The sequence below is a fragment of the Rutidosis leptorrhynchoides genome, chromosome 11 (assembly GCF_046630445.1).
Source record: "Rutidosis leptorrhynchoides isolate AG116_Rl617_1_P2 chromosome 11, CSIRO_AGI_Rlap_v1, whole genome shotgun sequence".
NCBI lineage: Eukaryota > Viridiplantae > Streptophyta > Magnoliopsida > Asterales > Asteraceae > Rutidosis > Rutidosis leptorrhynchoides.
In genome coordinates this window covers 170,150,768-170,222,856 of record NC_092343.1, presented here as the reverse complement: position 1 = coordinate 170,222,856, position 72,089 = coordinate 170,150,768, and the positions used below count along the sequence as shown (strand labels likewise).

At 34.1% G+C, this 72,089-nt stretch overlaps 1 protein-coding gene and 1 long non-coding RNA gene across 2 annotated transcripts; one reads left to right on the top strand and one right to left on the bottom strand.

Annotated features, from left to right (window-relative positions):
- Window positions 1–43,372: 43,372 nt before the first annotated feature.
- On the top strand, window positions 43,373–45,965 carry LOC139876603 (nucleoside diphosphate kinase B-like). The gene is made up of 4 exons (XM_071863944.1): window positions 43,373–43,616; window positions 44,085–44,133; window positions 44,894–45,125; window positions 45,715–45,965. Exons 1-4 carry the CDS (start codon window positions 43,566–43,568, stop codon window positions 45,827–45,829), a joined length of 447 nt encoding a protein of 148 aa, XP_071720045.1. The 5' UTR covers window positions 43,373–43,565; the 3' UTR covers window positions 45,830–45,965.
- Window positions 45,966–46,521: 556 nt separating this feature from the next.
- On the bottom strand, window positions 46,522–51,245 carry LOC139877824 (uncharacterized). The gene is made up of 4 exons (XR_011768796.1): window positions 51,175–51,245; window positions 49,804–50,532; window positions 49,309–49,416; window positions 46,522–46,719 (listed from the first exon to the last, which is right to left on the bottom strand). It is a non-coding gene; the product is annotated as an uncharacterized lncRNA (long non-coding RNA).
- Between the last annotated feature and the right edge of the window lie 20,844 nt (window positions 51,246–72,089).

Sequence of the window (72,089 nt, the reverse complement as noted above, 5' to 3'; positions counted from 1 at the left end):
TTTAAGTAATTATATATATATTATATTATATTTATGCGCATAGTTGACTTGTAATTTTCGGTCCGTTGTGTCGCGCATTGAGAGTTGACTCTGGTCCCGGTTTAGGATTTTCGAACGTCCTTTCGTACTATTTAATATCTTGTACTTTGCATTTTACGGCTTGTACTCTTGTAACTTTTAGACGTTTCTCATCAATAATTTGAACCTCTTGGATTGTACTTTGTACTTTTGAGCTTTTTGGTCGTTTGCGTCTTCAATTCATCGAATCAGTCTTTTGTCTTCACCTTTTAATATTTAAACGAATATCACTTGTAAATAGAATAATTGCAACCAAAAGCTTGTCTTTCTTGAGGGATAATGCTATGAAATATATGTTTGTTTTTAGCATTATCAAATATTCCCACACTTGAGCGTTGCTTGTCCTCAAGCAATATAGTCTTGAAATAAAAATACTAGAATCACTTCTTTATTCTTCACACTTTGTACATCAGTGATTTTAATACGGCGGTATGAACAATGATAATAATGTTGTGGTTTACAATCCCACATAAATATGAAAATTTAGATCCTTTAGGAAATTGGATCTTTATGAAAACATTTGACCTTTTGAAAATTCAATCTAGCTTTTACCCTAGATAAGTTTTCCGAAATAACCCTTCACCGGTGTTTGCGAAATTGTTTTTGTGGATTTTGTGGGTTTCAGATTTGAAAATTTTAGCTTAAAACTTGCGGTTTTGTGTCACCCACTTGCTAACCTTGTATTGGGAAAGCAACACGTCCAGTATACTTGCTCCATGTATTACCTTTCGGTAAACTACCGTCCGGTTGTAATGGAAAGCGTTGAACAAGAAACTGTTAAGGCAATGTCTCGTGACATGCTTTTGATTATGGTCTATAACGTGTCGGATGCAATTTCTATCCTTTGTAGGAGCAATAGTAAAGATCATCCTATAGTTTTTCAGTCTGGCACAAGGTCCTGTCTTTGACCATTCTATGCAACCACTGTGCTTACGGTTGACACCCGATTTGGTTCAGGTGACCTAATGAATTCCAGGTGAATTCCTAGGATTTTACATTCAATGGTAATGAACGCATTGAAAATAGGGTTTCAGAAAACAATTTGGTTTGTAATTTTGATCAAAATATTTTCTCGTTCAAGCTCGAGTTTAGATATCATTGAATTCTATGAGTTTGTAATTCTCAATCTTTAAGGTCAATATCATAGATTGAGTAATATTAGTCTTAAAAGCTGATTTTTGATCTTTAAGGAGATTATCCTTTCTGGGATCTGATTCATTAGTCTTATAAGCTAATTTGCACAGTGCCCCCCATTGTACGAGACAGATCCTCTCATGGTTAGGATAAGTTTGACCCCTTGGCGACCCTGTTTGTTGCTGAGGTCCGTGGATTTCCAGCTGATTTTCGAGAAAACTTTTCAAGGTTTTTCGTAGACTCTACAACTGGTCTGGACGACAACTTCCTGACCTAAATCAAGAAGCGCGTGTCTTTTTTGGAAGACTTTACTTCCTTTTAATGATGGAATTGATTCATCGTGTAGTTCCATCTTTCTTTCAAATATAATACAATTTTCTGGGTAAAATAGTTAATTTTGTCCAAAACAAAAGTATCTTCAATTATTTGTACAAAAATATGTGACATATGTTCTAAATAACTTGGTAAATTTTTCCCACACTTGACTTTTATTTTTCTTTCTTTGCCTTTTTATTTTCCTCTATTCCATTTTAAATGAATTCTAACATTTTGGTTTGTTTCTCAATTTATGTCCTTTCCGAGGTAACAATAATTTCGGTGTTAACACCTAGTTTTATCGTTCATAAATATGTATAAACATGATTTTGAATTCATTTATTTGAAAATTTTAAAAAAATTTACTGGAATTGGGTAGTCAGTATATAAGACTAAGGTTGTTCTTTATTATCAGAGAGCACTAGATTCTAATACAACTACTGCGTTACTAGTATTTTTAATGGTAACTAAGTGTTTAAATTTAAAATTTTAACAATCCAAAAGAATTTATCCCTTTCCCACACTTAAGATCTTGCAATGCCCTCATTTGCAAGAAATCAGTAACAATTTAAATTATTGAGGGTGATTAGCGTAGAAAAATGATTAAATTTTACCAAAGTTTCCAAACATATTGGCGTTTGTTTTAAAAGCAAAGAATTTTGGGTTTTTTAATGTTTTTGGCATAGTTTAATTCAATAAGATTAAAAATAATGATAACAAAATTTCTCATCCCTCTCTTGGGTAAAGCAATTTCAGTTCAACGACCTAGTCTTCAACTCACGACGAATTTTAAATATCAAACTTTTAACTTAATGAAATAAAGTAAATTTTTGTTTTTAAATTCACACTAAACTTAAATTTAAAATGCATAAAATTAAATATTCATATAAATATAATTAATATTTTTAATTTTACAAACTTATATTAAAAATAGTAGTTTAAAATATTTACAAACTTAAATATATTGATTTTAAAAATTTATAATATTAATTTTAAAAACATGGTAAAGATAAAATTAAAAATCTTTTTGGTCTTTTATCCCACTTTAATCAATCAAATATTATCAAAAATATACGCCCCTCTTTTCGGTAAAGTAATTTCGGTTCCATAACCTAGTTTTACTCCTGACGAATTTTTGAAATATTTTGGGTTGATTAATTAAAGATATTTATACCTTAAGAATAAACGGTAAATTTCGCAGTGATGTAATAAATTTTTGTATGATATCAATAATTTCGGTTTCGCATACCTAATTTTATTGAATATCAATTTAATACTTTATAGCGAACGATTCAGCGTTTATTATCAAAAGGTTAAAAGCAATAAATAAAAACAAAAATAAAAACTGTACATACTTACCTGTGAGATAGAATTCTCAGAGACCTGCTTTAGCTGACTCATAGGAGAGTCGTGTGATTTGGTTCTCCATAGCTACGTAAGCGTAACCTCGATTCTTCAATATCTTTTCTTCTAAACATATGAACGGTCCTTCTCTGCATAGAGTAACAAATTCGGTATTTGAATATGTTTGATTGTTTGAACATTTACCTTCGTGTGACCATTTTCCGCATTTATGACATCTTTCAAGGTGTCGTGCTCTTCTTTTTGTTGCGGATTTTGATTTTTATTTACCAAAATGTATCTTTTGATGATCTTTCCTGAGTTCTTTCCTTACTTCGTCCATTTTTCCTCTTACGAATGATACCAGTTCACTCGGGAAGATGTTATTATTACGTTTAGTAATCATAGCGTGTAGTAGTAGATCATGGATGAGATCAAAGGAATTCTTCATCTCGTAAAACCTAAAAAAAAAAAAAAAATCAGAATGGAGGGAGAAGACTAGTTCTTTAGGGTCTGCTAGGGAAAGACCATTCGGATTCCATTCTCGGAAACTACACGAAAACAGAATATCTAACTCTAACAGAAATACATATTACCCTAAAAAGATTCAAATTTTCCCACACTTAGTTAGCTGTGGTGTCGAAATTGTGATTAACTTCATCTTCAACTTCCATTGGACTATCTATGTAATGTTTAACTCTCTGACCATTAACTTTAAATTCAATCCCATTTGAATTTATTAATTCTACTGTTCCGTACGAGAAAACTCTTTTGAATATGAATGATCCAGACCATCTTGATTTCAATTTTCCAGGAAATAGCTTGAATCGTGAATTGAAAAGAAGAACTTTGTCTCCTTCTTTAAATTCTTTTGAACTTCTGATTCTTTTATCATGCCATTTCTTCATTCTTTCTTTATTGATTAACGAATTTTCGTATGCTTCATGTCTTAATTCTTCTAATTCATTTAATTGAGTTAACCATAGACGTTCGGCTTCATGTAAATCAAGATTACATGTCTTCAAAGCCCAAAATGCTTTGTGCTCAATTTCTACTGGAAGGTGACATGCTTTTCTGTAAACGAGTCTAAAAGGTGTGGTTCCAATTGGAGTTTTGTAGGCTATTCTAAAAGCCCATAGTGCATCTTCCAATTTTATGGACCATTCCTTCGGATTTGATCCTACGGTTTTCTCTAGAATACGTTTTAAAGCTCGATTGGTATTTTCAACTTGTCCACTTGTTTGTGGATGATAAGCGGTTGAGATTTTATGAGTTACTCTATATCTTTTGAGAACTTTCTCAAGTTGATTATTACAAAAATGAGTACCCCGATCACTTATTAAAGCTTTCGGTGTTCCAAACCTTGCAAAAAGACGTTTTAAGAAGTTGACTACAACTCGTGCATCGTTAGTTGGGAGAGCTTGCGCTTCCGCCCATTTAGATACATAATCAATGGCAACGAGAATGTAGAGATTATTATGAGATTTTGGAAATGGACCCATAAAGTCAATACCCCAAATGTCAAACACTTCACATACTTGAATGACATTTTGTGGCATTTCATCACGTTGACTTATTTTTCTGGCCCTTTGACAAGCATCGTAGGATTTACAAAGAAGGTGTGCGTCTTTGAAAATTGTAGGCCAATAGAATCCGGCATCATAAAGTTTTCTTGCTGTGAGTTGAGGCCCATAATGTCCTCCTGTTGGTCCAATGTGACAATGGTCTAAAATTTGACTGGCTTCATCCCCGAATACACATCGGCGTATTATTCCATCGGGACAACTTTTAAACAAATGTGGATCATCCCAGAAATAGTGTTATATATCACTAAAGAATTTCTTTAGTTTTTGGTACGACAACCCTTTTTCAAGGAATCCACATACTAAGTAGTTTGCATAGTCTGCAAACCAAGAAATTTCACTATAATCTATCTTCAATAGATATTCATCAGGAAAGTTATCTTGTATGGCCGATTCATTTAGAACTTCTAATTCAGGATTTTCAAGAAGAGAAAGATGATCAGCGGCGAGATTTTATGCTCCATTTTTGTCTCGGATTTCAATATCGAACTCTTGTAGGAGTAAGATCCAACAGATTAATCGTGGTTTGGCATCTTGTTTTGAAAATAGGTATCTAAGAGCAGAATGGTCGGTATAGACCACTGTTTTAGCTAGAAGAGATATGAACGAAATTTGTCAAAAGCAAATACAATAGCAAAGAGTTCTTTTTCAGTAGTTGTGTAATTTGTTTATGCTCCTTGTAACGTCTTACTAGCGTAATAAATAGGTTGAAATCGTTTTTCAATCCTTTGTCCTAAAACGGCTCCCATTCCAAAATCACTTGCATCGCACATGAGTTCAAATGGTAAACTCCAATTTGGAGTTATCATGATCGGCGTATTAGTGAGTTTTTCTTTAAGAATATTAAAAAATTTGATGCAATCATCTGAAAAGATGAATGGAGCATCCTTTTCTAGGAGTTTATTCATAGGAGTGGCAATTTTAGAAAAATCTTTTATGAAACGTCGGTTATCACACCCCCAGTTAGGGCCTGGGTGAAATGTGACTTAATATCAAAATATACCAACATATTATATAAACGAGAACAAAAACTAAATGATTAAATTAACTTGAATGAGTACGCACCGGAAAAATGAAATGTCGTTACAATCGGAAATAAATAATTGTTCAAATGCAAAGGTAAAATATGCGATAATCTCTTGATCCTATGTCCAAGTAGCATCACATAAGCAGTAGATAGGTAAGCTTGAATCAAACAGCACCTGAGACAAAACATGCTAAAGTGTCAACCAAAAAGGTTGAGTGAAGTTCATAGGTTTAACAAAAGTTTGACCGTTGTTTTAGACCACAAGACTTAGTTTGTAAAGTTGATCTCGCAAGATCAAAAGTTATGCCAATGCGTGATATTTAGACTAAACGTTCAAGTTTGCCCCATGACAAGTTAGTTCTCCTTGTCGGTTAAATTTCATTATCAAGTAATACAAAGACTTAGTCAAATGTATCGGGGACGTTACTCCCGATAGGCCTACCCCCAATAATTAAGCATGTCGCAGCACTTAAAAATATCACTGTAGGGACATAGCCGGACATAGCCGGTTATAGCATAGTTTAAGTAGTTTGGTACTTGTTTCTAAAGTGTAAAAAGTTAAAACAGCATGTGTCTCACCCCAAAAGTAAGTAAGTAAATTTGCTAGCAACAAAGAGGGGCTATGAGGTCACCTTAGTAAGTAGAGAGAGAGTTATTCCTCGGAATAAAGAGTTGAACGAGTGAGCAGGAAAGTCAACCTATTGACATTTAAGAGTAGTTAAGTGTTTTGCCCATGTTTGAGTTTAAGTACGTGTTTATGTATAGTTCGTTTCACTAAATTTCTGTTCCTAGTAAGTTTCTATACTTAGAAAGTTTCTACTTAAAGAGTGTTTTCCATTTTAGGATACTTGTCGTATTAGATCAGCTTCCAATCACCCTTTTCCCTTCGAATGGCCATTTGAGATCTAGGGGCTTGAGCCATAGGACCCTTTAAATCGGAAGTCCAAACCCTCTGCCTAGAGTCTCGTAGAACCATTTGTCAAGAAAGTTCGAAGATCTATACATCTCTAATACATATCCCAAAACGTTCTTAAGTGTTATAATATAAGTAGTAGGTTATAGGTGCTAGTAATAGTAATAGTGTATATATGTTAATAGTAGTATTAGGGTTTCATTAATTAGAGTTAGTTATTTAAAGTGGTATTTAATTAACTAGGGTTTAGTAATTAGTGTCCTAGGGTTTCATAAATTAGGGTTTAGTAAATTAGGGTTTTATTTAAGATAGTAATGATTAGGTAATGATTAGGGTTTAATAATTAAAGTGGTATTAATTAATTAGGGTTAGGTTTAATGAATTAGGGTTTAGTAATTAATTAGGTTTTTATTGAAACTAGGGTTTGATTAAAGTAGTATAGTTTAGGTATAATTAGGGTTTAAGGTTTTAGTATGTATATGTATATGTAATCGTGTGTGTATATATATATATATATATACAAAAATTTAATTTTTACAAGTATATATATGTATCGATATATATGTATATGTATATATAGTTATTTTGTTTCCTTAATTAAACACTAACAAATCTCCTAATTATAATCTAAGATTTTAGAGATCAAAGTTTCCTTTTTTTTTTCTAGTCGACATGTACATGTATATGTATAGATTTATATTTTTTTTACATGTATAAATCTAGGTTTGTTCTTATGCTTATGTGTTTATGATTTTATGTGAATATAGATTAAAACAAAGATCAAAGAATTAAGAAAATAGATTAGGGTCTTATGTTTATACCTTTGAAGATTCAAGAAGATTAACAAAAAAAAGAAGAACTTGATGAAGATGGAAGATCAAAGCCTTGAATATCTTGAAGAACACCTTGAAGATTCTTGAAGATCACGAAGAACGCGAAGAACACTTGAAGATTTCTTGGAAACCCTAAGGATTTCGATGGTGGTGGGGGATTTTTGATTTTGGCCGAAAATTGGAGAGGGAGAGAGATTTTTGAGTGAGGGATGTAATTATGATTTGGTACATGGAATGGTTTAGCCCAGGGGTCTATTTATAGGGAGGATAGGAGCATTCTAGAATTAGGATTTTATAAGGAATTACTTAGAGAACAAGTTAGCTTGGAAAAAGGGTTAGGGTTGGTGATTTGGTCCGAAAATTTGAGGGGTATGTGGGTAATTTTACCCTTCCAAATTGGCTAGGGTTTTATGAGCTAGGGTTTTAATATTTTCACTTAAGTCCTTGTACTTTAATTTAGCTTAATAACCCTTAATTATTCAAGTTTATTCATTTTAATTACACAAGTCTTTTTAGTTATTTATTTACTCACAAAAGTTTATTAACTTATTATTTTTATTAACTTGTCAATTAATGTACAAAGTTAATTATTGTATTTTATAATTCTTAACGCCCAACCTTTATCGATTAAAGTTTACTTATTAAGTTTAACTATTTTATTGGGCATTTAATAAGGAAAAGTACTGAATGGAAATATGAGAAATTTAGTATGGAAAAATGAGGGTCGTTATATCGGTAAAAACCGGCATGCCCTAGAAAACTCCTAACTCCTCTAACATTGGTGAGATGTGGAAGTTTAGCAATTACATCTACTTTAGCTCTATCTACTTCAATTCCTTCCTTTGAAATTTTATGACCAAGAACGATGCCTTCTTTAACCATGAAATGGCATTTCTCCCAATTAAGAACTAGATTTGATTGTTCGCATCTAATAAGCATTCGTTCAAGATTAACTAGACATGATTCAAATGTATCACCGAAGACTGAAAAGTCATCCATGAAAACTTCCATGCATTCTTCTATCATGTCGAGAAAAATCGCCATCATGCACCTTTGAAAGGTTGCAGGGGCGTTGCAAAGTCCAAATGGCATGCGTTTGTACGCAAAAATACCATAAGGGCACATGAACGTGGTTTTCTCTTGGTCCTCGGGTGCTATTAGAATTTGAAAATATCCAGAAAAACCGTCAAGAAAACAATAGTAACTATTCCCGGCTAATCTTTCCAACATTTGATCAATGAAAGGTAAGGGAAAGTGATCTTTTCTGGTAGCGTCATTTAATTTTCTATAATCAATACAAACACGCCATCCTGTTACAGTCCTAGTAGGAATAAGTTCATTTTTTTCATTTGTGATAACAGTCATGCCACCCTTCTTAGGTACGCATTGAACTGGGCTTACCCATGGACTATCAGAAATTGGATAAATTAAACCTGCATCTAGCAGTTTAATAATTTCTTTCTTAACAACAACTTGCATATTAGGATTTAGTCTTCGTTGGCGTTGCACAGACGTTTTATGACCTTCTTCCATAAGGATTTTATGTGTGCAATACGAAGGACTTATGCCTTTAATGTCATGAATCTTCCATGCAATAGCTGGTTTATTGTAACAACCCAAACCAACCCGCGAACAAACCACGTGAAAATACAAAATAAAAAAAAAATTTGCTGCACAGGGAACTGGCGCGGCGCGCCATTATGGCCGCGCGGCGCGCCATTCGGGTCTGTCCAGAAAGTCTCAAAATGCGAAAAAGATTGACTAGTTCCCGACACTTTTAGACGAAACGCTTTTTACCATACATCCAAATACGTAAAACTAACTTGTTTCAAATATAAAATCAATGTTTTACAGGTGGGGCCCACATCGGCCGTTTTACGAGTTTAATACAATTTACGAGTTTCGACCACCAAAAGTTTAAGTTCCAAACTACACAATGAGCATGGCGTTTGGGATTAAACTACCCAACTATCGGTCAAACTCCAAGAGCTACTAAAGCCAAAAGCGTCCCCTAGCATCAAGCGGGATCTCTAGCCCAAAACGATGCCCTTACCCTTGTCCAAAACCGAACCTATAAAATGGTAAACAACGAGAGGGTAAGCAAAGCTTAGTGAATGCAATAATTATACATACATATATATAACCCATCTATTTGCAATCACAATTACCGAATACCTTGTACGAACTTGAAACTCAAATTAGCATAACATCATACCCGAAATACTTAACAAGTCACACATTATCACAAAACCGCATTAGCATATACTCAACACAATATATTTAAACAATATGCCAAACAATCAACAATCTCAATATGGTTAACCATAACGCTATGGTGCTACCGGCTCGTGGTTCACACCATACACAATTGAGTCATACTCGTTTATAGTGCTACCGGCTCGTGGTTCACACTCGATGCTACCGGCTCGTGGTTCACATCTTAGTTTATAGTGCTACCGGCTCGTGGTTCACACTCGATGCTACCGGCTCGTGGTTCACATCTTAGTTTATAGTGCTACCGGCTCGTGGTTCACACTCGATCACACACATGTTATGGCACTACCGGCTCGATGGTTCATACCATAACACCCACAAATAAATACGTCATATACACATACGTATAATTACTCCACTCACCTTAGAGTCTTCGTGAAAGATAACCGAGCTTGCCACTTCAATGTAACGTACCTATTACATTTTAGCACATAATCAAACGCAAACTCAAGTTGGTCAACCGATCCTTTCACCATTCCAAAGCCATTTTGACCCAAGGCGCAATTTCAACCCATTTGAACCCTTAACCCTAATTTTGGGTCAACACACACCAAAACCCTAATCATTAACCAAGATGGGTTTAAAACACTTTTAAATCACGAAGTTAACTCATTTTCACACATGCAAGACCACTTAGGTCGTTAAAGACCCATTTGACCCATTTCAAGGTCAACACACCCATTTGGGTCATCCATGCCCAATTAACACCCATTTACATATCATTGAAGTGTTCTAGTACTTTAACTAACTAATTAGGTTCATAAACATAAATTAACACTTTGAAAACCCTAATTAGTTACCTTTGAGTCCACATGACCCAAATTCACCCAAAACCCCCAATTTACTAGCAAATGGGTTTTGTGTGCTAACTAACCCAAGCCCTAACCCTTAATACAATTGAAGTAAGAAATTGGGTTTTAGAACGTACCAACACAATCACTACATAGCTAGCGACTAGATGAACGACTTTAAAACACGTACCTAGACCCGATTGAACCTCCTTCTTCTTTTAATGGAGCTTTCTCACTCTTGAAGTGCACTCTCTCTCTAAAATTCAAGTGGAGAAGATTTGGTGGTTGTGAATGGAGTAATGAAGCTCCCAAAACTGATCTAAGGCATTTAATTCGGCCCTTAAGTGTTTTTACCAAAATACCCTCAAAATATCTAATTTAAAAAAGAAAGGGGAATATGTCGCAGGCAAGTGGCGCGGCGCGCCAGAAGGCTACGCGGCGCGCAATATCACCAGGCCAGATTCTGACTTCTTTTTAAATGTATAACAAGAACCCCACTTCAAGTAGCTTATTTACACATGTGTACACAACAATTATTCGGGTCTTACAACTCTCCCCCACTTAGATTAGATCACGTCCTCGTGATCCGCACCAAAACTAGAAGTTAAACATTTCTACCTTGAACATTTCCGTCTCCAATGCGGAATTGCACATGTAGCAATCACCCATCCGGGTTCTCATTTCCATTCGATCAAAATTCTCACCACTCACTCTGAAGTATACCGTGGAAACACCATAATATTTTTTTTTCCAAAAGCCTTATCATTTTATCATAACAACGATATCGGGTAATCAACCCGACAAAACAACCACAACTGCTTGCTCCTACGCCGAGTATCCAAACTAGTACCCTACACTCCACAATCGTCCTAAAAGTAGTACAATCCATCGACAATCATTGTCGTCACGTCTAACAATCGTGGAATATTCGGGAATCATCCCGACACTTTCCGAAAATCCCTCGTATCCCTCTATCGGGAACTTCGCCATACCGTCTCACGTTGCTAACTACCTTCGCAATTAACCCCTAAGTCCAACTTGGGACTTTTTCGAAGACCATCGAAGCTTTCCTTTCCTAAATGAGCGACACCCGTTCGCTCATCACGTCTACTAGATAGGAACTTTTCGGCATTCTCCGGCGTTGGTCATACTAAATAATCCTTCCAAGGACTCGCTATAAGATTTTGAACCTCGGTCTTTCAAATCATTTGAGTGTCAACGCTCGCTAAACATCACACTATACCACCGTTGTAAATTCGAGTTTCTCACCGGTAACCAAAATCAAAGCAATCACATCATCGGGGTCAAAAGTTACACTAGTAGGTATAAGAAGGCACCTGACGTTGTGTTATCCAACTCCGATTACTAACACCGAGTCTCCCAGACTCGACCCTTACGGGGTCTACTCCTGATGTCACACGTCACCTAACTACACGCGGTCACACAAATCTAACGAACCTTACGGCTCGACACCCATGACTTCCTAGCGGCCCCTGTTAGTCACTATCCACCTAGGCCGCATAGCTAGTCTACTTATATTCCATCTCAACACTAAGGAGGCGCTTGGAACACCAAGGCTTACACCTTTCCAACTTGGTCCTAACCATTAACCCGGTTACCTACATACATAAGGATAGTTAACCACCAAGACTCTACTCGCACACGAACGCGATTAACGGAAATGCATCTAGAACGGCACACCGCGTACACCCCCAAAATCATAAAAGAAAAGAGTGGCCATCAAGAGCGTACAACACTCGCCACACAATCACAAAACCGCCATTGAAATTGAATCGTCAATTAATCATTAATTTGAAGATTATCCCAATAACTAAATACACACTTGCACGCATTCCAAAACGTGCAATACACACAACATCCGAAGTCTATAATGATCACTTAGAATACGCGAAGTCGTCACGTATTCTACCAACTTCTCTAGGCAATCATTCTCTAAGAGTCAACATTAATAACCAAATTGTCACCCGCAATTTACTAAAGTCCACAATTCCGAGCACAAAGTTTGCTCAATCCCTTATATCGGGAAGAACTTAACCGATCTCGTGCCAAGATATCAATCCCCTAGCGTACCCTTACCAAGTACAATGCTAACAACCACCAAGTCTCAACCTAATGTCAACAACCCAAAAGATGAAGGCCAAGTAAAAATGAATCCTTACGGATAACACCTTCCACCTAACACCCCTCTTAGTACGCATACACGGCTAATACGCATCTACCACAAGTATTTGATCAGAACACGGCTATTGTATCACTAGTCACACAACATGGTCCTCATGACCGAACCACCGGCGTATACAACCAGTAGTTTTCAATACTAACAATAAGAAGGTTATTCAATACAAAACTCAAGGTGTATAAAAACGGCAATCGTGATATATCCGTAGTGCGTAAAAATGGCTATTGCAACACTACCAACAATATGTGTGTGAAACACGGCTACCGCACTATTAATACTAATGTGTGAGTAAAACCGACTATTACTCACAACCATGTGCACAAAACGGCTATGTGCACAATTCCTACGGGCAATTAAAATCGTAAATATACAAGTAACGGTTCTTCCCGAGAGCCGCTTGCCATCCTTCACAACCAAGGGTGGTAACGAAGAGTTAATCCTTCCGGATATCCCTCATCACCTATCACAAGTCAAACGCGGTCAACAGAGAGATGACCCCAAATAAACACATATATCTAATTTCCTCGTAGTACACAAAATGGCTATTTTGTAACTACTACCCAAAGTATACGACAACGAGGCATCGTACCCTTTCTCAAATCCCATTACGCTTCCTCGGTAGGAATATAAATCCTAATAAAGTCGACACAATTTCTTTGATGTAACACTACCAACTTCCCAACGTAGAACCTCGTTCCTAAATCAAATCGTCAAGATTACAAAGTCAAACGATTTCGCCATTTACCGTCGTACACGACCATACTTGGCGTCGGTCCCTCTTCCTGAATTCTCGAGAGCTAAATTCGATAATAATAAATACTAACATCTACCGTCACCCGATTGCGCCACTAAAGTGATGACACAATGTCAACATAACACGTATCCTTTTAGAACGAAATTACCGCTACCCGCAAGGTAGACTTTTCCAACTATCAAATCCTTTCTACCCGTTACCACTACGAAAGCATCCGGTCAACGATACTGATAATGCTAAAAACGAACATATATTTCATAGCATTATTCCTCAATAAAGACAAGCTTTTAGTTGCAATTGTTCTATTTACAAGTGATATTCGTTTAAATAATAAAAGGTGAAGACAAAAGACAGATTCGACGAATTGAAGACGTAAACGACCAAAAAGCTCAAAAGTACAAAATACAATCAAAGAGGTTCCAATTATTGATAAGAAACGTCTCGAAATTAGAAGAGTACAAGATTCAAAACGCAAAGTACAAGATATTAAATTGTACGCAAGGACGTTCGAAAATCCGGAACCGGGACCAGAGTCAACTCTCAACGCTCGACGCAACGGACTAAAAATTACAAGTCAACTATGCACATAAATATAATATAATATTTAAATAATTCTTATAATTATTTATATATTATATAAATAATAATAATCCGTCGGCAAGAAAGACTCCAAAATGAGTGAGCTGTATTTACAAACTCCGCGACTCGCGGAGTTTGAAGGAAAAAAATGCCGCGAGTCGTGGAGCCCCAAATTCTGCAATTCCCTATAAAGCCAACCGAATTCTGATCATTTTTCATCATCTAATATCTATCTCTCTCTCAATATATACGTAAAAATATATATATAATTTATATTTTAATTTTAATTTTAATTTTAAATCCTAATAATAAGGGTATGTTAGCAATTGTTGTAAGGGTGTAAGTCGAAATTCTGTCCGTGTAACGCTACGCTATTTTTAATCATTGTAAGTTATGTTCAACCTTTTTAATTTAATGTCTCGTAGCTAAGTTATTATTATGCTTATTTAATCCGAAGTAATCATGATGTTGGGCTAATTACTAAAATTGGGTAATTGGGCTTTGTACCATAATTGGGGTTTGGACAAAAGAACGACACTTGTGGAAATTAGACTATGGTCTATTAATGGGCTTTATATTTGTTTAACTAAATGATAGTTTGTTAATGTTAATATAAAGATTTACAATTGGGCGTCCCTATAAATTACCATATATACTCGATCGGACACGATGGGCGGGGTATTTATATGTACGAATAATCGTTCATTTAACCGGACACGGGAATGGATTAATAGCCACTAGACTTGTTAAAACAGGGGTGAAATTATGTACAAGGACACTTGGTATAATTGATAACAAAATATTAAAACATTGGGTTACACTCAGTCGACATCCTGGTGTAATTATTAAACAAAGTATTAAAATCTTGTTACAGTTTAAGTCCCCAATTAGTTGGAATATTTAACTTCGGGTATAAGGATAATTTGACGAGGATACTCGCACTTTATATTTATGACTGATGGACTGTTATGGACAAAAACCAGACGGACATATTAAATAATCCAGGACAAAGTACAATTAACCCATGGGCATAAAACTTAAATCAACACGTCAAACATCATGATTACGGAAGTTTAAATAAGCATAATTCTTTTATTTCATATTTAATTTCCTTTATTTTATATTTAATTGCACTTTTAATTATCGCATTTTTATTTATTGTTATTGTATTTAATTGCACTTTTAATTATCGTACTTTTTAATTATCGCAAGTTTATTTTATCGCACTTTTATTATTCGCAATTTCATTATCGTTATTTACTTTACGCTTTAATTTAAGTCTTGTATTTAGTTTTAATATTTTACATTTGGTTTTAAGTGCGACTAAAGTTTTAAAATCGACAAACCGGTCATTAAACGGTAAAAACCCCCCTTTATAATAATAATATTACTTATATATATATTTGTATTTTTATAAAAGTAAACTAATATAGCGTTAAGCTTTATTTAAATATTTTCCCTGTGGAACGAACCGGACTTACTAAAAACTACACTACTGTACGATTAGGTACACTGCCTATAAGTGTTGTAGCAAGGTTTAAGTATATCCATTCTCTAAATAAATAAATATCTTGTGTAAAATTGTATCGTATTTAATAGTATTTCTTGTAAAATTTAATAGCTATTTTATATACACCTCGCGACACATCAAGTTATTTTTGGCGCCGCTGCCGGGGAATACTCTTAAACGCCGGAAGCGCAACGCTAATATAAAAAAAAGATTTTTAGTTTACTTTTATTAAAATTCGTTTTTATAAAAATACATTTTAAATATTCGAAAATATTAAAAGAAAAACAAAAATATAAGTATTTTTAAGATTTTGTTAAATATTTAAGTTTTATAAAGTTTCTTTATTTTTATTTTATAAAAATATAAGTCTTATTTAAATATTTGGTTTTCATTTAAAACATAAAAAGAAAAAAAAAATTTAATATATATAAATCTATTTTTAAGATATTTTTAAAATTATAAAGTAGTTCTATTTTTATTTAAGTTTTTAAATATAAGTTTTTATTATACAAATATTTTGATATAAAACAGAAAATATAAAAACAAAAAATAAAAAAAATAAAAAAATCGCGTCGAATTTTATTTAACTTGTCATCTGAAAATTTGAACCCCGCGACTCGCGGAGTTTTCTGCTTCGTTCACCGCAACTCGCGGAGCCGTCTGACACGAACCTGGTCCAGCAAATAATTCGATTTAGGTTTTAATTATTTATTATTATTATTATTAAACCTAATTAGGTTTTATATATAATATTATTTAGTTTAAGTTTTTAATTAATTTGTAATATTAAATTTTAATTAGTTTTATTTATATATTTAAATTAATAGTTTTATTAAATAAATAATATAAAAATAATATTTTTATAAAAATTGTATTTTTTTACAACTTTTTGTATATTTTTATATTTTATCCCTTTTTAGTTGTTTTAGCGTAATATTTGTATTTTTCGCTCATATTTAGTTTTAAACTTAGTTTTTGCCATAGTTATTTTTACTTCTAGATTTTTAGGCTTTGCCGTAAAATCCCTTAAGTGCTTTTTCTTTAGACTAAGATTTAGGTACTCTAGAATTTTGCGACGCCTTTTTAAGTTTTAGTTTCTTTTTAAGTTATTTCCATTTGGGATTTAGTTTTTCCTGTAAGCTTTAATATTTGTAGACACCTTTTACCTATGTATTAATTATCATTCCAATTAGTAATCTCAATTTGCGATTATAATTTTAAGTTAGTTGTAGTGATAAGGTTGGGTTAGTCAAGTGTTTTTAAGTTTTATAAGTTTCTTTTATTTTTCCGTCGCCTTTTATCTTTCTTTCTTATTTTTCTTATTCGATCTTTTTCCGACGAACTCTTTTTCTTTCTTATTTCTCGCTATTCTAGTTTTTAGGACATAGATTTTTATTCTACTTCTTATCTAAATTTCTTAAAATTACGAAAATTTATTTTAAGTGGTTAAATTGATAGACATCAAAATTTTCTGGTTCGTAGTAATAGTTGGATTTGTACGTGGACCTGGTTATTGGAGCCAAACAGTCCTCAATTATATTGAGACCAAACGAATCCTGCCCCTCTGCTGCATCTTTTGGCTATTCAAAACGTGGGCAAAATCAGAAAAGTCTATTGATTGGATAATTTATTATAATTTTTCTTTCCTTTTAAAAACTAATAGGATATTCAGTGAATGCACCGAGCAAGACGTTCACCACCTTTTGTACGTTCACCACCTGTAACTAGATCAAGACATTTAGCAAATATAACCGCCGTTGATTTTTCTTTAGAATCGTCATCCAGTCGACCAAGTACTCCAGTTCAAATTTTCGATAATCCATTTTTTGAACCCGACCTCACAATTGAGAATCCGGAGAATATTCAAGAACGATTCGTAGATCCTGAACCATTAAATTTTCCTCCGGAACCACCAATCATTCAAACAGAGATTGTTGAGGAACGAACCATTAAATCAGAATCCTCTAGTGATTCCGATTCAACAAATTCAATTATGGAGAATCTGGAACCTTTAAGTATGGAAGACCGAATGAGAGCTAAACGCACTGGCCAAGGTCACGCAATTACTCATCCAGACATTAATGCGCCAGATTATGAAATCAAAGGACAAATTCTACACATGGTGACTAATCAATGCCAATTTAGTGGTGCGCCGAAGGAAGATCCAAATGAACATCTACGTACCTTTAATAGGATCTGCACACTATTTAAAATCCGAGAAGTGGAGGATGAACAGATATATCTCATGTTATTTCCCTGGACTTTAAAGGGAGAAGCCAAAGATTGGTTGGAATCGTTACCTGAAGGGGCGATTGATACATGGGATGTTTTAGTTGAAAAATTTCTTAAACAATTCTTTCCTGCATCTAAAGCCGTAAGACTTCAAGCAGAAATTGTTACGTTCACACAGAAGCCGAATGAAACTCTATATGAGGCGTGGATAAGATTTGGAAAGTTATTAAGAGGATGTCCGCAACATGGTTTAGACACCTGTCAAATAGTACAAATATTCTACCAAGGATGCGACATCACTACAAGGAAAGACATAGATATAGCAGCTGGTGGTTCTATTATGAAGAAAACCGAAACTGATGCTTACAAAATTATTGATAACACTGCTTCCCACTCACATGAGTGGCACCAAGAAAAAGATATCGTTAGATCATCTAAAGCAGCTAGAGCCGATTCTAGCCATGACTTAGATTCCATTTCCTCAAAGATAGATGCTGTTGAGAGACGAATGGAAAAGATGACTAAAGATATTCACTCAATACGAATTAGTTGTGAGCAGTGTGGAGGACCACATTTGACAAAAGATTGTCTCAGTATTGAATTAACAATGGAACAAAGAGAGAATATTTCATACATAAACCAAAGGCCTGGAAATAATTATCAGAATAATTATCAACCGCCAAGACCTATTTACAATCAAAACCAGAATTATAACCGAAATATTCCATACAACAACCAACAAGGTCCTAGCAATCAACAAGTATCCAATAATAATTACAATCAGCAAAGACCTAATTTTCAAAACAAACCACCACAACAAACCGATGATAAAAAGCCGAATTTAGAAGATATGATGACGAAGCTAGTTGAAACTCAAACGCAGTTTTTCACATCTCAGAAACAAACTAATGAACAAAATGCTCAAGCATTTAAAAATCAACAAGCTTCTATTCAAAATCTGGAACAAGAAGTAAGTAATCTAGCAAGGTTAATAGGTGAAAGAAAACCGGGAAGTCTACCTAGTGATACAAATGCTAACCTCCGGAATGAAACAGCTAAAGCCATTACCACAAGAAGTGGTACAACACTTAAACCACCTGAAATACCTGTAACTTCTGATGAAGCTATTCCTACTCCACAAGAACCACAACCTGATCAAGATAAGGAAAAAGAACCGGTAGTTGAAAAGGTTAATGAAGATAACACAGTTAAGGCTAAACCTTATGTTAAACTATACCAACCACCACTTCCTTACCCGAGTAAAATGAAGAAAGAGAAACTTGAAGCCGAGTAATCCAAATTCTTGGATATGTTTAAACAGATAAATGTAAATCTTCCTTTCATTGATGTGATTTCAGGAATGCCTAGATATGCTAAATTCTTGAAAGATCTAATCTCAAATAAAAAGAAAATGGAAGAACTCTCGGCTGTTACTATGAATGCTAATTGTTCAGCAGTGCTGTTCAATAAGATACCAGAAAAATTATCTGATCCAGAAAGTTTCACAATTCCATGTTTTCTGGGTAGTCTTAGTTCAATAGAAGCATTGGCAGACTTAGGTGCTAGTATAAATCTAATGCCGTATTCACTATACGCTAAACTAGACCTTGGAGAATTGAAACCAACCAGAATAAGCATACAACTAGCTGATAGATCAATAAAATATCCTAGAGGGATAATGGAGAACATGCTAGTTAAAGTTGGTACTTTAGTATTTCCAGTAGATTTTGTTGTTTTGGACATGGAAGAAGATTCTCAAGTTCCTCTCATATTAGGAAGACCATTCTTAAACACGGCTAAAGCAATGATAGACGTGTTCGGTAAGAAATTGACCCTAAGTATAGAGGATGAGAGTGTTACCTTTTCAGTTGATAGAGCAATGCAACAACCGCAATCTGCAGATGATACATGTTATTATATTCAAACTATAGATGCACATGCAGAATTATTAGAAGAATTTCCAGAATTACAAGGAACAGGAGAATGTTCTTTAGGAGAAGGTAATGAACCAATTGATGAAGCTGAAATATTAGCTACACTTATAGCTAATGGATATGAACCAACAACAGAAGAAATCCAAATGCTAAAAGAAGAAGACAGATATCGATACAAATCATCGATAGAAGAACCTCCGAAATTATAGTTAAAGCCACTTCCAAACCATTTGGAATACGCTTATTTACATGGTGAATCTGAATTACCTGTAATAATATCATCTTCTCTTACTGAAAATGAGAAATCACAACTCATTTCTGTGTTGAAAGCTCATAAACCAGCCATTGCATGGAAGATTCATGATATTAAAGGAATAAGTTCTTCGTATTGCACACATAAAATCTTTATGGAAGAAGGTCATAAAACGTATGTGCAACGCCAACGAAGACTAAATCCTAATATGCAATATGTAGTTAAGAAAGAGATTATTAAACTGCTAGATGCAGGTTTAATTTATCCAATTTCTGATAGTCCATGGGTAAGCCCAGTCCAATGCGTACCTAAGAAGGGTGGCATGACTGTCATTACAAATGAAAAAAATGAGCTTATTTCTACTAGGACTGTAACAGGATGGCGTGTATGTATTGATTATAGAAAATTAAATGACGCCACCAGAAAAGATCACTTTCCCTTACCTTTCATAGATCAAATGTTGGAAAGATTAGTCGGAAATAGTTACTATTGTTTTCTAGATGGATTTTCCTGATATTTTCAAATTCCAATAGCACCCGAAGATCAAGAGAAAACCACATTCACGTGCCCTTATGGTACTTTTGCTTACAAACGCATGCCATTTGGACTTTGTAACGCCCCTGCAACCTTTCAAAGGTGTATGATGGCGATTTTTCACGACATGATAGAAGAATGCATGGAAGTTTTCATGGATGACTTTTCAGTCTTCGGTGATACATTTGAAACATGTCTAGCTAATCTTGAACGAATGCTCATTAGATGCGAACAATCAAATCTAGTACTTAATTGGGAGAAATGCCATTTCATGGTTAAAGAAGGCATCGTTCTTGGACATAAAATTTCAAAAGAAGGAATTGAAGTGGATAGAGCTAAAGTAGATGTAATTGCTAAACTTCCACATCCCACCAATGTTAGAGGAGTTAGGAGTTTTCTAGGACATGCCGGTTTTTACCGACTTTTCATAAAAGATTTTTCTAAAATTGCCACTCCTATGAATAAACTCCTAGAAAAGGATGCTCCATTCATCTTTTCAGATGAGTGTATCAAATCTTTTAATATTCTTAAAGAGAAACTAACTAATGCGCCGATCATGATAACACCAAATTGGAATCTACCATTTGAACTAATGTGGATGCAAGTGATTTTGCAATGGGAGCCGTTTTAGGACAAAGGATTGAAAAACAATTTCAACCTATATATTATGCTAGTAAGACGTTACAAGGAGCACAAACGAACTATACAACTACTGAAAAAGAACTCCTTGCTATTGTCTTTGCTTTTGACAAATTTCGTTCATATCTCGTTCTAGCAAAAACGGTGGTCTATACCGACCATTCTGCTCTTAGATACCTATTTTCAAAACAAGATGCTAAACCAAGATTAATCCGTTGGATCTTACTCTTACAAGAGTTTGATATTGAAATCCGAGATAAAAGAGGAGCAGAAAATCACGCCGCTGATCATCTTTCTCGTCTAGAAAATCCTGAGTTAGAAGTTCTAAATGAATCGACCATACAAGACAACTTTCCTGATGAATATCTATTGAAGATAGATTATAAAGAAATTCCATGGTTTGCAGACTATCCAAACTACTTAGTATGTGGATTCCTTGAAAAAGGATTATCGTACCAAAGACGAAAGAAATTCTTCAGTGATATAAAACACTATTTTTGGGAAGATCCACATCTGTTTAAAAGTTGTCCCGATGGAATAATACGCCGATGTGTATTTGGAGATGAAGCTAGTAAAATATTAAACCATTGTCACACAGGACCAACAGGAGGGCATTATGGGCCTCAACTAACAGCAAGAAAAGTTTATGATGCTGGATTCTATTGGCCTACAATTTACAAAGACGCACACTTTCTTTGCAAATCCTGTGATGCTTGTCAAAGGGCCGGAAAAATAAGTCAACGTGATGAAATGCCACAAAATGTCATCCAAGTATGTGAAGTATTTGACATTTGGGGTATTGACTTTATGGGTCCATTTCCAAAATCTCATAATAATCTATATATACTCGTAGCCATTGATTATGTATCTAAATGGGCGGAAGCACAAGCTCTCCCAACTAACGATGCACGAGTTGTAGTCAACTTTTTAAAACGTCTTTTTGCAAGGTTTGGAACACCGAAAGCTTTAATAAGTGATCGGGGTACTCATTTCTGTAATAATCAACTTGAGAAAGTTCTTAAAAGATATGGAGTAACTCATAAAATCTCCACCGCATATCATCCACAAACAAGTGGACAAGTTGAAAATACCAACCGAGCTTTAAAACATATTCTAGAGAAAACCGTAGGATCAAATCCGAAGGAATGGTCCATTAAATTGGAGGATGCACTCTGGGCTTTTAGAACAGCCTACAAAACTCCAATTGGAACCACACCTTTTAGACTTGTTTATGGAAAAGCATGTCATCTTCCAGTAGAAATTGAACACAAAGCATTTTGGGCTTTGAAGACATGTAATCTTGATTTACCTGAAGCCGGACGTCTACGATTAAGTCAACTAAACGAATTAGAAGAATTAAGACATGAAGCATAAGATAATTCGTTAATCTATAAAGAAAGAGCGAAGAAATGGCATGATAAAAGAATCAGAAGTTCAAAAGAATTTAAGGAAGGAGACAGAGTTCTTCTTTTCAATTCACGATTCAAGCTATTTCCTGGAAAATTGAAATCAAGATGGTCTGGACCATTCATAGTTAAAAGAGTTTTTCCATACGGAACAGTAGAATTGATAAATTCAAATGGGATTGAATTTAAAGTTAATGGTCACAGAGTTAAACACTACATAGATAGTTCAATGGAAGTCGACAACGAAGTTAATCACAATTTCGACACCACAGCTAGCTAAGTGTGGGGAGAATCAAGTCTTTAAAGGATAATATGTATTTCTGTTAGAGTTAGATTGTCTGTTTTCGTGTAGTTCTCGAAAATGGAACCCGAATGGTCTTTCTCTAGCAGACCCTAAAGAACTAGTCTTCTCCCCCCATTCTGAATTTTTATTTTTTTTAGGAAATGAAGACTGCCTGTGAACTAAACCATGGTCTAATGCTACACGCTTTGATCACTAAACGTAATAATGACACACTTCCGAGTGAAATAGTATCAGTAATCAGAGAAAGAATGGACGGAGTTAGAAAAGAATCCAGATGCGAAGATAATAAGTTACAATTTGGTAAAGGAAAATCAAAATCCGCAGCGAAACGAAGAGCACGACACCTAGAAAGATGTCACAAATGCGGAAAATGGTCACATGGAGGTAAATGTTCAAGTAATCAAACCTATTCAAATACCGAATTTGTTACTTTATGCAGAGACGGACCGTTCATATGTTTAGAAGAAAAGACACTGAATGCTCGAGGTTACGCCTATGTAACTATGGAAAACTAATTAAACCGACTATCTTATGAATGGGATAGATCATATAACTAAGAAATCTATTTCACAGGTATGTCTGTACAGTTTTTATTTTATTTTTTTATTTTTAACCTTTTGATAATAAACGTTAATTTGTTCGCTATAAAGTATTAAATTGGTATTGAATAAAATTAGGTTTGGCGACCGAAATTATTGATATCATTCAAAAATTTATTACATCACTGCGAAATTTAACGTTTATTCTTAAGGTATAAATATCTTTAAACAATCAACCCAAAATATTTCAAAAATTCGTCATGAGTTAAATTAGGTCTTGGAACCGAAATTACTTTACCTAAAAGAGGGGCGCATATTTTTGATAATATTTGATTGATTAAAGTGGGATAAAAAGCCAAAAAGATTTTTAATTTTATTTTTACCATGTTTTTAAAATTAATATTGTAAACTTTGTAAAAACAATATTTTTAAAATTGTAAATATTTGAAAATTTTATATAAGTTTGGTGTGAATTTTTAAAATATGAATTTTATTTTATGCATTTCAAATTTTAAGTTTGGTGTGAATTTTTAATATTAATTTTGAATTTTATATTTAAGTTGTGTGAATTTAAAAACAAAAATTTACTTTATCTCATTAAGTTAAAAATATGATTTTTAAAATTCGTCGTAAGTTGAAGACTATGTCTTTAAACCGAAATTGCTTTACCCAAGGGAGGGACGAGAACTTTTATTATCATTATTTTTAATCTTATTGAATTAAAGTATGCCAAAAACATTAAAAAAAACCCCAAAAATCTTAGCTTTTAAAACAATCGCTACAAAAAGACAAATTTTAAAATTTTGTCGAGGAACGGACTAGGACATCGATCCGAAACGACCTCGTCCTAAATAACAAGGGAAACAAAATTTTAAAATTAATTACTTAATTGTTTTAATTAGTATAAGATATATATAAAAAAAAAAATAATAACAAACTCCGCGACTCGCGGAGTTTGAAGCTTTAAACCCCGCGACTCGCGGAGGGATCGAATTACAGAAAAAAAATAGGAGCTGGAACAGCTCAGTCCACACAACACCCACAGAAAACACTGCGAAATACTGCGCGAAAAAACCCTAAAAACACCCCTAAAATCACAATTTTTAACCGTTAATCATCAAATCTTTTACTAAAATCATGTTGAGAAGGATGCTATCAAGGAATTACTCAAGAAAAACGGTAAATTTCTACACCTAAACACCATTTAATCCGAAAATTAGTGTTCTTGAGCAATTTTTTCCCTAATTTGATTTTGATGCTTTTTAGTGTAATTAGGCTTAAATTGTTTATGTATTATGCTTGTATAACCTAGATTGATGCTGTTTAACATGATTAGAAGCCTTAAACTTCAAATTTTGAGTAATCTAGGGTTTGTGTTCTTGAGCAAATTTGGGGCTTTTTGATATAAACAGGTTATGGCCGATTTTTGTCATGACTTGTTGCTAAATTAAGTAGTGTAACATGTTTAGGTAGTTAAATGATCCAAACTTTGAGCCTAAACATGATTTTGAGAATTAAAGTGGACTTCTTCAAGTCTAAAATTCATGAACTTGATTTTTGAAAGATAATGCCATTTGAAACTTGTTTAATTGCTAGTAATGATTATTTTGACATGTAATTTGAGTTGAATGCTTATGAACTTGGCGAACATTTTCGTATATGCTTATTTGAAAAAGTGTAGATTTGATAAAAATGTGAAAATGAGCTTAAGTTTGATATAAATTGATCATGTCATTGTAATTATTTTGATTGATGATTTTGCTGACACTAATGCATATTTGGATGCACAAAAATTGTGTTTGATGTGTTTTACAGACTGAAAGGGGTGAATCTTTATCCCAAGCTCGCAATGCTCCTGCTGAGAATGCGGAACAACAGGAGGTGGATAACTACTACAAGCAAGATATACCTCATCCAGTCATGACATTTTCTGATATGCACTTGGAAGATTTGCACCCGAACCTGAGATTTGACAGACTTTGGATAGATTATCCAAAATATCAAAGGGGGTTGCATACTCTTCATTCTAAAGTTGTTGAGGTACCTAGGGTCATAGAATGGGGACCATTAGAAGCTGTAGAATTGGCCGGGCCAATTTGGGAATTACTTGCACAGAGGTATGGTAATTCTACTTTTAACGACTGGGTACATTTATTCACCATGTTTAGACCTGTATATAAAGTATGGTGTGAAGAATTGTTGTGTAGTATAGAATTAAATGATCGGGTAGCTAGTTTAACCGATCGATCTTTTATTAGATTTTTGTTAGGAGGTTCGATACGCCACATGTCTTTACTAGACATGGCTCAGGCTTTACGTATATATACGCCTGAGGAGTTAGCATCTGCCGATTGTAGAGGGTTGATACTAAATGGTAGAAAGATAGATGAAAATTTTGATACACATAGTGTATGGAGTCAAATGACAAGCCATCACCGATTCAAAGGGGGAAATTACTCTTATTTGGATATAGATAGAGCTGAATTAAGAGTGATTCATAGGTTTTTAGCTAATTCGATTACACAAAGAGGTAAGAACAAGGAAAAGGTAAATGAACAGGATTTGTTTTACCATATGTGTATTCGAGACCCACAAAGCGCTGTAAGTATACCGTATTGTGTGGGTTATTATTTATCAGCTATGGTTAGGGGGATGAGACCGCATAGCATAATAGGAGGTGGTATTTTTATTACTTTGATTGCTGAATATCTCGGTGTGGATATAAGTCGGGGGGGATTATTAGTCGAAGAACCAGAACCCCGCGATAGTATAGGTTTAAATGTATACCATGGTGCGAAAGTTTTGAAGAGGTGAAATAACGCCGCAGTACAATACCATGGTAGACATCCACAGGTTGAGAGAAACCAACAGCAAGGTAATGTAGGAGGGGGAAATGAAATGCAAGAAATGCAAAGGTTTATAGCTTCACAGGAGTACAAAAATGCTAGACAGAGAGCATTTGAAGATTTGCAAGTTCATCAAAACCAAATCATAGCTCATTGCCAACATATAGGTAGAAACTATATTCCTACTCCAAAACCCATATTCCCTCCCTGGTCTATAGAAATGCAACCACCATATCCTACATATAACCCTGCCGAAGCATTTTATAGCACCTATGGTTATGCATGGAACCCCTATTAGTATCAATATCATCCCTAGTCTACTTAGTTTTATTTATTTTGTAATTTGTAATGTTGATACGTTTAATACTTATGTTAATATTGTAATAGTTTTTATAATTTCCTAACTTTTATTCTTAGATTTTAATAATTTTTGAATGTGGGGTAATATACCAAACTTCAAAAATATGTATTTATGTTTGCAGTTTATCTTATGTACACAACAGGGTAAAACAACGCATTTTCAAAGACTGGCATTAAGTTCAGCAAAAGCAACTAATTTTGACGACAAGATGCAAAATATATGTGAAATAACAACAAGACGGAATGAACAAATGATGTACACCATTTATATTTCAGCAAACAAACGCCAATATGTTTGAAAACTTTGGTAAAATTTAATCATTTTCACACAAATCACCCTCAATAATTTAATTTGTTACTGATTTCTTGCAAATGAGGGCATTGCAAGATCTTAAGTGTGGGAAGGGGTTAAATTCTTTCGAATTTTTAAAATTTTTATCTTAAACACTGGGTTACCATTAAAAATACTAGTAAAGCAGTAGTTGTATTAGAATCTAGTGCTCTCTGATAATAAAGAACAGCCCTAGTCTTATATACTGACTACTCAATTCTAGTAAAAATTTTCAAAATTTTCAATTAAATGAACTCAAAATCATGTTTATACATATTTATGAACGATAAAACTAGGTTTTAACACCGAAATTATTGTTACCTCAGAAAGGACATAAATTGAGAAACAAACCAAAATGTTAAAATTCATTTAAAATGGAATAGAGGACGATAAAAAGGAAAATAAAAGCTAAGTGTGGGAAAATTTACCAAGTTATCTTAAACATATGTCACATATATCTGTCACAAATAACTGAAAATACTTTTGCTTTGGACTAAACTAAACTGTTTTACCCGATGAAAGAAAAGAAGAGATGGATATACACGATGAATCAATTCCATCATTAAAAGGAAGTAAAGTCTTCCGAAAAAGAAACGCGCTTCTTGATTTAAGTCAGGAAGTTGTCGTCCAGACCAGCTGTAGGTTGACGAAAAATCTAGAAAAGTCATCACTAAAATCAGCAGGAAATCCACGGACCTCAGCATTAAACAGGGTCGCCAAGTGGTCAGATTTATCCTAACCATGAGAAGGATTTATCTCGTAAAATGGGGGGGGGGCACCATGCAAATTAGCTGGATAAGACTAATGAATCAGATCCCCAGAAAGGATAATCTCCTTAAAAGATCAAAAATCAGCTTTTAAGCCTGATATTACTCAATCCTTGAGATTGACCTTAAAGATTGAGAATTACAAACTCATGGAATTCAATGATATCTAGACTCGAGCTTGAACGAGAAAATATTTTGATCAAAATTACAAACCGATTTGTTTTCTGAAAACCCTATTTTTAATGCGTTCATTACCATTGAACGTAAAATCCTAGGAATTCACCTGGAATTCATTAGGTCACCTGAACCAAATCGGGTGTCAACCGTAAGAACGGTGGTTGCATAGTGGTCAAAGACAGGACCTTGTGCCAGACCAAAAAATCATAAGGGTGAGCTTTACTATTGCTCCTACCAAGGATAGTAATTGCGTCCGACACGTTATAGACCATAATTAAAAGCATGTCAGGGGACATTGCCTTAACAGTTGCTTGTTCAACGCTTTCCTTTACAACCGGACGGTAGTTTACCGAAAGGTAATATACGGGACAAGTAAACTGGACGTGTTGCTTTCCAAATACAAGGTTAGCAAGTGGGTGACACAAAATCGCAAGTTTTGAGCTAAAATTTTCAAATCTGAAACCCACCAAACCCACAAAAATATTTTGCAAACACCGGTAAAGGGTTATTCCGGAAAACTTATCTAGGGTAAAAACTAGATTTAATTTTCAAAAGATCAAATGTTTTCATAAAGATCCAATTTCCTTAATGGATCTAAATTTTTATAGTCATGTGGGACTGTAAACCATATCGTTACTACCATTGTTTATACCGCCGTATAGAAATCACTGATGTACAAAGTGTGAAGAATAAAGAAGTGATTCTAGTATTTCAAGACGATATTGCTTGAGGACAAGCAACGCTCAAGTGTGGGAATATTTGATAATGCTAAAAACGAACATATATTTCATAGCATTATTCCTCAAGAAAGACAAGCTTTTAGTTGCAATTGTTCTATTTACAAGTGATATTCGTTTAAATAATAAAAGGTGAAGACAAAAGACAGATTCGACGAATTGAAGACGCAAATGACCAAAAAGCTCAAAAGTACAAAATACAATCAAAGAGGTTCCAATTATTGATAAGAAACGTCTCGAAATTAGAAGAGTACAAGATTCAAAACGCAAAGTACAAGATATTAAATTGTACGCAAGGACGTTCAAAAATCCGAAACCGGGACCAGAGTCAACTCTCAACGCTCGACGCAACGGACTAAAAATTACAAGTCAACTATGCACATAAATATAATATAATATTTAAATAATTCTTATAATTATTTATATATTATATAAATAATAATAATCCGTCGGCAAGAAAGACTCCAAAATGAGTGAGCTGTATTTACAAACTCCACGACTCGCGGAGTTTGAAGGCAAAACATGCCGCGAGTCGCGGAGCCCCAAATTCTGCAATTCCCTATAAAGCCAACCGAATTCTGATCATTTTTCATCATCTAATATCTATCTCTCTCTCAATATATACGTAAAAATATATATATAATTTATATTTTAATTTTAATTTTAATTTTAAATCCTAATAATAAGGGTATGTTAGCAATTGTTGTAAGGGTGTAAGTCGAAATTCTGTCCGTGTAACGCTACGCTATTTTTAATCATTGTAAGTTATGTTCAACCTTTTTAATTTAATGTCTCGTAGCTAAGTTATTATTATGCTTATTTAATCCGAAGTAATCATGATGTTGGGCTAATTACTAAAATTGGGTAATTGGGCTTTGTACCATAATTGGGGTTTGGACAAAAGAACGACACTTGTGGAAATTAGACTATGGTCTATTAATGGGCTTTATATTTGTTTAACTAAATGATAGTTTGTTAATGTTAATATAAAGATTTACAATTGGGCGTCCCTATAAATTACCATATATACTCGATCGGACACGATGGGCGGGGTATTTATATGTACGAATAATCGTTCATTTAACCGGACACGGGAATGGATTAATAGCCACTAGACTTGTTAAAACAGGGGTGAAATTATGTACAAGGACACTTGGTATAATTGATAACAAAATATTAAAACATTGGGTTACACTCAGTCGACATCCTGGTGTAATTATTAAACAAAGTATTAAAATCTTGTTACAGTTTAAGTCCCCAATTAGTTGGAATATTTAACTTCGGGTATAAGGATAATTTGACGAGGATACTCGCACTTTATATTTATGACTGATGGACTGTTATGGATAAAAACCAGACGGACATATTAAATAATCCAGGGCAAAGGACAATTAACCCATGGGCATAAAACTAAAATCAACACGTCAAACATCATGATTACGGAAGTTTAAATAAGCATAATTCTTTTATTTCATATTTAATTTCCTTTATTTTATATTTAATTGCACTTCTAATTATCGCATTTTTATTTATTGTTATTGTATTTAATTGCACTTTTAATTATCGTACTTTTTAATTATCGCAAGTTTATTTTATCGCACTTTTATTATTCGCAATTTCATTATCGTTATTTACTTTACGCTTTAATTTAAGTCTTGTATTTATTTTTAATATTTTACATTTGGTTTTAACTGCGACTAAAGTTTTAAAATCGACAAACCGGTCATTAAACGGTAAAAACCCCCCCTTTATAATAATAATATTACTTATATATATATATATATTTGTATTTTTATAAAAGTAAACTAATATAGCGTTAAGCTTTGTTTAAAGATTTTCCCTGTGGAACGAACCGGACTTACTAAAAACTACACTACTGTACGATTAGGTACACTGCCTATAAGTGTGGTAGCAAGGTTTAAGTATATCCATTCTCTAAATAAATAAATATCTTGTGTAAAATTGTATCGTATTTAATAGTATTTCTTGTAAAATTTAATAGCTATTTTATATACACCTCGCGACACATCAGATACACACATGCTCTCAAGGGTTTCACCCACTTCACTACAAACGCGAACACGCGCTCACAACCTAACGCCAAAGTTCGTTCTCATGGCTTAGTGGATTCATTTACCCTATCACTAAGAAATGCTTGATTGCACCAAGTCTTACGCCCTCGTCCATCAATACAAATGTCATCATAGGGTGTTTCCATTAGGAATGTCACCGGCATCAATACTACGTATTACCACTATGTATTCGTCCCCAGGGCGCGTTTCCACGAGTCAACGACTCAGGCGCTACCTTGGTGCACTATCATCAAAACCATCAACAAATCGAATCTTCACCGAGTTCACTTGAGTCTAAATAGATCTCGAAGCAAAGTTTAAGTCCCTAATACATACACGAATCCATCGGCACAAATAAACAATAATAAGGCATATTTGTACCAAAGACGAAAATACCTGAAACATCATCGTTGGACCCTTGCTCTCCACTGATCATCAGATAGTCACGCTCTAACCTCCTAACCCGATCTACAAACGATTCGGAACATTCTGACTTACGGTGCCCCTTCTTTTGGCAAATAAAGCACTTGATCGTGCTTAAAGGTACACTCATACAATCCCGTGCAAAATGACCCCGTCCTCCACACCGAAAGCACGTAGGCCCATAACCTGTCTTACTCCTCTTCTTCACTTTTTCAACACCTCCGGGCGTACTTCTCGCCCTTTTACTAGGAGCACCTCTTGATTCTAACTTTCTCTTACCCAAAGAGTGATCAGCAAATTTTGAAGCATGAGATTCAATCCCCATAGCTGCTCCTTCGTCACCGTCACCTTGAGGTTTAGGAAACCTCTTTTCTAACTCTTCCTTCACGACCTTAGGCACTCGGTCTCGTACCATCTCGGTCACTATTCCCTCGAACGACTCTTGGAGAACTTGCTTAACCTTGTTGGCGAAAATCAAGATATAGCGTTCAAACTCCGCCTCAATCCTTAATGTTAACTCATCCTTCCCCTCATGAATAGGCGCGTCCGTTCCGGTTCCATCTTCCGTCTTCATTCTCAAAGAATGCATATAGATTAAACAACGAATCGAAAAGGAACGACATACATATACCACACTACTCCATCTCGCTCAACAATCGTCGTACATTACTTGTTTGACACGATTTGCGCCAGTAACAATGGTAGCTAATCATTGTTACGCGAGCACGTCGCATTAACTTGCTAGTACAACGTCCATCTCGCTCGATGCTCGCTAAACATACCTAATAAATAGCGCATGATTAGTTACATAAACCTATGCACAAACCAATCCCGATCCGACCCAAAGTCCTACAAGTCCCGCATAGCGCACACACAAAAAGTCTAAGTCTAGGCGCCTATCTCAAGTCACCTAAATCCCTTAGACCATGCTCTGATACCACTTATAACAACCCAAACCAACCCGCGAACAAACCACGTGAAAATACAAAATAAAAAAAAAAAAAATTGCTGCACAGGGAACTGGCGCGGCGCGCCATTATTGTAGTGACCCGAACTTTTCCATGTTTATATATATTAATTGAGATTGATATTTACATGATTAAATGTTTCCAACATGTTAAGCAATCAAACTTGTTAAGACTTGATTAATTGAAATATGTTTCATATAGACAATTGACCACCCAAGTTGACCGGTGATTCACGAACGTTAAAACTTGTAAAAACTATATGATGACATATATATGGATATATATATATAGTTAACATGATACTATGATAAGTAAACATATCGTTAAGTATATTAACAATGAACTACATATGTAAAAACAAGACTACTAACTTAATGATTTTTAAACGAGACATATATGTAACGATTATCGTTGTAAAGACATTTAATGTATATATATCATATTAAGAGATATTCATACATGATAATATCATGATAATATAATAATTTAAAATCTCATTTGATATTATAAACATTGGGTTAACAACATTTAACAAGATCGTTAACCTAAAAGTTTCAAAACAACACTTACATGTAACGACTAACGATGACTTAACGACTCAGTTAAAATGTATATACATGTAGTGTTTTAATATGTATTTATACACTTTTGAAAGACTTCAATACACTTATCAAAATACTTCTACTTAACAAAAATGCTTACAATTACATCCTCGTTCAGTTCATCAACAATTCTACTCGTATGCACCCGTATTCGTACTCGTACAATACACAGCTTTTAGATGTATGTACTATTGGTATATACACTTCAATGATCAGCTCTTAGCAGCCCATGTGAGTCACCTAATACATGTGGGAACCATCATTTGGCAACTAGCATGAAATATCTCATAAAATTACAAAAATATGCTAAACACATGTTCTATATCTATATGATATGCTAACTTAATGATTTAAAACCTGGAAACACGAAAAACACCGTAAAACCGGATTTACGCCGTCGTAGTAACACCGCGGGCTGTTTTGGGTTAGTTAATTAAAAACTATGATAAACTTTGATTTAAAAGTTGTTATTCTGAGAAAATGATTGTTATTATTAACATGAAACTATATCCAAAAATTATGGTTAAACTCAAAGTGGAAGTATGTTTTCTAAAATGGTCATCTAGACGTCGTTCTTTCGACTGAAATGACTACCTTTACAAAAACGACTTGTAACTTATTTTTCCGACTATAAACCTATACTTTTTCTGTTTAGATTCATAAAATAGAGTTCAATATGAAACCATAGCAATTTGATTCACTCAAAACGGATTTAAAATGAAGAAGTTATGGGTAAAACAAGATTGGATAATTTTTCTCATTTTAGCTACGTGAAAATTGGTAACAAATCTATTCCAACCATAACTTAATCAACTTGTATTGTATATTATGTAATCTTGAGATACCATAGACACGTATACAATGTTTCGACCTATCATGTCGACACATCTATATATATTTCGGAACAACCATAGACACTCTATATGTGAATGTTGGAGTTAGCTATACAGGGTTGAGGTTGATTCCAAAATATATATAGTTTGAGTTGTGATCAATACTGAGATACGTATACACTGGGTCGTGGATTGATTCAAGATAATATTTATCGATTTATTTCTGTACATCTAACTGTGGACAACTAGTTGTAGGTTACTAACGAGGACAGCTGACTTAATAAACTTAAAACATCAAAATATATTAAAAGTGTTGTAAATATATTTTGAACATACTTTGATATATATGTATATATTGTTATAGGTTCGTGAATCAACCAGTGGCCAAGTCTTACTTCCCGACGAAGTAAAAATCTGTGAAAGTGAGTTATAGTCCCACTTTTAAAATCTAATATTTTTGAGATGAGAATACATGCAGGTTTTATAAATGATTTAAAAAATAGACACAAGTACGTGAAACTACATTCTATGGTTGAATTATCGAAATCGAATATGCCCCTTTTTATTAAGTCTGGTAATCTAAGAATTAGGGAACAGACACCCTAATTGACGCGAATCCTAAAGATAGATCTATTGGGCTTAACAAACCCCATCCAAAGTACCGGATGCTTTAGTACTTCGAAATTTATATCATATCCGAAGGGTGTCCCGGAATGATGGGGATATTCTTATATATGCATCTTGTTAATGTCGGTTACCAGGTGTTCACCATATGAATGATTTTTATCTCTATGTATGGGATATGTATTGATATATGAAATCTTGTGGTCTATTGTTACGATTTGATATATATAGGTTAAACCTATAACTCACCAACATTTTTGTTGACGTTTTAAGCATGTTTATTCTCAGGTGATTATTAAGAGCTTCCGCTGTCGCATACTTAAATAAGGACAAGATTTGGAGTCCATGCTTGTATGATATTGTGTAAAAACTGCATTCAAGAAACTTATTTTGTTGTAACATATTTGTATTGTAAACCATTATGTAATGGTCGTGTGTAAACAGGATATTTTAGATTATCATTATTTGATAATCTACGTAAAGTTTTTTTTAACCTTTATTGATGAAATAAAGGTTATGGTTTGTTTTAAAATGAATGCAGTCTTTGAAAAACGTCTCATATAGAGGTCAAAACCTCGCAACGAAATCAATTAATATGGAACATTTTTAATCAATAAGAACGGGACATTTCAATTATGGCCGCGCGGCGCGCCATTCGGGTCTGTCCGGAAAGTCTCAAAATGCGAAAAAGATTGACTAGTTCCCGACACTTTTAGACGAAACGCTTTTTACCATACATCCAAATACGTAAAACTAACTTGTTTCAAATATAAAATCAATGTTTTACAGGCGGGGCCCACATCGGCCGTTTTACGAGTTTAATACAATTTACGAGTTTCGACCACCAAAAGTTTAAGTTCCAAACTACACAATGAGCATGGCGTTTGGGATTAAACTACCCAACTATCGGTCAAACTTCAAGAGCTACTAAAGCCAAAAGCGTCCCCTAGCATCAAGCGGGATCTCTAGCCCAAAACGATGCCCTTACCCTTGTCCAAAACCGAACCTATAAAATGGTAAACAACGAGAGGGTAAGCAAAGCTTAGTGAATGCAATAATTATACATACATATATATAACCCATCTATTTGCAATCACAATTACCGAATACCTTGTACGAACTTGAAACTCAAATTAGCATAACATCATACCCGAAATACTTAACAAGTCGCACATTATCACAAAACCGCATTAGCATATACTCAACACAATATATTTAAACAATATGCCAAACAATCAACAATCTCAATATGGTTAACCATAACGCTATGGTGCTACCGGCTCGTGGTTCACACCATACGCAATTGAGTCATACTCGTTTATAGCGCTACCGGCTCGTGGTTCACACTCGATGCTACCGGATCGTGGTTCACATCTTAGTTTATAGTGCTACCGGCTCGTGGTTCACACTCGATGCTACCGGCTCGTGGTTCACATCTTAGTTTATAGTGTTACCGGCTCGTGGTTCACACTCGATCACACACATGTTATGGCACTACCGGCTCGATGGTTCATACCATAACACCCACAAATAAATACGTCATATACACATACGTATAATTACTCCACTCACCTTAGAGTCTTCGTGAAAGATAACCGAGCTTGCCACTTCAATGTAACGTACCTATTACATTTTAGCACATAATCAAACGCAAACTCAAGTTGGTCAACCGATCCTTTCACCATTCCAAAGCCATTTTGACCCAAGGCGCAATTTCAACCCATTTGAACCCTTAACCCTAATTTTGGGTCAACACACACCAAAACCCTAATCATTAACCAAGATGGGTTTAAAACACTTTTAAATCACGAAGTTAACTCATTTTCACACATGCAAGACCACTTAGGTCGTTAAAGACCCATTTGACCCATTTCAAGGTCAACACACCCATTTGGGTCATCCATGCCCAATTAACACCCATTTACATATCATTGAAGTGTTCTAGTACTTTAACTAACTAATTAGGTTCATAAACATAAATTAACACTTTGAAAACCCTAATTAGTTACCTTTGAGTCCACATGACCCAAATTCACCCAAAACCCCCAATTTACTAGCAAATGGGTTTTGTGTGCTAACTAACCCAAGCCCTAACCCTTAATACAATTAAAGTAAGAAATTGGGTTTTAGAACGTACCAACACAATCACTACGTAGCTAGCGACTAGATGAACGACTTTAAAACACGCACCTAGACCCGATTCAACCTCCTTCTTCTTTTAATGGAGCTTTCTCACTCTTGAAGTGCACTCTCTCTCTAAAATTGAAGTGGAGAAGATTTGGTGGTTGTGAATGGAGTAATGAAGCTCCCAAAACTGATCTAAGGCATTTAATTCGGCCCTTAAGTGTTTTTACCAAAATACCCTCAAAATATCTAATTTAAAAAAGAAAGGGGAATCTGTCGCAGGCAAGTGGCGCGGCGCGCAATATCACCAGGCCAGATTCTGACTTCTTTTTAAATGTATAACAAGAACCCCACTTCAAGTAGCTTATTTACACATGTGTACACAACAATTATTCGGGTCTTACATTTATGAGCTTTTAGCACAGAAATGAGTTGAGATTTTTCATTTTCAGTAAGAGAAGATGATATTATTACAGGTAATTCAGATTCACCATGTAAATAAGTGTATTCCAAATGGTTTGGAAGTGGCTTTAACTCTAATGTCGGTGGTTCTTCTATCGATGATTTGTATCGATATCTGTCTTCTTATTTTAGCATTTGAATTTCTTCTGTTGTTGGTTCATATTCATTAGCCATGAGTACGACTAACATTTCAGATTCATTAATTGGTTCAGTTCCTTCTCCTAAAGAACATACTCCTATTCCTTGTAATTCTGGAAATTCTTCTAACAATTCTGCATGTGAATCTATAGTTTGAATATAATAACATGTATCATCTGCAGATTGCGGTTGTTGCATGGCTCTATCAATAGAAAAGGTAACACTCTCGTCCTCTATACTTAGGGTCAGTTTCTTACCAAACACGTCTATTATTGCTTTAGCCGTGTTTAAGAATGGTCTTCCTAATATGAGAGGAACTCGAGAATCTTCTTCCATGTCCAAAATAACAAAATCTACTAGAAATACTAAAGTACCAACTTTAACTAGCATGTTTTCCATTATCCCTCTAGGATATTTTACTGATCGATCGGCTAGTTGTATGCTTATTCGTGTTGGTTTCAATTCTCCAAGGTCTAGTTTAGCGTATAATGAATACGGCATTAAATTTATACTAGCACCTAAGTCTGTCAATACTTCTATTGAACTAAGACTACCCAGAAAATATGGAATTGTTAAACTTCCTGGATCTGATAATTTTTCTGGTATCTTATTCAACAGTACTGCGGAAAAATTTTCATTCATAGTAACAGCCGAGAGTTCTTCCATTTTCTTTCTATTTGTGATTAGATCTTTCAGAAATTTAGCATATCTAGGCATTCCTGAAATCACATTAATGAAAGGAAGATTTACATTTATTTGTTTAAACATATCCAAGAATTTGGATTGCTCGGCTTCAAGTCTTTCTTTTCTCATTTTACTCGGGTAAGGAAGTGGTGGTTGGTATGGTTTAACATAAGGCTTAGCTTTAACTGTGTTATCTTCATTAACCTTTTCAACTACCGGTTCTGTTTCCTTATCTTGCTCAGGCTGTGGTGCTTGTGGAGTAGGAATAGCGTCATCAGAAATTACAGGTATTTCAGGTGGTTTAAGTGTAATACCACTTCTCGTGGTAATGGCTTTAGCCGTTTCATTCCGGGGGTTAGCATTTGTATCGCTAGGTAGACTTCCCGGTTTTCTTTCACCTATCAACCTTGCTAGGTTGCTTACTTCTTGTTCCAGATTTTGAATAGAAGCTTGTTGATTTCTAAATGCTTGAGCATTTTGTTCATTGGTTTGTTTTTGAGATGTGAAAAACTGCGTTTGAGATTTAACTAGCTTCGACATCATATCTTCAAAATTTGGCTTTTTATCATCGTTTGTGATGGTTTGTTTTGAAAAATAGGTCTTTGCTGATTATAAGTATTGTTAGATACTTGTTGATTGCTAGGACCTTGTTGATTGCTAGGACCTTGTTGGTTGTTGTATGGAAAATTTCAGTTATAATTCTGATTTTGATTGTAGATTGGTCTTGGCGGTTGATAATTATTTTGATAATTATTTCCAGGCCTTTGGTTTATATATGAAACATTCTCTCTTTGTTCCATTGTTTGTTCAATACTGAGACAATCTTTTGTCAAATGTGGTCCTCCACACTGCTCACAACTAATTCGTATTGAGCGAATATCTTTAGTCATCTTTTCCATTCGTCTCTCGACAGCATCTATCTTTGTGAAAATGGAATCAAAGTCATGGCTAGAATCGGCTCTAGCAGCTTTAGATGATCTAACAATATCTTTTTCTTGATGCCACTCATGTGAGTGGGAAGCAGTGTTATCAATAATTTTGTAAGCTTCAGTTGCGGTTTTCTTCATAATGGAACCACCAGCTGCTATATCGATGTCTTTTCGTGTAGTGATGTCGCATCCTTGGTAGAATATTTTTACTATTTGATAAGTGTCTAAATCATGTTGCGGACATCCTCTCAATAACTTTTCAAATCTTGTCCACACCTCATATAAAGTTTCATTTGGCTTTTGTGTGAACGTCACAATTTCTCCTTGAAGTCTTACGGCTTTAGATGCCGGAAATAATTGTTTAAGAAATTTTTCAACTAAAACATCCCATGTATCAATCGCCCCTTCAGGTAACGATTCTAACCAATCTTTGGCTTCTCCCTTTAAAGTCCAGGGAAATAACATGAGATATATCTGTTCATCCTCAACTTCTCGGATTTTAAGTAGAGTACAGATCCTATTAAAAGTACGAAGATGTTCGTTTGGATCTTCCTTCGGCGCACCACTAAATTGGCATTGATTAGTTACCATGTGTAGGATTTGTCCTTTGATTTCATAATCTGGCGCATTAATGTCTGGTTGAGTAATTGCGTGACCTTGGCCAGTGCGTTTAGCTCTCATTCGGTCTTCCATACTTAGAGGTTCCAGATTCTCCATGATTGAATTGGTTGAATCTGAATCACTAGAGGATTCTGATTTAATAGTTTCTTCCTCGACAATCTCTGGATGAGTGATTTGTGGTTCAGGATGAATGATTAGTGGTTCAGGATCTCTGAATTGTCCCTGAATATCCTCCGGATTCTCAATTGTGAGGTCGGGTTCAAAAAATGGGTTATCGGAAATTTGAATTGGAGTACTTGATCGACTAGATGACGATTCTTAAGAAAAATCAACAGCGACAATATTGGCTAGATGTCTTGATCTAGTTACAGGTGGTGAACGTATAAAAGGTGGTGAACGTTTTGCTCGGTGCATTCACTGAATATCCTATTAGTTATAAAAGATAAAAATTATATAAGTTATCAAATTAATAGACTTTTCTGCTTTTGCCCACGTTTCAAATAGCCAATAGATGCAGCAGGTAGAAAGGACCCTTTAAATCGGAAGCCCACAACTCGCTACTAACAAATCCAACTATTACTACGAACTAGAAAATTTTGGATGTCTATCAATTTAACCGCTTAAAATAATTTTTTCGTCGAAGTTTAAAGAAATTTTAGAAGAAATAGAAAATTCTATGTCCTAAAAACTAGAGCGTCGAAAAATAAGAAAGAAAAAGAGTGCGTCAAAAAACGTCGAAAAATAAAAGGTCGAAAAATAAAGATTGAAAAAAATAAAAAGAAATTAGCGCATCGAAACTTAAAAGGTACTAAATACTAAATATTAACAATTGCGTCTAAAGGTATTATAGCTTAAAAGGTATTCTAAATCCAAAACGGTAATAACTTAAAAAAACACTAAAATTTATAAAATATTAAAGCGATAAGCGACGTCGTAAAATTCCAAGGTGCCCTAAATCTTAATCTAAAGAAAAAGCACTTAAGGGATTTTACGGCAAAGTCTAAAAATCTAGAAATATAAAATAACTACGGCAAAATACTAAGTTACGAACTAATTACGAACGAAAAATTATAAAATTACACTTTAACGATTAAAAATATACAAAATATAAAAATAGGCTTAAAGTTATAAAAGTACAATTTTTTTTAAAAATATTATTTTTATATTATTATTTTATAAAAGTATTAATTTATATATTAATAAAACTAAATATAACTTAAAAATACAAAATAAATAAAACTAAAATTAATTAATATAATAAATAACCCTAATTAGGGTTTAATAATAATAATAATTAATAATACACCGTAATTAATGCTGTACGATGATCAATCCTTGCGTGTCAGACAATCTCATGCGGTCGCATGAGTTTTAGCCTACGGGTTCATGCGGTCGCATGGCCCAGATATTCAGATCACAAATTGGGCTGCTACAGTGTAGCCCGAATACTTTTTATATTTTTTTTCTGTTTTTAATATATATAAAATATTTATATAAATAAAAATTTATATTTTAAAAACTACCTATTAGTTTTTGTAACTAAAAAATACAAACTTTTTAATTTTTTTTTTAAAAAACGTAAAAATATATAGTAATATATATATATATATATATATATATATATATATATATATATATATATATATATATATATATATATATATATATATATATATATATATATTTATTTTTCTTTTTCTTGTTTTTATATTTTTGATATTTAAAACGTATTTTTACAAAAAGAAATTAAAACTTAATAAATTTTTTTTATAACGTTTCGCTTTCGGCGTTGTTTGTCCCCGGCAGCGGCGCCAAAAATACTTGATGTGCGTAAAGGTGTATACGAAATAGTTATATTTTTTGCTACGAAATACTATTAAATACGATACAATTTTACACAAGTTATTTATTTATTTATAGAGTGGATATACATAAACCTTGCTACAACACTTATAGGCAGTGTACCTAATTGTACAGTAGTGTAGTTTTTAGTAAGTCCGGTTCGTCCACAGGGAACTAGCCAAATTTAATGATATATATATATATATATATATATATATATATATATATATATATATATATATATATATATATATATATATATATATATATATATAAGTAATATTATTATTATAAAAGGGGGTTTTTACCGTTTAATGACCGGTTTGTCAATTTTATGTCTTAAGTCGCAGTTAAAACCTAATGTAAAATATTAAAAATAAATATAACTTAATTTAAAGCGTAAAGTAAATAACGATAATTAAAGTGCGATAATTAAAAGTGCGATAAATAAATTGACGATAAATAAAATGGCGATAATTAAAAGTACGATAAATAAAATGACGGTAAATAAAAGTGCGATGAAATATGAAATAAAGGAATTATGCTTATTTAAACTTCCATAATCATGATGTTTGACGTGTTGATTTTAGTTTATTACCATGGGTTAATTGTCCTTTGTCCTGGATTATTCGATATGTCCATACGGTTTTGTCCATAATAGTCCATCAGTCATAAATATAAATTGCGAGAGTCTTCGTCAAATTATCCTTATACCCGAAGTCAAATATTCTAACTAATTGGGGACTTAAACTGTAATAAGGTTTTAACACTTTATTATCAATTACACCAAGTGTCCTTGCATGTAATTCACCCCTGTTTTAATGAGTCCACTGACTATTAATCCATTCCCGTGTCCGGTCAAATGAACGATTATTAGTACTTATAAATTTCCCGCCCATCGTGTCCGATCGAGTGTATATGGTTATTTATTGTTACGTCCAATTGTAAATCTTTATATTAAATTAACGAACTATCATTCAATTAAACAAATATAAAGCCCATTAATAGCCCATAGTCTAATTTCCACAAGTGTCGGTCTTTTGTCCAAACCCCAATTATGGTCCAAAGCCCAATTACCCCGTCTTTAATATTTTAGCCCAACATCACGATTACTTCGGCTTAAATAAGCATAATAATAACTTAGCTACGAGACATTAATTTAAAAAGGTTGAACATAACTTACAATGATTAATAATAGCGTAGCGTTACACGGACAGAATTTCGACTTACACACTTACAACATTCGCTAACATACCCTTATTATTATTAATTAATCTTAAATTAAAATTAAAATTAAAATTATATATATATATATATATATATATATATATATATATATATATATATATATATATATATATCGTGAGAGAGAGAGATTGAATAATATGTAAACAAAACGTCCGAAAATTACTGAATTTATAGATGTGGCCAGCACTTTACTGCCATGCGATCGCATGGGTATAAGGCAGCAAGGCCATGCGATCGCATGGCCTGATTTTCCAGCTAACATTCACATGTCTAATAGTTTGCCGACACTTTTTATTAATATATAATATATATATATATATATATATATATATATATATATATATATATATATATATATATATATATATATATATATATATATATATATATATATATATATATATATAATTTTAAGTAATTATATATATTATATTATATTTATGCGCATAGTTGACATGTAATTTTAGGTCCGTTGCGTCGCGCGTTGAGAGTTGACTCTGGTCCCGGTTCCGGATTTTCGAACGTCCTTTCGTACTATTTAATATCTTGTACTTTGCGTTTTGAGGCTTGTACTCTTGTAACTTTTAGACGTTTCTCATCAATAATTTGAACCTCTTGGATTGTACTTTGTACTTTTGCGTCTTCAATTCGTCGAATCTGTCTTTTGTCTTCACCTTTTAATATTTAAACGAATATCACTTGTAAATAGAACAATTGCAACCAAAAGCTTGTCTTTCTTGAGGGATAATGCTATGAAATATATGTTCGTTTTTAGCATTATCATCTTTCCACGCATACAAAGGCATACCGGATAATTGAATCCAAGTCAACCTCTCATCTAAGTCAAAGTTCTTCGATAAGGGTTTAATGAAGTCCACCGTTTTAGCTTTGAAGGGGGATAGACATTCGAGGTGTCAGTGTGTGACACACACTCGGCTCCTTATAAATTCATGTTAAGTGTGTGTTTGACTTTAAAAAAGTTTTCCTAACCTTTTGGACGATTTGTAAATGTGTTACAAACAGGGCCACTCCAGAAGATTTATGGGCCTAGAAGGAGGTGGAGAAAAAGGCCCTTGGGCCCTAACGAATAATATAAACTATTAAAAAAAATCTTTTTCTTGTGCTAAAATGCTAGTGGACTTTGATTTCTATTTTTTCCCGAGGCCTTTGATTGTTATTTTTGGACCTATTGTGCTTTGTTTTCACTACCTTAGTTGTGTTTTCCTAGTTCTACGACTTCTCAAAAATTTCAATTATTATATCAATATATATATTGAAAAATTGGGCCCCTGAAAATTATGAGCCCTGATGGATCGTTCACTTTACTCCCCTCTGCCCCCCAGTTACAAATCTACACGAACATATAACGAGTTAACTGGTACATTACCTCACTCCTTTCCAATAATTACAAGCCTAATTGGGCCAAACAGTAAAAAACCCACATAAAAGAATATGCCTAGAATTTAGGGTTAGGGTTTCAAAATTTGACCCGTGTTGGACCAACCGTATGATATAAAATCATCTTTTTCTCTTCAAACCACCACCGTATATCTTTATCCCCTGTCAATTTCTAATCCAAAAAATAATCTTATAAACACTCAAACATGGAGCAAACTTTTATCATGATTAAGCCTGATGGTGTTCAAAGAGGCCTTGTAAGTCTTCTGTCACTTGTTTATTTATTTTTTATTGGAAGAAATTTTTTTGTGTGTTCTAAAAAATTTTGTTCGTTTATGAATTTTGAGTTAATCCCAAACCATCACTTTTAAAAAAAAAATATTATATTTTGGTCGTTTTATTTACAAATCTGTTATTGAGTTTAATAATTATAACTGGGTAGAATAAATATTTGTGTTTAATAATTTTTTAATTGAGTTTAATAATTATGTTTTGTGTTTTTATGGTTTTCTTGAAATTTGAATGAATTAAGAAACATATCGATCGTGCTCTTTTCACAAGGATAAATTAGAAAATTTTATTGTTGGTTACAATTTTTCTGCAACATGTTAAAGTTAGAAATGGATAGTGTTATTAGATTGGTTAAATTTGTTTTGTTTTTTCTTTTTTTAGTAGGATATTGATTATGTATTTCTAGTTTGTAATTGATTTGATTTTATTTATAGGTTGGTGAAATCATTGGTAGATTTGAGAAGAAGGGTTTCTCTTTGAAAGGTACAATTTTACTTGATTATTTGGTCAACTTATTACATTTACACAAAGGTTAAAGATAGTTAGGGACTAATGGGCCCATCAAGTTATGATGTATTATTTGATTTTGTTGATCATGTGTAATTAAAATTTGTTAGGAACATGTTTAAACTTCCTTTACCAATTCTATTATCCAAGTATGAATATGCAATATGCAAAATGCAAATTGGGATGTTGAACTATCACTTGGTTGGTGGTGTTGTTTAAAGTGATAATTGAGTGTTGAAAAATACAAAATTACAAACTAGATATGAAGATACTTTTAATTTAACATGGTAACCTTTATATATTCTACAAAAGCTTGTGTGGTACATTACCTCTTTATATGAAGATACTTTTAATTTAACATGTTCAAGAACTAGATATTAACTGTTTATTACTTTGTTTACATTTGATTATCAGTTTTAAACTAATTATGCATATTTTTTTGAACACTTTGTAAGAAATTATTTATTTGGAGCTATAAGTAAATGTTTTTTTTGGATGAATTATTGTAGCCAATTTATCCGTGATCACTACACATTATGCTTAGTTTTAATTTGTGCTCTACTTTTTGCCGGTGAAAAGGGTGAAAATTGATAATATATGATGAATAATTTTATGCTTCTAACTTGTTATCTTATTACATTTCCAAATTTTTTTAGTAGCTTAATAAATCAACTACCAAAAACTATGTTTTTGTCAGTCTACGCTAATTTGTCAAATATGATGTAATGTTTACTAGGATTGAAGTTTTTGACCGTTGACCAAACTTTTGCCGAGAAGCATTATGCTGACTTGTCCTCAAAGCCTTTCTTTAATGGGCTAGTTGAATACATTATCTCTGGGCCTGTTGTTGCCATGGTTTGGGAGGGAAAGAATGTCGTTACCACCGGCCGCAAGATCATCGGTGCTACCAACCCTGCCGAATCTGCCCCTGGCACCATTCGTGGTGATTTTGCTATTGACATTGGCAGGTATTTTTCATTGTGTAATTTCATCACTGATTTTGACTAACTGCATCTTAAACTGACTTGTTTGGTCAATGTTCAAATCTTAACGTGCTGGATGTTCTTGATTTTGATAGTTTCTCATCATGTTAGGGTTTTGTTTTTTGTCACGTTTTTATGTTATTACAGTAGTATGTTAGTCACTTAGTTGAATTTTAAAATCGAACACCGAAACCGAATTCAATTTCAATTTCAAAATCGAAACCGAACCGAATTTGTATCCGGTTCGGCTAAAACCCGAAAAACCTAAAAAAATTGTAATTTAACCAATATAATCGTAATAAATATATTTTAATATCGTATTTTGAATTTAAATTGTTTTTTTAAATTAGTACCTTAACATATACTCTAATTATTAGTTGAATTCGGTTTGAAAAGTGAATTCAAATTTGAAAACCGAAACTGAACTGAAAACCAACTTTTATCTAGTTTTTTTTTTTCGGTTTTCGTTTTATTCGGTTCAGTATTTGGGTTAATCTGTTTGAAACCAAATATTGAAAACCCCCTAGTTAGCCTTTTTTATGCATTCTTATAGTTTATCTTGTTTTATGTGTAGAAATGTGATTCACGGTAGTGATGCTGTTGAGAGTGCAAGGAAGGAGATTTCATTGTGGTTTCCTGAGGGTACTGCTACCTGGTCAAGCTGTGTTCACCCATGGATCTACGAATAAGTGTGATTTTATACTTATGAACACAACCACCCTTTACTGATTTGTTATGAGGGTGTAATGTATTGTGAACTGGTTTTGTGTTTTTTATGGATATTTGACATTGTGTGTGGAAGTTTTTAGCATGTTAATTTAGTTACCCATCATTGCAATTGGGTACTATAGGGTACGATATGATTTCTATGCGATGTTGGTTGTTTCTGGGTTTGTTTTATGGTAAAAGATGCGTTTGTGTTGTGTTGCTGTTACCGTCTGAGTTTAGAGCTTTAATGGATGATTAAGCCATAAGAAAGTGCGAATGATCATTTTCTTTGCTTTCATAACTCTCTTTATCATCCGTAGCTTTTATAATTAGTTTTGATTAACTTAGACCATTTGTAATGTTTGTGTGGGTGGGTTAACGATCCTCTAACAAGACTTGGTGGGCCCGAATTGAATTTGCAGTGTTATTTATATTTATGCTTTTATAATTAGTTTTGATTAACTTAGACCATTTGTAATGTTTGTGTGGGTGGGTTAACGATCCTCTAACAAGACTTGGTGGGCCCGAATTGAATTTGCAGTGTTATTTATATTTATACTAGTTGAAGACCGTGGAATCACGGGTTTTTTCAAAAGACTAATTATTAATTACTCGTAATTAATAAAATTAGTATAATAAAACATATATTTTCTTTACAATTATAAAACTAACATGATAAATTGCTACAATAAGGTGCCTTTTATGCACAAAGATTTGACAATCCTTTGCATTTAATTAAATTTATTGAATGTTCATATGCTAAACTGCTGCTATATGTACCAGTCATGACGTACTTTATAGAATTTCCTCAACTTTAATTTAACCACAATACCAATCCTGTTGTGTTATCTCAGCTTGGTTTAGCCACATTCTGCAATCAGACTAACAAATTAGCAATCCATAACAAAAGTTAATAGACACAGTTTATAACAAACTAAAAGGCAACAATTATCAAACTCGCTTGATCCACTCGTTTAGCCACAAAAACATACGGGTGAACATCTTAAGAGTTAATTAACTCACTTGACTCACAAAAACACGAGACATTATCACCAAGTCCATAAACAATCATTAGAATATATAAAAAAAAAATTATGGGTGAACATCTTAAGAGATTTAGAACATATCAATGATCATCACAACAAATCTATCAAAAACATATGGATGAACATCTTAATAGAGTTAATTAACATCTACCAAACGGAAAACATTGCAACATAAAAATTCAATACAACTTAGATAACTACTAAAAACCAACTAAAACTATAATTAAAAAGTTATTATAAGCGAATTACTACACGGGATTTGTATAATAACTAGGTTTTTGAGCCCGTGCGTTGCACGGATGTGTAAAAAACCGTGCATAAAATCTAATTTGCAGTTCATATTATATGTAAATAGCATACTAAAAGAATATGAAAAGTATAAGAATTAATTAAGAGCCCGTGGTATTGACAAATTTTAAAAATTCTTTTGAGTTTAATAGCTCGTGGTGTTGACAAATTTTAAAAATTTCTTTTAAGTTTAAGAACCCGTGGTGTTGACGACTTTTAAAAGTTCCTTTGAGTTTAAGAGCTCGTGGTGTTACAAATTTTAAAAGTGATTTTAAGTAGTGTTAATAACTTAATGTCTATAATTTTTTTTCTCACCATTAATAATCGTACAAAATTAATTGATTTTTTCTTTTAATATATAAATTATATACTACGTAATAAATTAATATATAAATTAATTGAATTTTTTTCTTTTAATATATAAATTATATACTACGTAATAATCGTACAAAATTAATTGATTTTTTTGAAGAATTATTTTTTTGAGTTTAAAAGCCCTTGGTGTTGACAAATGTTAAAAGTTTTATTGAGTTTAAGAGCATGTGGTGTTGACAAATTTTAAAAGCGATTTTGAGTGGTGTTAGTAACTAAATGTCTGCAATTTTTTTCTCAACATTAATATCTACTACGTAATATTTAGAGAAAATATGAGTACATTGAAAATTTGTCATGGAATCTAACGTTAGTAAAATATAAGTTATATTATTTTAGAATTATTATATACAATTATTTTTTGAATAAAAGTGTAACCCGCGAGTTTAATTTTAGAAAAGTTGTTCGTTATTTTAGCAAAATAATGGTACTCGGAGGAGTCGTCATGTATAATTAATATTATAATAGTTATATTTGCGTGTTCATAAATATTTAAGGACTTAAACTGTAAATTCAAATCACTTCTATATTTATTGCTAAAAAGAAATGCTTGTTGGTAGTGCATCGAAGCTCCGTGTCGAATACAATTTATTGTGTTTAGTTTGTAAAATTATTTCGAGTTGAACGGTGATGGCGGTAGAACCTAAATCTCGGCGAACAGAATGATAAATCCCTTAAAAATTTTGGTGGATTTTGTTTGGTGGGTTTATATTAAAAAATTATAAGTTAATATAATGTATTATAATTTTTATTGATAATTTTATAATATAATATGTCGAGACCGTTAAGTTAATAACACTTTGAAATTTATTGATAATTGTGCCTCTTTATATCAAAAAGCCATAAAAAAGAATGTTTTATATCACTTCCAAATTTATGTTAACATGCTACATTTCCGAATAGTCTGTCATTAATTATGGTATTGTGAGCCCGTGCTTATTTAGAATTCCGCTTATTCTACAATTCCGCTTATTTATTATGATTAATAATAAATAAATATATGGATAAGTTTTGATTGATTTAGAATCTCCTTAAATATAGAGTATATGATAATTACTATAAATTATAAGTTAACCACAAGCCGCCACATAAGCAAATTTAACCAGAATTAATAACAGACTGACACGTAGGATTATTGGCACGCGCTTTATAATAATGTATAGATTCTCAAAATCCAAACATGCAATCACAACATTCCAAGCACATAACCCAACTCAGAGTCGGTTTATAAGCTGGTTACTAAATGGGTCAAAACAAAATAAATTAAGTTAAAAACAAAAAAATGACCCTTGTTCATTTTGTGGTCATTCATTTCCAAATTAAAATTGCATACTCAAATACATATTACAAAAATTGCTTTATCCAAAACAGAAAACTAATACATATTACCAAGGTCAATGTCTTGTAATCATTAGTATTTAGTATACACCTTATATTAATTATTATGTTAATATAAATGTAGCTACAAAAACACCATTGATCAATTATATAGTTAAGGATATATAAATCACACATGGTGAATAACATAATCTAAGGATCAACACGTCCCTAAAAATGAACATGACATCCACCAACATTATGTAGAAAGTGTCTGGAGAATGTCAAAAGAACAATTTAATGGAATAGAACTTCTAAACCTACTCACCAACCTCATCAAATAGACTACTGATTAACATATGTATAAATCTTTAAAATTAAAAAACACTAAAATTAAGCAAAAATAAATGGTGTGGCTAAAAGAAGCAAGATTATACCTTAATGTATAATCATACCAAGATTATGCCTTAATGTATAATCATAAGCTGCCTCGATCCATTTTGTCATTGCTCAACCATCCATCTCGATCGATAACCAAGGTTTTTCTGCAATGTAAGCACGATCAAGAAATAAATAACTTAATCATACTCACCCATATTGCTACTCAATCCAAACATTCGACTCTCAATCTATGAAACTATCTGAACAATGATTAGTAACAAATATGTAAATCAGTTGTCTATTGTTCAAAATAAGCTTACAAATTTAAAGAAGTTTCCATAACCAAATAATTTTGTAAATATAAGTATAGTTAATATATCTATATATTGCATCTTCCAACTTCAAAGCCATATCTTAACTTTTTGTTGGATTATGCTAGCATAAACGTAGTTATGAAATCGATGTTGGATTCAAAAAGTTGATACATAGAGGTCATCTTCATTATCATTATCATTATCATTATTATAATGAATAGTATAAAGAACGCTTACCTCTACAGTAGGTCTCAATTGCAACTCCCAAATCAATACACTCCATTTGCCCTTTTGCTCTTTCAAATTGTGCACAAGCTCAATCTGTATTTTTGTTAGTCATAAAGAGATAATAAGTAATATAAAAGTTGTAATGAGTTATCTAATCTTAATGAATGAAGGAATCTAGTTCTATTGCTGATAAACCAAGTCCATCACAATGATCTTGGCTCATTGCCTCTTCAGTTTGACATGTTACTTTAAAAAATTTGATTCTTGTGTGTTCAGTTTTAAAGAGCTTGTGATACTGAACAGTAAATTACATGCCATCAAATTATAGACCATTAGGAGTTGCATAAAAAGCAAAAATTGAATAACTCTACAATCGAATAACTCGTCTTTATCGCCTCTTAAAGGATCCTGTGTAGTTGGCAGAATATCTACAAATCATGAGTATGCATATTCAAAAAATAATAATGTGCAAATACTATGACATCTTTTAGCCACTTTAATAAAATATTTCTAACTCAGTTGAACAAACAAATCAGTATGGAAGTAAGATTTTGACAGGGAGCTTCACCGTCAAAGTTACCTAAGTTCATTTAACACAAATAGAGACATTAAAATTTATACTTAAAACTATAAATACAAACCTAAAACAATAAGCACAAACCTTACACCGTAGCCACAAAATGTAGTCGATCTAGAAACCATGATCCAAATCAAAAGAAAGAAAAACAAATTCATAACCTAAATAAAAGTATGGAAAAAAGAAGTCAGAAAACAATTAAGAATTATAAACATGTAAATGCTAACCTTAAAAGTGTTGATATCAAATGAAATTTTTACTTAGACATTTGATCAAACACTTGGTATGCATCATATGAGTATTCATTAAACAAACATAATCTTAGACCCAAGTTAATTTATCATGAAACGTGGATTATTTCAATGCAACATGGATGTTTTTATAAGAAAGCAAGAATGTCATTTGACAAATAAACTGACCTTCTTGATGTAACAAAATACATGAACATAACAATTTTTTAATCATGAAATGATTTTGACAGATGTACTTTTAATTACACCATAATAATATCTATACAGAATCATGGGATAAAAAGACTTACATACACAATTCAAACAATCTAACTTTATACTAAGCTTTATTATTATTGAAAGAAGTTTAGATTGAATTAAAGAACTCTAAAAATGGCATATGAAAAACGAAGACATGAAGATCCATATATTTGAAATAGAGACAAAGAAGATGAAATGACCCATCAAATAAGTTCCTGCATTTTAAATTGACCCATCAAAACTTTGTTATTTGTCGGATGAAGATGACGAAGATTAAGAGGAGAAGAAAAAAAAAATCAAGATTCAAATTACCTGACGAAGATACTGCTCAAGGTGAGAAGTGAAGAGAAAGAGGAGGCGTGCTTTTTGTCTAGGGTTTTTTGAAGCCTGCAAAAGTAATAGTAGTATGGTTTACGGATAATAAAAGAGTAAAGACCTTTTTTGAATTTCCCAAAGTTCATAAAAAAACTTCAAATGTAGTATAATATTTAAGATTATTTTTTAATTAAAATATTACTTTTTATGACATCATGGCTTAAGATTTTTTCATTTTGTTTTTAATTTTTTTTTTAAGAAGGGAAATGGCAATTTAATGATGTCATCATATTAGCCTTTTATAATATAGTATAGATTGTATATATAAATATAAATAATAATATAAAATGTGTAAAGTGGGTTGATGAAGTTTATGATTGGGAGTGTTTAGTGAAAGGAATGTGAAAGGGATGTTAAAGGGTTTGTGGTGATATGTCAGTGAAAATGTTAGTGAAAGAGCTGAACGATTGCAAGTGGCTTAAGTAGTGTGATATTTTAGTGTAAAAAAATGTTAGCCTACGTTTATTTTATTGATGTGGTATATAGCAAAATATTAATAACATAATTAAATTAAATAAAATATATAATATCTAATTAAATTAAATGAAAATAAAAAGTATATATGTAACGACTCAACCCGTTATCCAACCGAAAACACGACCTAAAAAAAATATATTTTGATTCAGTGTATCTGGACGGCGTCCAATTATCTGGACGACGTCCAGCAGTGAAGACCAGGACGGCGTCCAAGACATCTGGACGACGTCCATATGAACTAAAAATTTCTGCTTAGTTTGTCCAATCCACGCGAGCGGAAAACCCGCTTCTCGACACTTTTATACGAAAAGGTTTTCACAACTCATTGATATAATTATAATTAAGATATTCCCACAATAAAATCGAGTTTTACAACATCGGGCCCACATGAACCCAAATTACGACAAGTGACCATTTCGACCCATTTTAGTTTAATACAAAACATAGACCGAGCATGGTGATTGGGGATACGCTACCCAATCCTAATCAAATCCAAAAGCAAGTCTTCTAAAGCAACCTACGCAAGTCCACTAGCCCCACACTTCCCGAGCCTCCGCCTCCGCGCAAATCTATAAAAATGTAAACAACGAGAGGGTAAGCTAACGCTTAGTGAGTGAGAATATACTACATACATATATATGCATAAAATGAACACGCCACACAAATAATCAAGTAGCACATACCGGAGCATCCAAGCATAAAGACAAGCTAACCTATGCATACCGTACAATCGCTATACAACAAGCTAACAATATCAACAATGTAAGTTCACCAATAACGATATGAACAACGCCATAGAGATACGCCCGGTGGGCTAGCTACCTCACAACAATACGACAATATATATAATGATAAAGCGTAAAACGCCCAAGGTTAACCCCTTAACCCAATACCGAAGTGAAGATTGGCCGAACTACACGAGCCTTAGTAAATCCGCATCCACACGAGACTACTATCTTCAATAACACAACAATATCGAGGTTGGCCGAACTACACGAGCCTTAGTAAATCCGCAACCACACGAGATCACTACCTCAATAAGATGACCGAACTACACGCGTCATCGTAAATCCGCATCCACACGTGATTCACTCTCCACATCAAAACCCACGGTCCCGGGATTATAAAATCCACATCATCGGGGTTATCCACATCACAACTCAATATCAACCCTTCGCCATTGGGGTTATATAATCCACATCACAACTCCATGATATAACGTACACACAAAGTGTGCACCTCGCCAAAGGTGGTCAACCAAAACGCACAGCCGTGCCAATTGGACCTATACACAAGTCCATCAAATCCACCTATATGTGAAGTGAGCTCTATAACCGAAAACCACTTTACCCGACCCGCACTCATCCTACACATACATATGCACATATGATATTAACACTCACCTTGTCGTCTTGATGAATGCAACCGAATAATCTGCAACTCGCCAATGGAAAGTACATATTCCATTATCACAATACAAACAACACACTTAGAGTGGATTTACAAACCAACTCAAATCGACACTTAGTGCAATTTCGACCCATTGCACTTCCAAACACCAAACCGTGTCCAAACCAACCAATAATCACTAACACAAGTGAGAATGGTCCTAATATGCCAATTAAACCCGAACACAAGTGTTAAACACTCGTCTTGCCCAATTTGGCACATAAACCCTAATTTTGACCCATTTCAAAATTAATCAACCAAATACTCCCAAAAGAGTTCCAACACTTCCATAATCACTAAACCTAGTGATTAAACCCAATATCAAAGCTTAAACATGGCCAAATCGTCAACCAACCCAAAACCCGCCAAGTGACAAGAATAACTAGTCACCATAAACCCACTTCCTCATCTAAAAGGGTTTCTCAACTAATCAAGCTCAAACCCTAACTTGAATATCAAATCTAACAAATGAAATTCGGAGTTTGAACTTACCAATACTACCACAACGTAGCCGTGAACGAGATGAACAATTTTAAAACCAGAGCTTTGGCGAGAATCCGACTCCTTCCTCTCCAAATCAAGCTCTCTCTCTCTCTCTCTCTAAACTCTTCTCTCTCTCTCTGGATGCAAGTGTGTGAGTGAAAAGAGGTGAAATGAGGATAAGATGGCCAATGGATCAGTTTTGTGGCTCATAAACCGACCCTCAAGTGAAAATACCAAAATACCCTTCATTAACTCAATTTACAACAGCTGGCACGCCAGTTCATCTGGACGGCGTCCCAATATTTGGACAGCGTCCAACTCTTCTTTACTGGACGGCGTCCCACAAATTGGACGGCGTCCCATTCAACATAAATAGGAAACAGCGTCTTACAACTCTCCCCCACTTAAACATGATCGTGTCCTCGCGATCTGCGCCACTTAACCAACCGGACCCATACTCCATGATCCTCAAACATGTGTTCCAATCCAACTTCCGCCTCATTTATCGTTAATCTCGAAGATTATACCACTTACTAATACACACGTGCACGCATTTCAAGACATGCAACGCACACAACATCCGAAAACTACTACAACGCTTAGCATACATGGAAACATCACGCGTTTCTTCCAATTCCTCTAGGCAATTCTTCCCAACGAATCACCTTAAACACTAAATCGTCGTCCGCAACTTATCAAATCCACAAATCCGAGCACTAGAACTTGCTCAATCCCTCACATCGGGAAAAACTCAACCAATCTCTTACCGAGATATCAATCCCTTAGCGTACCCTTGCCAAGTACGATGCTAAAAGCAACCAAGTCTCAACCTAAGGTCAACAACCCGAACGATGAAGACCGAACAAAACGAATCCTTACGGATAACACTTACCACTTAACATCTCTTGTAGTGCGCAATATGACCAATACGCAACTATAGTAACATCATAAGCAACAGCTAAAGCCGATAGCTCCCAAAATGACTTTGGCAACGCTAATCCCAAGGTGTACAAAATCGACTATTGTCACACCCGTAACAACATGTGAGCGAAACACGGCTATCGCATCACTAATCACACAACATGGTCCTCACGACCCCACCATTGTTGTATAAAACAACCAATAGTTCACAACACAAACCACATGAAGGCTGGCCGAAACTACACGCGCCTTAGTGAATCCGCACCACACGGGAGTCACTATCCCAACAGAATGACCGCATCCACACGTGTCATTGTGAATCCGAACTACACGAGACTCACTTCCCAATAGAATTACCACATCCACACGTGTCATTCTGAATCCGAACTACACGAGACTCACTTCCTCAATAAGATGACCGAAACTACACGCGTCATCGTGAATTCGCATCCACACGTGATTCACTTCACAAATCTCAACACAGGAATGGTACTCGCAATTCCCACCGGTACTCACATTTCCCGATAATGTTATACCATGCCGATATAACACTACTCCCAACACATAACCAAAATCCAAAGGGAACGATTCTCGCGAATGAACCGTTAGCCACGCAGACGCCACTAGTACGCATCACTAGTCCCTTGGGTGGTATCGACGCCCGAACTTTAAACCCACCCATCACACACGCTCTTTTGGCCTCAAACGACGAGTAGTGTAACATCACGCACTGCTACACCATAGTGAATCCAAACGGAATACATTAACCATCAACACACCCTCTTTTGGCCTCATACGACGAGTAGTGTAACATCGTACACTGCTACACCATAGTGAATCCTAACGGATTACACTAACCATCCACCCGAAACAAATATCCATTAGTGTACTTAACACCGTGTAACACTAATCCCCAGGTGGTGTCTTAACACCGCGACTAACCCACCCAAATAAATCCATCATACACATACGCGCATTATACGTACGTGTACACAACGCCAACACAATCGAGCAAGAACCGCCCATATCGCACATAGGCATAAAACAATAATTCTCTAGAAGAGAATCTGTAACGACCCGACTTCGTTATACCAAAAATACGCCATAATTTTTTTTTCTCGACCTGTACATCTGGACGGCGTCCAGTACTGAAAGCCTGGACGGCCTCCAGCCTTTTTGGACGGCGTCCCATTGCACTGTCGGGGACTGATCCCCGTGCTCACTTACGTGAGCGGAAATCCCGCTTCCCGGCACTATCAAACGAAAACCTTTTTACAACATATCAATTTAAGTAAAACTAATAGATTTTCAACATCGAAACAAGTTTTACATCATCGGGCCCACAATCGCCCATTTTACGGATTTCGTTCAAAAATAAAAGTTCTGACCATAAGAGTTTAATTTCCAAACGACACCTAGAGCATGGTGTTTGGGGTTAAACTACCCAAATCTTGGCCGAACTTCCAAAAGCTAACCTAAAAGCATCCCCTATCAAAATAAGCGGGAGGCCACTAATCCAACCGAATACCTTTGCCCTTATCCATGCTGGAGCCTAAAAAGAGGTAAACAACGAGAGGGTAAGCAAAACGCTTAGTGAATGCAATAATTATACACATACATATATAATATACCTACTTGCAATCAGTTACTCACATACCGCATACATGCTAGCAACACAATTAGTTTATAATCTCAAATACAAAGCTAGTAACCTCCAATACCGCAAGCTAGCAACGACAAAGGCATATATATATATATATATATATATATATATATATATATATATATATATATATATATATATATATATATATATATATATATATATATATATATATATAACCCGAATAATATAGTATGCTACACTACAACACAAATAACCATGGTAAACCAATAGCACAAGGAATGGTACTTGAATTTCCCATCGGTGTTCATAACAACCGTTAGAGTACTTAACACATCGTACACTAATCCCACGGGTGGCATCTTAACACGTCAATACTTCACCCTGGGTGGCGTCTTAACACGTCAACACTTCACCCCGAGTGGTGTCTTAACACTTCGACACTTCACTCTTCATTTTTACTTGAGGTGGCATCTTAACATGTTGATACTTCACCTCGAGTGGCGCCTTAACACATCGGCACTTCACCCTTCATCTTACTTAGGGTGAAATCTTAACACATCGATACTTTACCCCGGATGGCGTCTTAACACATCGACACTTCATCCGTTAATTTCTTGGAGTGGCATCTTAGCACATCGATACTTCACTCCGGGTGGTGTCTTAACACATCGACACTTCACCCCAGGTGGCGTCTTAACACATCAACACTTCACCCATCATATTACTTTGAGTGGTGTCTTAGCACATCGACACTTCACTCGTCACGTGAACGTGGTGTCTTAGTACATCGACACTTCACCCCTCCCGCTACACAAATAAATACATTATATATCTGCGCATATAATTATTCCACTCACCTTAGAGCCCTTTGTGAAAGACAACCGAGCTTGCAACTTCAATGTAACGTACCACTACAATTAAAATGTAGCTAGTGAGGAGATGAATAACTTTAATGCTCGAGCTCTAACCCGAAACAAGCTTCTTCCACTTCGATTTGAGCTTTCTCACACTTGAATCACTCTCTCTCTCTATCTCTCTAGAATTTAAGTGGAAGAGGTTTGGTGGTTGTAAATGGAGTAAATGAGGCTCCACAAACTGATCTAGGGCCTTAAAGTCATCCACAATGTGAAATTACCAAGTTACCCCTTTTAAATATCAAAAACACAAAAGATGGCTCGTCAGGTCATCTGAACGGCGTCCAGAATACTGGACGACGTCCAGTCCTTCACACTGGGATGGCGTCCAACATAACTGGAAAACAGGATCTTACAACTCTCCCCCACTTGAACCGGATTGCGACCTCGCAATCCAAGCCGCATGACAAACAGGAAGATACACAAGAACAAACTCTTCGGGCTCCCAAGTAAACTCGAAACCTATACTACGACGCCATTGAACTTTAAAGTTCTCACATCTTTATTTCTCAATGTCTTCACTTTTTCGTCAAGTATACCAACCGGCTCCTCAATATACTCTAACTTGTTGTTTAGCTCAATTTCGTCTAATGACACCCACGAAGAATCATCCGCAAGACACTTACAGAGATGGGAAACATGAAATGTATTATGGATCCCCGCAAGTTCTTCGGGTAATTCCAAACGATATGCAACTTCGCCAACACGAGCTAAAACTTTAAATGGGCCAATAAACCGAGGAGCTAATTCTCCCCATTTTCGAAACCGAATAATACCTTTCCATGGCGAAACCTTAAGCATCACCATGTCACCTTCTTGGAATTCGATCATTCGCCTATGTTTGTCGGCATACGACTTTTGTCTATCTTGAGCCTTTTTCAAATGAGCCCGAATCTTATCAATCTTGCTATTCGTCTATAAAACCAAATCGGTACTCCCGATTTCCCTTTGACCCATTTCGCCCCAACAAATTAGGGTTCGACACCTACGCCCATAAAGCATCTCATATGGTGGCATCCCGATACTAGTATGATAACTATTATTGTACGAGAATTCTACCAAAGGCAAGTGCTCATCCCAACTACCACCAAAATCAATAATGCACGCCCGTAACATCTCCTCCAAAGTTTGATTCGTACGTTCGGTTTGACCGTCCGTTTGAGGATGATACGCCGTGCTCAATTTCAATTGTGTGCCCATATCTTCATGAAACTTTTCCCAAAAACCGAGATGTGAAACGAGTATCTCGATCCAAAATAATAGATATAGGAACCCCGTCTCTTACTATCACCTCCTTGATAAACAACTTAGCCAAAGTTTTCGACGATATCACTTCTCGAATGGGAAGAAACAAAGCACTTTTCGTCAATCGTTCCACTATCACCCAAATCGTATCAAATTGGGTTCTCGCCGTCTTAGGTAACTTTGTAATGAAATCCATGGTAATGTGCTCCCGTCTTAGCACATCGACACTTCACTCGTCACGTGAACGTGGTGTCATAGCACACGACACTTCACCCCTCACGCTACACAAATAAATACATTATATATCTACGCATATAATTATTCCACTCACCTTAGAGCCCTTTGTGAAAGATAACCGAGTTTGCAACTTCAATGTAACATACCACTACAATTAAAATGTAGCTAGTGAGGAGATGAACAACTTTAATGCTCGAGCTCTAACCCGAAACAAGCTTCTTCCACTTCGATTTGAGTTTTCTCACACTTGAATCACTCTCTCTCTCTAGAATTTAAGTGGAAGAGGTTTGGTGGTTGTAAATGGAGTAAATGAGGCTCCACAAACTGATCTAGGGCCTTAAAGTCATCCACAATGTGAAATTACCAAGTTACCCCTTTTAAATATCAAAAACACAAAAGCTGGCTCGTCAGGTCATCTGGACGGCGTCCAGAATACTGGACGACGTCCAGTCCTTCACACTGGGACGGCACCCCACCCTGTTGGACGGCATCCAACATAACTGGAAAACAGGATCTTACAGAATCCGACACGCACATCCCTTAACTGAGGGATCTCACTTGCTAGTCAAACATGTCCATTATTGATAATGCTAAAAATGAACATATATTTCATAGCATTATCCTTCAAGAAAGACAAGCTTTTAGTTGCAATTGTTCTAATTCCAAGTAATATTCGTTTAAATAATAAAAGGTGAAGACAAAAGACAGAATTGACGATTTGAAGACGCAAATGACCAAAAAGCTAAAAAGTACAAAGTACAATCCTAGTGGTTCAAATTATTGGTGAGAAACGTCTAAAAATTACAAGAGTACAAGCCGCAAAACGCAAAGTACAAGATTTAAATCGTACGAAAGAACGTTCAAAAATCCGGAACCGAGACATGAACCAACTATCAACGTACGACTCAATGGAGCTAAAATTACAAGTCAACTATGCACAAGAATATAATATAATATATAATTAATTATATATAATATTATATATTATAAATAATCAGCAGCCCACGTTTTAAATCAACAAATGAGCTGGAATCCAAAGCTCCGCGACTGCAGAGCTGTGAGGAAGAAAACAACCGCAATCGCGGAGCAGCACAGTGCAAAATGGGCCTATAAAAGGCCGAGCATTCTGCGGATTTCATTACACCTTTTTCTTTTCCTTTCTCTGATTACATACGAAATATATATATTTATATTTTATAATTATAATTTTAATATTAAATTAATAATAATAAGGTTATAGTGGCGAATGTTTTAAGTTTGTAAGTCGAAATTCTGTCCGTGTAACACTACGCGATTAATACTCATTGTATGTTATGTTCAACCTTTTTAAATTAATGTCTCGTAGCTAAGTTATTATTATGTTTATTTAATCCGAAGTAATCATGATGTTGGGCTAAAAATTAAGATTGGGTTATTGGGCTTTGAACCATAATTGGGGTTTGGACAAAAAACCAACACTTGTGGAAATTGGACTATGGGCTATTAATGGGCTTTATATTTGTTTAACTGAATGATAGTTCGTTAATTTAATATAGAGATTTACAATTTGAGGTAATTATAAATAACCACATACACTCGATCGAACACGATGGGCGGGATATTTATAAATACTAATAATCGTTCATTTAACCAGACACGAGAATGGATTAATAGTTAATGGACTCATTAAAACAGGGGTGGATTACATACAAGGACACTTGGTGTAATTGTTAACTACGTATTAAAACCTTGGGTTACACGCAGTCAATAACCTGGTGTAATCATTAAAAAAGTATTAAGACCTTGTTACTGTTTAAGTCCCCAATTAATTGGAATATTTGACTTCGGGTATAAGGGTAATTTGACGAGGACACTCGCACTTTATATTTATGACCGATGGACTATTATGGAAAAAAACCAGATGGACATATCGAATAATCCAGGACAAAGGACAATTAACCCATGGTAATAAATTAAAATCAACACGTCGAATATCATGATTATGGAAGTTTAAATAAGCATAATTCCTTTATTTTATATCTCATCGCATTTTATTTATTGCACTTTTAATTATCGTACTTTTAATTATCGCAATTTTATTTATCGTCATTTACTTTACGCTTTAAATTAAGTTGTATTTATATTTAATATTTTACATTAGGTTTTAATTGTGACTTAAGACATAAAATCGACAAACCGGTCACTAAACGGTAAAAACCCCCTTTTATAATAATAATATTACTTATATATATATATATATATATATATATATATATATATATATATATATATATATATATATATATATATATATATATATATATATATATATAAATATAGTTTAAAATAAATATAGCTCCCTGTAGAACGAACTGGACTTACTAAAAACTACACTACTCTACGATTAGGTACACTGCCTATAAGTGTTGCAGCAAGGTTTAGGTATATCCATTCAATAAATAAATAAATAACTTGTGTAAAATTGTATCGTATTTAATAGTATTTCGTAGTAAAATATAATCTATTTCGTACTACCCCTCGCAACCATCAATTATCTCTAAATGAGATTCACCATATTACCACCTCGGTGATAATTTAAATTCAAAACTATAAGTACAATTTATTTCGAATCTTACTTTTACCACAATCTACCAACGTAGGTCTCATCGCTAGCTCCGAATCCATACGAGCATCGTCCAATATCAATACACTAGAACATCTTTGTGCGAGAGTTCAAACTCCCCCACTTAGAACTCCGTTCCATAACCACATCACAATACCTTACTCCAACCTTGAGCACACGAAGGATTTTAACTTATCCTTAAACACTTCGAACGAAGAGTTCACCACAAATTACACAAACTTTATTATTGCAATCCTCCGATTGCCATAGCTTGTCACATTTCGACCTAGTCACTCATGTACTTAAGGGTTTCTCTCCGGTACCCTAAGTACAATGTAACCGCAACACCATCGGAGTCGAATACCACGCTAGTAGGTATGAAGGAGGCACCTAACATCGCGTCACGTAGACTCCATTACTAACACCATCGGAGTCGAATACCACGCTAGTTTGAGCCTGCACAGCTTCCGAGTCTGTATTAATCCGTAGTCGCGGAGCTTTTTGGGCAGAAACCATCCGCACTCGCAGAGCCGCCTGACAGGCTGAACCTCAGACTGCATTAATTACGGGATTAGGGTTATTTATTTAATTATTATTATTAATTAGGGTTTAATTAAATTAATAATTAGTTTTAGTTTTAATTTAATTATGTATTTCAAGTTTTAAGTAGTTTTATTAATTAATACTTTTATAAAAAAAATATTTTTATGAAAATAAGTAATTTTATCATTTTTTGTTTCTTATTATAAATTTTATATTTTTATCGTTTATTCGTAATTTGTATATTTTTCGTCCGTAATTAGTTTTAAGATTAGTTTTTGCTGTAGTTAATTTATATTTCTAGATTCTTAGGCTTTGCCGTAAAATCTCTTAAGTACTTTTTCTTTAGATTAAGATTTAGGCGCTTTAGAATTTTACGACGTCACTTATCGCTTTAATATTTAATAGATTTTAGTGCCTAATAAGTTATTGCCGTTTTGGATATAGAATTCCTTTTAAGCTTTAATTCCTTTAGACGCAATTTTTAATATTTAGTTTTTAGACTTTTAAGTTTCGACGATTTACTTTCTTATTATTATTTTTTGACCTTTTATTTTTCGACGTTTTTCAGCGCGCTTTTTTTCTTTCTCATTTCTACGCTCTAGTTTTTAGGACATAGATTTTATCTTCAAAATTTTGACGAAAAATTATTTTAAGCGGTTAAATTGATAGACATCCAAAATTTTCTGGTTCATAGTAATAGTTGGATTTGTTAGTGGCGAGTTGTGGGTTTCCGATTTAAAGGGTCCTGGCTACCTGCTGCATCTATTGGCTATTCGAAACGTGGGCAAAATCAGAAAAGTCTATTAATTTGATAACTTATATAATTTTTTATTTTTATAACTAATAGGATATTCAGTGAATGCGCCGAGCAAAATGTTCACCACCTTTCATACGTTCACCACCTGTAACTCGATCAAGACATCTAGCCAATATTGTCGCCGTTAATTTTTCTTTAGAATCGTCATCAAGTCGACCAAGTACTCCAATTCAAATTTTTGATAATCCATTTTTTGAACCCGACCTCACAATTGAGAATCCGGAGAATATTCAAAGACAATTCAGAGATCCTGAACCACTAATCATTCCTCCTGAACCACAAATAACTCATCTAGAGATTGTCGAGGAAGAAACTATTAAATCAGAATCCTCCAGTGATTCAGATTCAACCAATTCAATCATGGAAAATCAGGAACCTCTAAGTATGGAAGACCGAATGAGAGCTACACGCACTGGCCAAGGTCACGCAATTACTCAACCAGACATTAATGCGCCAGATTATGAAATCAAAGGACAAATCCTACACATGGTAACTAATCAATGCCAATTTAGTGGTACGCCGAAGGAAGATCCAAACGAATATCTTCGAACCTTTAATAGGATTTGTACTCTATTTAAAATCAGAGAAGTTGAGGATAAACAGATCTATCTCATGTTATTTCTCTGGACTTTAAAGGGAGTAGCCAAATATTGGTTAGAATCGTTACCTGAAGGGGCGATTGACACATGGGATGTCTTAGTTGAGAAATTTCTTAAAAGATTCTTTTCGGCATCTAAAGCCGTGAGACTTCAAGGAGAAATTGTTACGTTCGCGTAGAAGCCAAATGAAACTCTATATGAGGCATGGACAAGATTTAGAAAGTTGTTGAGAGGATGTCCTCAACACGGCTTAGACACTTATCAAATAGTACAAATATTCTACCAAGGATGCGACATTACTACACGAAAAGACATCGACATAGCAGCTGGTGGTTCCATTATGAAGAAAACTGCAACTGAAGCTTACAAAATTATTGATAACACAGCCTCCCACTCACATGAGTGGCATCAAGAAAAAGACATCGTTAGATCATCTAAAGCAGCTAGAGCCGATTCTAGCCATGACTTTTATTCCATTTCCGCAAAGTTAGATGCTTTCTAGAGACGAATGGAAAAGATGACTAAAGATATTTACGTAATATGAATTAGTTGTGAGCAGTTTGGAGGACCACATTTGACAAAAGATTGTCTCAGTATTGAACAAACAATGGAACAAAGAGAAAATGTTTCATACATGAACCAAAGGCATGGAAATAATTATCAGAATAATTATCAACCGCCAAGACCAAACTACAATCAAAATCAGAATTATAACCGAAATGTTCCATACAACAACCAACAAGGTCCTAGCAATCAACAAGTATCTAATAATACTTACAACCAGCAAAGACCTATTTTTCTAATTAAACCACCACAAACCGATGATAAAAAGCCAAATTTAGAAGATATGATGTCGAAGCTAGTTGAATCTCAAACGCAGTTTTTCACATCTCAGAAACAAACTAATGAACAAAATGCTCAAGCATTTAGAAATCAACAAGCTTCTATTCAAAATCTGGAACAAGAAGTAAGTAACCTAGCAAGGTTGATAGGTGAAAGAAAACCAGGGAGTCTACCAAGCGATACAAATGCTAACCTCCAGAATGAAACAGCTAAAGCCATTACCACAAGAAGTGGTATTACACTTAAACCACCTGAAATACCTGTAATTTCTAATGACTCTATTCCTACTCCACAAGCACCACAGCCTGATCAAGAGAAGGAAACAGAACCGGTAGTTGAAAAGGTTAATGAAGATAACACAGTTAAGGCAAAGCCTTATGTTAAACCATACCAACCACCACTTCCTTACCCGAGTAAAATGAGAAAAGAAAGACTTGAAGCCGAGCAATCTAAATTCTTGGATATGTTTAAACAAATAAATGTCAATATTCCTTTCATTGATGTGATTTCAGGAATGCCAAGATATGCTAAATTCCTGAAAGATCTAATCACAAATAGAAAGAAAATGGAAGAACTCTCGGCTGTTATAATGAATGCTAATTGTTCTGCAGTGCTGTTGAATAAACTACCAGAAAAACTCTCAGATCCAGGAAGTTTCACAATTCCATGTTTTCTGGGTAGTCTTAGTTCAATAGAAGCATTGGCAGACTTAGGTGCTAGTATAAATCTAATGCCGTATTCACTATACGCTAAACTAGACCTTGGAGAATTGAAACCAACAAAAATAAGCATACAACTAGCCGATCGATCAGTAAAATATCCTAGAGGGATAATGGAGAACATGCTAGTTAAAGTTGGTACTTTAGTATTTCCAGTAGACTTTGTTATTCTAGACATGGAAGAAGATTCTCGAGTTCCTCTTATATTAGGAAGACCATTCTTAAACACGGCTAAAGCAATAATAGACGTGTTTGGTAAGAAACTGACCCTAAGTATAGAGGACGAGAGTGTTACCTTTTCTGTTGATATAGCCATGAAATAACCGCAATCTGCAGATGATACATGTTATTATATTCAAACTATAGATTCACATGCAGAATTGTTAGAAAAATTTCCAGAATTACAAGGAACAGGAGAATGTTCTTTAGGAGAAGGAACTGAACCAATTGATGAAGCTGAAATGTTAGCTACACTTATGGCTAATGAATACGAACCAACAACAAAAGAACTTCAAATGCTGAAAGAGAAAGACAGATATCGATACAAATCATCGATAGAAGAACCACCGATATTAGAGTTAAAGCCACTTTCAAACCATTTGGAATACACTTATTTACATGGTGAATCTGAATTACCTGTAATAATATCATCTTCTCTTACGGAAAATGAAAAATCTCAACTCATTTATGTGCTAAAAGCTCATAAACCAGCTATTGCATGGAAAATTCATGACATTAAAGGCATAAGTCCTTCGTATTGCACACATAAAATCCTTATGGAAGAAAATCATAAAACCTATGTGCAACGCCAACGGAGACTAAATCCTAATATGCAAGATGTTGTTAAGAAAGAAATTATTAAACTGCTCGATGCAAGTTTAATTTATCCAATCTATGATAGTCCATGGGTAAGCCAGTTCAATGTGTACCTAAGAAGGGTGGCATGACTGTCATCACAAATGAAAAAGATGAGCTTATTCCTACTAGGACTGTAACAGGATGTAGTGTTTGTATTGATTATAGAAGATTAAATGACGCTACTAGAAAAGATCACTTTCCCTTACCTTTCATTGATCAAATGTTGGAAAGGTTAGCTGGGAATAGTTACTATTGTTTTCTTGACGGTTTCTCCAGATATTTTCAAATTCCAATCGCACCTGAGGACTAAGAGAAAGCCACATTCACGTGCCCTTATGGTACTTTTGCTTACAAACGCATGCCATTTGGACTTTACAACGCCCCTGCAACCTTTCAAAGGTGCATGATGGCGATTTTTCACGACATGATAGAAGAATGCATGGAAGTTTTCATGGATGACTTTTCAATCTTCGGTGATACTTTTGAAACATGTCTAGTTAATCTTGAACGAATGCTTATTAGATGCGAGCAATCAAATCTAGTTCTTAATTGGGAGAAATGCCATTTCATGGTTAAAGAAGGCATCGTTCTTGGTCATAAAATTTCAAAGGAAGGAATTGAAGTGGATAGAGCTAAAGTAGATGTAATTGCTAAACTTCCACATCCCACCAATGTTAGAGGAGTTAGGAGTTTTCTAGAGCATGCTGGTTTTTACCGACGTTTCATAAAAGACTTTTCTAAAATTGCCACTCCTATGAATAAACTCCTAGAAAAGATGCTCCATTCATCTTTTCGGATGAATGCATCAAATCTTTTAATATTCTTAAAGGAAAACTCACTAATGCGCCAATCATCATAACTCCAAATTGGAATCTGCCATTTGAACTCATGTGCGATGCAAGTGATTTTGCAATGAGAGCCGTTTTAGGACAAAGGATTGAAAAACGATTTCAACCTATTTATTATGCTAGTAAGACGTTACAAGGAGCACAAACGAATTATACAACCACTGAAAAAGAACTCCTTGCTATTGTCTTTACTTTTGACAAATTTCGTTCATATCTAGTTCTAGCTAAAACGGTGGTCTATACTGATCATTCTGCTCTTAGATACCTATTTTCGAAACAAGATGCCAAACCACGATTAATCCGTTGGGTCTTACTCTTACAAGAGTTCGATATTGAAATCCGAGACAAAAAGGGAGCAGAAAATCTCGCCGCTGATCATCTTTCTCGCCTTGAAAATCCTGAATTAGAAGTTCTAAATGAATCGACCATACAAGATAATTTTCCTGATGAATATCTTTTGAAAATCAATTATAATGAAATTCCATGGTTTGCAGACTATGCAAACTACTTAGTATGTGGATTCCTTGAAAAAGGGTTGTCGTACCAAAAATGAAAGAAATTCTTTAGTGATATAAAACACTATTTTTGGGAAGATCCACATTTATTTAAAAGTTGTCCCGATGGAATAATACGCCGATGTGTATTCGGGAATGAAGCTAGTCAAATCTTAAACCATTGTCACACAGGACCAACATGAGGGCATTATGGGCCTCAACTCACAGCAAGAAAAGTCTACGATGCTGGATTCTATTGGCCTACAATTTTCAAAGACGCACACCTTTTTTGTAAATCCTGTGATGCTTATCAAAGGGTCGGAAAAATAAGTCAACGTGATGAAATGCCACAAAATGTCATTTAAGTATGTAAAGTATTCGACGTTTGGGGTATTGACTTTATGGGTCCATTTCCAAAATCTCATAATAATCTCTACATTCTCGTTGCCATTGATTATGTATCTAAATGGGCGGAAGCACAAGCTCTCCCAACTAACGATGCACGAGTTGTAGTCAACTTCCTAAAACGTCTTTTTGCTAGGTTCGGAACACCGAAAGCTTTAATAAGTGATCGGGGTATTCATTTTTGTAATAATCAACTTGAGAAAGTTCTCAAAAGATATGGAGTAACTCATAAAATCTCCACCGCTTATCATCCACAAACAAGTGGACAAGTTGAAAATACCAACCGAGCTTTAAAATGTATTCTAGAGAAAACCGTAGGATCAAATCCGAAGGAATGGTCAATGAAATTGGAGGATGCACTCTGGGCTTTTAGAACAGCCTACAAAACTCCAACTGGTACTACACCTTTTAAACTCGTTTACGGAAAAGCATGTCACCTTCCAGTAGAAATTGAGCACAAAGCATTTTGGGATTTGAAGACATGTAATCTTAATTTACATGAAGCCGGACGTCTACGATTAAATCAATTAAACGAATTAGAAGAATTAAGACATGAGGCATATGAAAATTCGTTAATCTATAAGGAAAGAACGAAGAAATGGCATGATAAAAGAATCAGAAGTTCAAAAGAATTTAAGGAAGGAGACAGAGTTCTTCTTTTCAGTTCACAATTCGAGCTATTTCCTGGAAAATTAAAATCAAGATGGTCTGGACCATTCATAGTCAAAAGAGTTTTCCCGTACGGAAGAGTAGAGTTAATAAATTCAAATGGTATTGAATTTAAGGTTAATGGTCACAGAGTTAAACATTACATAGATAATCCAATGAAAGTTGAAGATGAAGTTAATCACAATTTCGACACCACAGCTAACTAAGTGTGGGAAGATTCAAATCTTTTAAGGGTAATATGAATTTCTGTTAGAGTTAGATGTTCTGTTTTCGTGTAGTTCTCGAAAATGGAATCCGAATGGTCTTTCCCTAGCAGACCCTAAAGAACTAGTCTTCTCCCTCCATTTTGAATTTTTATTTCTTTTAGGTTTTACGAGATGAAGAATTCCTTTGATCTGAACCATGGTCTACTACTACACGCTATGATTACTAAACATAATAATAACATTTTCCCGAGTGAACTGGTATCATTCATAAGAGGAAAAATGGACGAAGTGAGGAAAGAACTCAGGAAGAATCATAATAAGATACATTTTGGTAAAGGAAAATCAAAATCCGCAACAAAAAGAAGAGCACGACACCTTGAAAGATGTCATAAATGTGGAAAATGGTCACACGAAGGGAAATGTTCGAACAATCAGACACATTCAAATACTGAGTGTGACGACCCGGAAATTTCCGACCAAATTTAAACTTAATCTCTATATGATTTCGACACGATGGGAAATGTTCGAACAATCAGACACATTCAAATACTGAGTGTGACGACCCGAAAATTTCCGACCAAATTTAAACTTAATCTCTATATGATTTCGAGACGATAAGCAAATTCTGTAACATTGAGTCTCAAAATTTTTGAACTGTTTCATGAAATCATTTGACCTTCGACTGTTCTCGACGATTCACGAACCATTATTTGTAAATAGATAGGTATATAAAAATAGGTAAATATAAATAATTATATATAAGAAACTGTTATATGCAATTGTTGTTATAAATAATATGTAAATTAATATAAGATATAATAAAAATTTATTATTAAAACGAATATATAAAGTATACTATATATATGTGATTTCGAATTTATTTAGTGAACGACGGTGACACTCATTTATTATTCGATCAATATTAAACAAGTTAAAATTAAACTTATGTGATTTTAAAATAAACGATGATCCGAAAATGAGTTTTACAAATTATAGACTTATTAAAAATGTATTTAGGAACTATTTATTGAATTTCAAAACTTTTTATATTTTACTTGGGGTTGGGAGTGAATAATTAATATAATTTTTAGTTAATAGTTAATGACCAAATCTTATACCATAATGACCAAAATAAATTAAGATAGTCACTGTAAAAATTTGGGATTTTTCTAAATACTTTTATTCGCCACTGATTAACAACGGAGCACGAAAGCCAGTCCGTGATTGAAATAGTAAAAGGCGGCTATATGATGCACGTTTATTTAATCTTTGATAATTATATTTATTAATATATATTTATTAGCAATTATTAGTTAGTACTATAGATATATGATATATCATGTGTTAAAATCAACACAATGAACCAACACTGTGTTTACTCTTTCTCTTCTTGTCCCGGTAGCTTACACCGCCGGTCAATTTAATACCACCACCTTATCACCATGGAACCACTCAAATCACCACTTCACTTCACCACCGATACTTCTCATAGTCGACAACCACCAACACCGGATACCCTTCAACACCATTGAAACACTATCTATCATGATCACCTCTCTAATTCCTTTTCCCGTCTTCTGCGTGAAACAGCCATCACCACCACCCAAAACAACCACCAATACACCAAAATTTTCTGCTGCCATCATGATATTCCTACAATCGAAATCTAAAACAAAAACCCTACAACCATCACAACCACCACCACCTCACTCTCTTCTATCTCTCATCCTCTCTCTCTAAATTCTGTTATCTATTTATATAACAGTCCAAACAGAAAACTTGAAATGTCCCGTTCATATTTATTATAAATATTCCATATTAATTGATTTCTTTGCGAGGTTTTGACCTCTATATGAGACGTTTTTCAAAGACTGCATTCGTTTTTAAAACAAACCATAACCTTTATTTTATCAACAAGGTTAAAAGGACACCACCTAGATTATCAGAAATGATAATCTAAAAAATATCACACTTACACACTACCAATACATATTGGTTTACAATATTAATATGTTACAACAAAGTAAATTTCGAATACAGTTTTAAACAATATTATAAAAGCATGTTGACTCCAAATCTTGTCCATATATTTGACCTTAATAATCACCTGAGAATAAACATGCTTTAAACGTCAACAAAAATGTTGGTGAGTTATAGGTTTAACCTATAAATTTATCTAATTGTAATAATAGATCACAAGATTTCATATTTCAATATACATCCCATACATAGAGATAAAAATCATTCATATGGTGAACACCTGGTAACCGACATTAACAAGATGCATATAAGAATATCCCCATCATTCCGGGACATCCATCGGACATGATATAAAACTCGAAGTACTAAAGCATCCGGTACTTTGGATGGGGTTCGTTAGGCCCAATAGATCTATCTTTAGGATGCACATCAATTAGGCGTGCACTAATTCTCAAAATTAGTGATGTTCCCTAATTCTTAGGCTACCAAGCAAAAAGGGGCATATTCTGCTTCGATCATTCAACCATAAAAAGTAGTTTCATGTACTTGTGTCTATTTTGTAAAACATTTATAAAGCTTCATGTATTCTCATCCCAAAAATATTAAATTTTAAAAGTGGGACTATAACTCACTTTCACAAATTTTTACTTCGTCGGGAAGTAAGACTTGGTCACTGGTCGATTCGCGAACCTATAACAAATATGTACATATATATCAAAGTATGTTCAAAATATATTTACAACATTTTTAATACCTTTTAATGTTTTAAGTTTATTAAGTCAGCTGTCCTTGTTAGTAACCTACAACTAGTTGTCCATAGTTAGATGTACAGAAATAAATTGATATATATTATCTTGACCCAATCCACGAGCCAGTGTATACACGTCTCAGGCTAGATCACAACTCAAAGTATATATATTTTTGGAATCAACATCAACACTGTATAGCTAACTCCAACATTACTGCATATAGAGTGTCTATGGTTGTTCCAAATAATATATATAGATGGGTCGATATGATATGTCAAAACATTTGCATACATATCTATGGTATCCCAAGATTACATAATATATTAGAATACATGAATAATACAATATAAGTTAGCTAGAATATGATTTGTATAGAATTGTTACAATATTTCCCATAGTTACAACAATAAAAAAATATTCAATCTTGTTTTACCCATAACTTCTTCGTTTTAAATCCGTTTTGAGTGAATCAAATTGCTATGGTTTCATATTGAACTCTATTTTATGAATCCAAATAGAAAAAGTATAGGTTTATAGTCGAAAATATAAGTTACAAGTCATTTTTGTAAGAGGTAGTCATTTCAGTCGAAAGAACGACGTCTTGATGACCATTTTGAAAAACATACTTCCACTTTGAGTTTAACCATGATTTTTGGATATAGTTTCATGTTCATAAGAAAAATCATTTTTCCAGAAGAACAACTTTTAAATCAAAGTTTATCATAGTTTTTAATTATCAAACCCAAAACAGCCCGCGGTGTTACTACGACGGCGTATGTCCGGTTTTACGGTGTTTTTCGTGTTTCCAGGTTTTAAATCATTAAGTTAGCATATTATATAGATATAGAACATGTTATTTAGTTAATTTTAAAAGTCAAGTTAGAAGGATTAACTTTTGTTTGCGAACAAGTTTAGAATTAACTAAACTATGTTCTAGTGATTTCAAGTTTAAACCTTCGAATAAGGTAGTTTTATATATATGAATCGAATGATGTTATGAACATCATTACTACCTCAGGTTTTGTGGATAAACCTACTGGAAATGAAAAAAATAGATCTAGCTTCAAAGGATCCTTGGATGGCTTGAAAGTTCTTGAAGCAAAATCATGACACGAAAACAAGTTCAAGTAAGATTTCCACTCGAAATAAGATTGTTATAGTTATAGA

Coding starts and splice junctions, on each gene's coding strand:
- LOC139876603 (XM_071863944.1), top strand. CDS start 43,566: ATGGAGCAAACTTTTATCATGATTAAGCCTGATGGTGTTCAAAGAGGC. Junction 44,134..44,893: donor GAAGGGTTTCTCTTTGAAAG/GTACAATTTTAC, acceptor AATGTTTACTAG/GATTGAAGTTTTTGACCGTT. Junction 45,126..45,714: donor TTTGCTATTGACATTGGCAG/GTATTTTTCATT, acceptor TTTTATGTGTAG/AAATGTGATTCACGGTAGTG.